The sequence below is a fragment of the Diceros bicornis genome, chromosome 17 (genome assembly GCF_020826845.1).
Source record: "Diceros bicornis minor isolate mBicDic1 chromosome 17, mDicBic1.mat.cur, whole genome shotgun sequence".
Classification (NCBI taxonomy): domain Eukaryota; kingdom Metazoa; phylum Chordata; class Mammalia; order Perissodactyla; family Rhinocerotidae; genus Diceros; species Diceros bicornis.
In genome coordinates this window covers 1,934,226-2,005,564 of record NC_080756.1, presented here as the reverse complement: position 1 = coordinate 2,005,564, position 71,339 = coordinate 1,934,226, and the positions used below count along the sequence as shown (strand labels likewise).

Here is a 71,339-nt window from a genome sequence, read left to right as displayed (position 1 = left end):
CAGTAGAATTCAAACATTTCCCCTCAATAACTGTTTTTGAATGAATGAGTGGATGGATGGATGGATGGATGGATGGATGGATGGATGGAGAGAGAGAGGGAGGGATGGATGAATGGAGGGAGGGATAGATGGATGGAGGGATGGAGAGAAGGATGGATGGAGGGATGGAGAGAAGGATGGGCCAATGGATGGGTGGATGGAATAGTCTTTCCTATTCTATAACTCTTGTTTTCCAGATTCTAATTTGATACCCAAATTCATCTTTAGGTATCATAAGAAAATTTCTTTCCCCCAGAAAACCTTACTTTTCCTAACACATACATATCTGCTGTTAGTGACAAAAAACACTCAACAACTCTAGGATTTTCTATTCTAGGCTGAATCTTGCCGCAGGGATGGGAGCAGAGGAAGGATAGAAAGAAATGGCAGAAACAGCTATTTTAATATTTTAAAAGTATGTTTTCTTGCTTCATTTGTATTACAAAATGACTTGCTAACCAAAGGATTCTCTTAAGGGCCCTTTAACACTAAGGCGTTAAAATATTTTACAAGTAAAATACATCTTTGTACTTATAAAGTAAGTCATTAGTGAAATAGAATGAGCTAAAGAGCGCTGATTGTGGTGAGCAGTGTGTCCTGTGGTGTTGCTGTTGATGACTAAAAATAAATTCTTTTCAGGGGTGTGTTTGGCCAAATGGGAAAGTGGTTATAATACACAAGCTACAAACTACAATCCTCCAGACCGAAGCACTGACTATGGGATATTTCAGATCAATAGCCACTACTGGTGCAATGACGGCAAAACCCCAGGAGCAGTTAACGCCTGTCGTATACCCTGCAAGGGTAAGACCAGATAACATCCGAGTGATGGCACAGGACCCACGTGGATGTACTTACTGGGACAGAGATTCAGTGCAAATGAGAAAGTCTGGACGGGTCCATCAGGGACCAGGAGAAACTCCATCTTGACCTCTAGAAACTCTATTCTCCTCCTCACAATTCCCTAAGTAAGAAACTAAAGAGCCGGTTTTGTAAAAGGTTGCTCTTTTCTAATATACAAAAGTTTCAGAGATGACCTATTGATTTATTGTAAATGGACTTATTGATGCTTTGTCAAGGACAATGCCGTTCCTCCCCCTTAGTCTGGGGAGGTTTAAGGACAATTTGGTTGTGGGGTCTTTTTTTAAATTGTTTTAAACGTTTTATTATGAAATGCTCTAAAAATATAGAAATTGAGGCATTAGTATAATAAACAGCCATCTGCCTGTCACGTACTTTAATAGTGGTTAATATTGTGTTATGCTTAGTTCTTTTATGTATATATTATATATATTTTTTTTTGCTGAATATTTTAAAGTGAATTGGAAGTATTATGACATTTCATTTCTAAATTCTTTATTTTGCATCTCCAAAAAATATAGTTTCTATATAGTCATTGTCATACCTAACAAGTTAATTTATGGATTTGTTTAATTGAGGTGAAACAAATATTCTATTGAACTTTTATAAAAATAGAAATAACATGGAATTTTCAGTGCATAAAATATTGGAGAAGTATTGCAAAACTGATATTGTTAAAATTCCTAATAAGGAAGATTAGTCTTAGAATATTCTTTTGGGGGCCGGCCCCGTGGCGTAGCGGTTAAGTGCGTGGGTTCCACTACTGGCAGCCCAGGTTCGGATCCCGGGTGCACACCCATGCACCGCTTGTCAGGCCATGCTGTGGTGGCGTCCCATATCAAGTGGAAGAAGATGGGCATGGACGTTAGCCTAGGGCCAGTCTTCCTCAGCAAAAAAGAGGAGGGTTGGCATGGATGTTAGCTCAGGGCTGATCTTCCTCACCAAAAAAAAAAAAAAAGCATATTCTTTGGTATCCAGTTAATTTTTTAAAAATGTTTTGTATTATATAATTATATTCAATTACTGAATTTTGAATATATTGGTCATTGCATAAAAATTCTTACTACCTAAAGATTTATGAGCAATGGTATAAATGTTGCTATATACTTTTCCAGAATATGCATCAATCCTGTCTACGAATGTAGAGCTGTATCACGCACATATGTACTCACCTACGAACATGTGAGCAATGTGTTTTAACCAGGATGAAATTGTACCATATATACTGCTTTACCGTTTGCTCTTTCTCATACAAAATTATTTCCATGTCAACAAATACAAATCTGTATTCTATTTCAAGGATGAATAAAATCCCACTATATAAATGTTCTATAATTTATTGATCCAGCTCTTACTGTTAAGCACTTAGGTTGTTGCCATTTTTCCCTTTTATTAATCTCTATAAAATGCCTTGTGCATACATCTTTGGGTGCATTTCTCATTATTTCTTTAGGGTAAATTTCCAGTAGTGGAATTGCTGATTAAAAAATTGCTAGGCTGTTTTTTTACAGATCCTAGTACAAAAAGAACCTTCTATCATTAGTTAGTAATTCCAGAGGTTCCAATGACTTTGGTCAGTGAGAAACAGAATGCTTTATTTCATGCCAAATGGGATGAAATGAAAACAGTTTTCCCCCAACATTCACAGATACGCGGACTCTTGGAAAGTAATGTTCATGTTCTTTCTCAGCCTGAGAGCATTAGTGAAATGAGCTTAAGGTGAAATTTCTCTGACAGTTGTTTCCATTCCTCACACCTCTTTTTCAGCACTGCTGCAAGATGACATCACTCAAGCTGTGGCATGTGCAAAGCGGGTTGTCAGTGATCCACAGGGCATCCGAGCCTGGTACGTTTCCGTGAACAGGGAAAGCTGTTTGCCTTCCTAAGGGGAGAAGTGAGCGGAGATGTTCAGAGAGCACAGCACGCTGCTGAGACCCAAGACTGCAGCTCTAGACTTAGAGTAAACGTGTCACCTGGAAACAATCCACTTCAACTGGTTCAGAATCTCACTCTTTACCCCTCAGTTTATTTTAGGGGACTTCTAGAGTTTTAAGCTTCCCCATACTCTCTAGTTCCTTGTCTTATCTGGAAGTTATATTTGGAATTAGGTAAACGTGGAAGACATTTTGCAGTCGCCTGTGGAGAATGCACAGGACTCAACACTGTGCTCCTGCATTCTGTGCTCCAGCCAGGGCTTGGGGAGAAGAGAAGTTCTTGGTAGACGGATCCCCATGTAATAAAGAGCACTACCTGGGTCTATCTGTAGGCTGTGTTGCGGTGTCTGATAAATTATTTTGTTCTCCCAAAGGATTTGAAGCATTCATACTACAGTGAAGATACGTGTTAACCTTATCACCATCTTTTTCACCTTTCTCTACAGGGTGGCATGGAGAAGCCATTGTCAAAACCATGACCTCACTCAGTATGTCCAGGGTTGCGGAGTGTAACTGAGGAGTTTTCCTTCTTCAGCTCATTTTGTCTCTTTTCATATTAAGGGAGGAGTCGTTGAGTGAAAGGTCACACCACCATTCTTTCAAACAAATAACATTTTTACAGACGCAGGAGCAAGATATGGTCTTTCTTCTAAGAGGCTTAATGTTGACTAATATGTTTATTATTTGATATGAAGCCTACAATCTTTTCAGTTTGCGAATATACCTAATGCTGGTCACAATTTATCTAAAATCTTGGTTATCAAATACATCTCCAGGACATTTAGTTCTTAACCAAAGATTAATCCAGACTTAATCTTGAATGATACAAGTACACCCCAGTCGTCCATAAAAACAGTTATAAAAACAGTCAATACCAACAGACTATATGAGAACAAATTGATCTTAGGCAAAATCCCAGCTGTGGAGGTATCTGATGCCCTCATCTGTTCAGCCATCTCCAAAATCAGTCAAAAATAACCTCTCTTTGTAGGACGATATAATATCTTAAAAGTAGCAGAATGCCTAATGGCTAAAAAGGGAGACAGCCTGAATTAAGAATTGTGTTTTCACAGAGTGTGACCTTTGGTTGAAAGGTTTTCTTAGAGATGTTACTTCTAAATAGCTTTAAAAATAAACTCACAGTGCCAGCCCCATGGCATAGTGGCTAAGTGCACCTGCTCCACTGCTGGAGGCCTGGGTTTGGATCCCGAGCGTGCACCGATGCACCGCTTGTCAGGCCGTGGTGTGGCAGCGTCACATATAAAGTGGAGAAAGACGGGCACAGATGTTAGCGCAAGGCCAGTCTTCCTCATCAAAAAGAGGAGGATTGGCATGGATGTTAGCTCGGGGCTGATCTTCCTCACAAAAAATAAATAAAATAACTCACAATTTATATATCCATCTATTTCGCCCTTTAAAGAGCTCTTTCATGCATCTTAGTGACCTTGAAGGAATGTAAAGGATTAGATGAGCTGTTGCCGTTGCTTGATTTCATTAGCTTAGATTCACGCATTATGACTAAATCTGGAGGCAGATGAGTTTGCCACTATTGAAATAATTGCTAATTAAGCACGGGTGTGAAATTATGCATGTTGTAAAAAATACAAAGATTGTCATTAAAGGCTTTGCAACTCATACCTTGTCTTTCTTTGTTTAGCCCCATCTGGTGTCTCTGAAGACAAAAAAATATACATTTGGAAAAAAAAAAAAAAACATGTGCACTCTTAATACTTTCTATATCCTCCCCTGGACCCAAACAGCTGGCTATGGCTGGAGAAAAATCCACAGGCGTGCTGACAGCTCTCACTTTAGATTCAAAACCACAGACCTCACAAACCCTCAGTCGGCCTGGCCGTCTTGGTCACCTCTCTGCAACCCTTCTTGTGGTGTCCCCACTCTCCAAAATGACTATTTTACCTCTCATCCCCTCTCCTCAAAGCCCAGCACACTCCCCGACGCTCACCGTCCACCCCTGTCTGCTCTCAGTGGATGGCCTGGCCTCACAGGACACTGAGAGAATGGAAGCAACCTCACAGGAAATTCTCCCTCCTCCCCCATAACAGTGCTCCCACCTTCCCTGGGCCGTCCTCCCTTCCTCTGCTCCTGCCCATGGCAGTGTCTCTGCATGCAGTCTCCATCGCATCCCTCTCATCCTCCAGCTTAGGCTGAGTGTTTCCTGCATCCTTGGTTTCTCCTCTCTGCGGCATCACCCCCGAGACTGTACGAACTGCCCCGGTAACCCCCCACCTTACAAAGAACTCCTCACTGGCCCTACAACACCCTCCAACAACAGCATCACTCCTGCTCCCCGTCACAGCAAGACTTCTGGCATGAGACCTCTCTACTCACCAACTCCAGTGCTCACCTCTCACTCTCTTCTCCACCCTTCTGCACCTGGCTGCTAGCCTCACTCAGCTAAAACCGTGCCTCGGGGACTCCGCCCAGGACTCCTTGGGGCCATTCTAGCCATCAGCTGTGCTCTGTTCATCTTACCAGATCTCTCAGCAGCACTTGACAAAGTGAACTACCTCCTGCTACAGAAAACTGTCTCTCTCTCAGCTTCTCCTCGTTTACATCCTGTCTCACTGATCACTCCTTCTCAGTCCTTCTTGGGTGGCTCTCTCTCTGATATTTCAATTCTAACTGTAGGAGTACCCCGGGCTCAAGCCTATAACCATTTGATAGACTACATATTTTACTTATTTGTCCTTCTTGCTGAAAGATAACTTCCAAAAGAACAGAGTCTATTCCCACTTCTTAAAGACATTGAAATAATGCCAATCTTTCCCAAAATTTGCAAGTACAGTACAAAGGCATTTTATTTTTTCTGAACAGTTTGAGAGTCAATTGCCCACATGGTGCCCAGTGGCCCAGAATGCTTCAGTGTGAATTCCTCAAAGCAAAACATAACCTCAAGGCATCATCCGAATCTGGAAGCTAACATGGACGCATTCCTGCCACCTAATCTCAGATCCAATCAATTTCACCAGTGTCCCCGTAAGTCCTTCGGAATAAAGAGCCAATTCAGAATCATGTGCTGTATTTGCTCGTCATGTTTTTTTAATTCCCTTCAACCTGGATCATTTCTTCAGGCGTTTTTCCTTGACTTTGTGACTTGAACATTTTGAAGACAGCAGGCCAGTTATGTGGTGAAATGTCCTGAGGTTCTCCTGCTGTCCTCTGGTTGGACTAGCTCATGCATCCTTTGCGGGAATACACAGAGGTGATGCTGGCTCTTCTCACTGTATGCTCTCGGTGGTGAGCAGCCTGAAAGGTCTATTACTGATGGTGTTCACCTCGACCACTTGGTTAAGGTGATGTCTGCAAGTTACCTCCCCTGTAAAGTATTTGGGAGGGGAAAGCACTTTGAGCCTGTTCTTCATCAAATTTTCACCTTACGCGTTCATTTATTGTATCAGTATGGACCCATGGCTTCCTATTTATTCAAATTATAGTGGGTTATAATCCATGACTATCATGTACTTAGAGGTTGACATTGCTCCTGATTTGGCCAGTAGAGCCCCTGCAGGCCAGCATCTGTGTCACTTTGCCGTGTCCCCATCATTCTCTGAGCACTCCCTTGTTTTCTGGCACAGATGTTCTAAGGCTCACATTGTTCTTTCCCTGCTCCAGCCCTGGAATCAGCCATTTCTCCAAAAAGCCCAATTTCTCACGGTGGATATTTGTATTTAAAAACCCAGATCTGGGCCCTAGAGTGCCACTGTTCCCAGGTCCCATCAATGGACAGAGCTAGAGGGTATATCTACTTACACAATATTTATCCCCATATCTGTCTATTGATACTGAATCACATCAATACCTCCAGTTCCACTCCCACACCGCAAGGGCCATTCTAGTGTTCTCCTTTTCCACGTTGGCAGCTCCCTTCTCTGACAGTGAGAAACCTGGTACCCATTGTCCTTACACTGTATCCTTACTACATGTATGTATCTGATGAACTTGCCTGTATGTAACCAGTCTCCCAACACTGCCACACCACGGAGTAGATGCTCTCCACTCAGGCTCTGACACCCGTCTTGGGCTACCCTCCCCCACATCCGGACACCCTTTTACCATGTTACATCTCTGACAGACCATGCTGGGCCACTGTCCTGATAGCAAGGAGGGCGGAAATGTGTTATTCTTGTTTACACCCATATCCCAAGTACCTAGAACAGTGCCTGGAACATGACACATGCTCTATAAATACCAGTTGATTGAATGAATCTCCTTCTGATTATTTAGTATATTCCTCCATGTTGAGCATTCTAATTTTTTTCTTACTTTCAAGCCCTCAGGATTCCAGTACAGCAGCTTCTGGGATTCCAAGGTCAGGTCTCACTCTATGTGTCTGTAGTGCATAGACCAGCCAGGTGAGGGCAGCAGACGGGCCCAACACAGGTGTAGCCTTGGCTTCAAGATTTGGGGAGCATTCTGATACGAATAAACCCAGGAAGAATATGGGTTTATTCCTATCAGGACATCCAGTGGTGTCCGAAGGATGCGTCAAGTAGGGGAGAGAGACTTGAAGAGTGACAGCAGAGATACAGAGATGACATATAGCCGAGAAGCACCAGGATAGCTCAACAACACAGGTTGACTGAGGAAACAACCAGAGATGAACAAAAGCTGGCTGAAGAGGGAAAGCAATGCTTGGTGGAGAGTTTGCTTAGTGTTTTTGATAAATACCATTTCTTACCTATACTTGTTATATTATTACAATCAAGTTCCCAAACCAAATTTCTACTCTTACTCTGGAAATGGAATACAAACATCAATGTTTGATCATTTAAAGAAGAAACTCAATTCCTATGTTGCTTAGTTTCTCCTCATTATATTATTTGAAATGTGGAATGATATTCCAGATGATAACTGAGCTCTTCATGTCACAATAATTGTAACTAAGCCCCGAGCACATTTCCTGCACTTCTATTCATTGGACTCATCCAAAAAGTGTTTTCTTAGGAGTTGCTAAAGGGAATTACTAAAAATTATAATGAAGAGTGACTAACGTCATTCATAGATATAATGTTTTTCAATTACATGCGTGTCTATTATGCAATTTATCTTTTAAAATCATTTTTAATTTTAGCAGGGTTATAAATCCTCATTGTTTACAGAGTCAGACAGTATTACAGGTCTGTCATGAAGAATGTACCTCCCCAATTCTCCCCCTTCACATGCAACCAATTTCTACTGTTTTAGCTTAATGTTAATATTTCTATATTTACTTCCATGCTTTTAAGTATTAGTCTTATACTGCTCCTTATTGATTTTTCCATTTTAGGATATTGACTTCCCACTGTGGGGGTTAAGGATTAAGGTCTATTTCCCCCTCCCCGATGTCCATCACACATGGCATCCTTCCCCAAAGCCCAATCTTCCAATGTAATGATATTATTTTTGGTTAGATCAATACTCAGTATTTACACAGCCAGAAATACAATTACTTTCTTCTCTTATACAAGATTGCATTTTCCCTAGAGCTAATAACTGCATGCTTCTTAAATTTGCTTGGTTTTCTGTATATCTGTCTTAGTTCAGCTCCCAAACTCTAGGTCTCATGTTTACATCTCCTCTCAAGGCTTCAGACGCAGCTACAATTGTGTCCAATTCATCCTTCTACAGCAGTAATTCTCAAAGATGTCCGACCAAACCTCACTGGGACTGGTTGCCGTCGATGCCTAACACGCAGCTATCATCTTTCAGCATTGTCGTGGGATTCTCTTCTTTTCCCTCCAATTGGTATTTCTTGTGTTTCCCGAATTTCATAATTTCCTCCTTCTTGGTTATTCCCTCATTTTGGTGGCTCAACCTCCAGAATCTTCCTGAGAAAAGGCGCATGAGAGGTACTCTTTTGGAGGCTTCACATGTCTGAAAATGTCTCTATTCTATTCACACACTTGGTTGATAGTTGGCTGGGTGTGAAATTCTAAGTGAGAATTAATTTTCCTTCAGAATTTTGAAGGTGGTCCGTTGGAATGGGACGACCTGGGGAACCCAATCTAGGGAACTCCGTTGCTCCCTAGATTCTAATGTTGCTACTGAGCAGTCTAAAGTCATTCTGATTTGGGAGTCTTTATAACCTGGAAGTTTGTGGGACCTTCCCTTTATCTCCTGTCTTCTGAAAGTTCACAATGACGTACCTGGGTGTGGATCTGTTTTCATCTTTGTTCCGGGTGCTTGGGAGGATCTTTCAGTTTGGAAAGTCATATCTTTAAGTACTGGAAAACTTCTCTGAATCATTTATTGATTGTTTCCCCCCTTCCGTTTTCTTTGTATTCTCTGGAATTCCTAGACTGGTCCTCTGATGTAGTTATGGATGGAATTGTGTCCCTCCAAAATTCCTGTGTTGAAGCCCTAACCCCCAAAGTGGCTGTATTTGAAGATAGGGCCTTGAAAGAGGGAATTAAGATGAAATGAGGTCATACGGGTGGGGTCCTAATCCACTAGGACTGGGGTCCTTACAAGAAGAGGAGGAGCGATCAGGGGAGCACAGAGTAAGGCCGCGTGAGGACAGAGTGGGAAGATGCCATCTGCAAGCCCAGGCGAAAGGCCTCAGGAGAAAGCAGACCTGACGACAGCCTGAGCTTGGACTCCCTGCCTCCACGACTGGGAGAAGCACGTTTGTGTTGTTCAAGCACCCGCCTGTGGTGTTTTGTTACCGCAGCCCGAGCAGACTAAGACAGATGTTCTCATCTTTTCTGTCCGATTTTCCATCTCTTTGTCTTTTGCTCTACTTTCTGGGAGATTTCTGATATTACCTTCCAACACTTTTGTGGAGTTTTTTTCATTTCTGCTATCGTATTTTTAATTTCCAACAGCTCTTTTCTGTTCTCTGAATGTCTCTTTGCCCCTCGTTTGTGTCATGGGTTCTATTTCTTATTTCATCCAGATACAGTAAGAATAATAGTTTTTGTTTGTTCTGCTTTTAGTTTACTTCCCTATGTTTCCTCTAATCTGCCATTTTGTTTGCTTAGTTTTGATTACATCTTCCATACTAGAGGCATTTCTCAGTTATTTAGTAATCCTTGGTTATCTACTTAAATTTAGGAGTGGGAAACTGAGAAATTCCTTTGCAGTTCCAAGGGCCTCTGTGGATTTGACCATGTGCACTTGGCTGAAGGATGATCAGCTGGGGTGAGTCAGTTTCCTTGGGGACCCTTAGATCTCTCCTCTTAGGCTGGTCAGAGAAGCCTCTCCCTACTCCCTGCTGGAACACAACGGCCTCGGTTGCCAGCATTTTAAGAGTTAGGTGAGGGATGGAGGTCTCAGCACCCGACAGGCACATATTGGCTAATCTACCTGTGTTCAGTTTGGTGTTCCTCCCTCACCTCTGTCTGGTGTTCTTCAGTGCAGAGACCTCACTTTACCTCTGTTCTATCCCTCGGGGTTGAATAAGGGGTAATTGCTTGGCTGTATGGACCTTCCTTGTTTCTCAAACAGACTCTTACCCACACTTTGTTAGCTAGCTCCTCTGCTCCTCCTCCCTCCTCTTTCTGCCAGAGATCCCTACAACCACGAATTCTTGAGACCTGGGGGCTTCTGCAGTGCAATTCAGGCAGCTTATTAGCCCTGACTGCTCAGCTCTCAGGACTGCCCTGTACCACTTATCATCTATATTGCAGATTTCAAGATTGTTTTCTGCCTTCTCTGCCATTCTCCCCATCCTTACAAGTTCATGCCTTTCTGAAAATCTCCTCACTTGTTTTAGAGGAGTATTGGGAGGAACCAAAGATGGTGTGTTTAATCCATTATCTTTCCCCAAAAGTTCCCAATGTGTTTTATGTATTTGTTTAATTTTATTTTGTTAAATGTCATTTTAATTTAAAAATACCTAGGCTAACATTTTAGGCAAAGAATAAAAAATCCTCTGAGAAAGAGGAGGAGGAAGGCAGAAGTAGGAAAGCTGGAGAAATCACTAGAAAGGGCAAATTTGGGGTCCAGAGATGGCATTCTGAAAGCCATGACCAGAAAAAGGTGAAATCCACCAGAGGGTACGGGGGAGAAAAATTCCTGTATTGTGGTGTGAAGGGTGTTGTGTGACAGCATACTTTAACAGATCTCACTGAAGTCAACTACCTTTGCACAAATAGCCTCAAGTCTCCTTGGCTGCTCCACTTTTCATTTATTCACTATTAAACAAACATTGATGACTCGCCAGAAGAAATGTTCACTAGGGCTTAAGAATGCTAAGGTGAATCAGATAGGGTTACTGCCTCATGGAGTTCATAAATAAGTAATATACAACATGATAAGTATTACAACCCCTTAGGTAATATGGGAACATGGAGGAGAGAGTGACTATCCACCTGGAATTCAGTGTCAGAGAAATAGGAGTGTGAACATTAATAAAGAGAAACCTTCATTAAAATGGAGTCAGGAGGCCAGAAGGGGTAATTCTCATACCCTACATCCATAGCAGAGCCCAACAGGAAGGCTGACTATTTCTGGGAGGCTGAGGATCAGTAACATAAGGGTACGCCACACCAAATTCACAGTGGTCACAATTCAAGAACTAATTGCTGCAAATGTTTTTCTCATGACAATATGAATTTGGAAAGAAAGGGACAAGGAGAAATGTTTATCTTCCTCTCTTGACTGGGTGCTACAGACAGAGATGTGGGAGACTGACATGGTAAGAATTCTTACCTCCTGCTGGTCTCTGGTCAGGTATCCCATATCTCAACTGCAGTCTCTAGGAAGAGTGGAGGGTTCCAGCCTTTTGCTATCACATCCCTGTCGCCAGAAACTGTAGGGGAGGGGAAAAAAATCTTCTTCTACCCTTTGAGATTCTCAGCTGGGGATCTGTGACAGAAGACAGGTTAACAAGAGAAAAACAAACAGGTCTATTAACATGCATATCTCTTACATACTTAGGAGAAATGCAGGGATGAGTAACTCAAAGAAGTGGCCAGAACTCGGGCTTACATAGCATCTTAACCAAAGAACAATACATTTTTAGAAGAGTGACAAGACAGAAGAAAAGAGGTTTAGGTTTCCAAGGGCAGCAAACTGTGGGAAGGTAAATATATAGGGGACTAATGGAAGAGAATCGCTAGTCAGTAAAGTTTATCATGCAGAGTCCTCTGGTGCCAGCTCAGAGCTGGTAAGGTCTAGGGCTGTCAGTGCTTAACTTCTGTGCAAATTTATGTTCTGTTCAGGCAAATGCGGGAGGACAGAGAGATTTTCTTGGATCTGCATCTTCTCAATTGCATTCACGTCAAAAAATCACTATACCAGAGGGGCAGATTTTTGGGTGGCATATTCTGCTATCCTTCATCCCACCCCCTTGGAAACTTTCCCAGGTAGTGTCACAGTCCAGAAACTGAACTGGTAGGTTGTTCTACAGCCCTTTTGAACCAGTTTCTCAGTCCTGAGAATAGACGAGTTCAGTTAAACCGTTGTGTCTTGTTTCAGGAGGCGGTGGAACAGGTGGGAGTAGGTGCCCCCTAAGTTAAGTCTCTATGGTGTGAGCAGTTAGGCATTTAATGAGGGGCATTTGTACAGAAACAAAAAAATATAAAGGTTAATTGTTGGAGCCAAGTATACTCAGTTTCTGAGTCCAGAGGGCAGTTAGTCAAGAAGATTTCTAGACGTTGGGCTTGAAGCATCTTTAGATGGTGGAGTGGGTACAGGCTCTGACAATCTGACAGATTTCCTGGTTTGCAATCTGAATGTCTCTGGTGATGGTATCAAACGTCCTGGTGAACCTGAGGGCCCACACAGCAGCAGGCACAAAGGACGTCCATGCACGGTCTGTCCTGGCGATTTCTTTGACGTCCATGTCACGGTGCCCAGCTTCAGCCTACAGGGGTCTAGGAAAAGCATAGCGACGTGAAGTCAGGAGGGTGGGAGAACCATTGGAAACATTAGCTTGGACAGTTGTAGCCAGATATTAGAGGAAACCAGAAGAATTGAGAATCCAATCCAGTTTACAGGTAGATAACAAAACTTCAAAAATGGTGAACATGGCCCGAATCTCATACCCACAATAGTGTGCTATAATTTCCACTGAAATATAATTTTCTCTCTACAGTCACCCTCTTGTCATTCGTGTTTACAGAATAAGTCTAGTCTCATTAGGTCTGGCCTTCTTATTTACGTAAGTGTAGCGAGAATGGTAACTGACCACATAGGCCTTTTTGAGTTTGTTTTGCTAGAACTGTCCATGAGGAATGTCAGAATAGACTTTTAAAAGCCTGTCAAATCTAGGAAGCCAAGTCAAGAACTCACCAACAGACTTTGTCTTCAGTATGTATAGATTTGGGGAAATTCCTCTCTTCTCAGGTTTTCCAATATATTTTAAGTTTCCTGGGCCTGCCAGGAAGTGACCTTCCTTCTTTACCTGTGAGTGTGGCTGGGAACCCAGTAAGCCAGGTGCCAGGCTGGCATTCCAAGAGTGCTTTGTTAGCATTGGCTCTAGAGAGTCAATCTTAGTTTCTTAACTTTGGGCATATCTGATTCTATGTATCCTGCTCAAATATGACATTTCCAGGCTATGCCTTGGTTTCATAGCCAATTTTATTAATTATGTCCTGTTACAAGGAGGACATATTCTTATAGAACCTATGTAAATAACTATATTGCCATGAAAATAAGAATATTCAGTAAGAGTTTCCAGATTCTGAAGAAATCAGGTAGAGAAGAAAGGATAAATTGTTCCATTTTGTTAACAAAGATCTAATGTACCAGATTTCTGTAAGCGTTAGATAGCTTATAGAAAAGAGAAAAAGAATTTCTTGAATCTGGAACACAAAACCATAAAGAACCAGTAATGTTTTAAACAAAAAGTCATTTAAAAAATTATAATCAACCTCGTCAGTTAATTTGGTCTCATGTAATTAATTCTTGTTCTGCTTGATCTTGGGTTAGCTGTTTGAAATGTTTTCATGGAAGAATCAGAGTGAAACAGTAACTATCTGTGGTTGACAAAAGAGCTAAATGGGGGGGTTAGGTGGCCGCCCTGGTGGCCTAGTGGTTAAGTTCGAGCGCTCCGCTTCAGCGGCATGGGGTTGCCAGGTTGGATCCCGGTGTGGACCTGCACACCGCTTATCAAGCCATGCCGTGGTAGGCATCCCACATACAGAGTAGAGGAGCATGGGCATGGATGTTGGCCCAGGGCCAATCTTCCTCAGCAAAAAGAGCAGGATTGGCAACAGATGTTAGCCCAGGGCTAATCTTCCTCACCAAAAATAAAAAATAAATCACGAGATTAAAGATCTGATGAGCATTCATTTAAATGCAATTGACAAGGGAATTTGGTGATTTCTCTGACATACTACATTTTAAGGTGATAACTTGAATTACAACAGATAACATTATACCAGCACTTATCAGAGTTCTAGGAATTTCATACAATTTCTGGAACATGTCTATTAATTACATACACTGATACAAACACAATCCAAGGAAGATTAAACATCACTTTCATTTGACAATTCTTCCCATGTAATTGAACATATCAAATAAACCTAATTAGTGTAACAGCTCTCTTTTTATAAGGACAGGGAACAAATCTTTGAGATTTTATAGGTACCATTTGGAAAATCTCACAGTCAGTTTGAGGTCAAAGAGATTTTATTTAGAATTTGAATTTGGGAAGTTGTAAAATTGTCAAAATGTTTGAACACTGATTAAACAGGATCAAAGATGATTAAGACACAATACTTAGTCACTCATTTCACAAAAGTGACAATAAAAGATTTCAAATGCAAATACAGGAAGTAGCGTACCTGAGGAAAGAGACCTTATCATATTGAGAAAACTCGGTTTTCTTAAGTAATCAAAGACCTGATAAAGAACATGAAGCACAGGTAATCATCTTGATAAGACACAGAATCCTTGTTTCCCAGGTGAGTTACTTAACAGGTGAGGAAAAATCTTTTACAATAATCCAAGAAACTGTCCTTTTTAGCAGAGAGAAAAAATTAAATTCTAGTTTTGCATAGGCACATTATTGTTTTTAGAGCTCAGTTTTAAAACCCTTATAATAAATTCATTCAGTTTTAGCCAGCACGATCACACTAGATACGAATTTCTCCCTTCCCGTCTCGCTCCCTCTTGTCTCTCTTTCTCTCGTTTACAGCTGTCTGTATCCATTTAGGTTTTGTCCTTTATTCTCTTTTTTCTAGTCTAAAATAACTTTTAAATGACCTCTATATTAAAACGAAATTACTCTCCTTTTTCCCTAAAAAACTGATCCTCGTACCTCAAACCTTTCCCTACCAAACACATCTTATTTTCCCTCATACTTTGCACACAGAGTTTTCTCCTTTAGCCTTATTATTTCTAGTAGTTTCATTTACATATAGTGATTACAATTCTTAACCTTTAGTAAGCTTAATTTTGAGTAAAAACTAGGAAGTAAGCAACTGTGAACTGTCTGCCACATACTAACATTGTGTAGTAGATTAACAAATTTAGAAACACACCATTTCATAGTACAATTTCTTAATGTGGAAAAAAACATGTTAATAACAGACACAAATCTGTTTAGTTTCTCTGTAATAAGAAGGCAGAAATAGATAACCTAGGTTCAGTGATTAATGTCTCAGTACTTTCTCTTTTTTGGAAATGATGTAGATATTCACTGAATAGCCATCATTTAAGATTTCAAGTTACCAAAAAGATTTTGGAAACAATTTTTAAGCAGACATATTTTTGAAAACTTAATCATTGTTGCAAAGTTCACTTATAAAATTTTATCCCACTTACATCCATTTAATTCGTGTGTTCCTAACAAGTATGTTTGAATTGCTCATGAAAATTTCATGAGATGTTAAAAACTAACCATCATTTGAAGTTATTTTTCATATTGAAATCAGGTAAGTATCAAAAGTCACAGAGGCAACGAACTTAAAAAGTGTAAAATATATGGGGTTTTTTTCTGCCATGTTGACACACATTAAGGAATTCATTTTTATTGTGTGTTTGGCTCTTAGGGTGAGTTTACAGTTTTATAGTCTTAAACGTGTCATAGAGGTAACATAAGCTTGTTTGGCTGGTCTTACCTTACGTGAGCGTTTATTGTTTCTCCTTTAAGCCACTTAAATAGAGCTTTTGCACAAGTTAGTTTTTTTTTCTTTAATCTATAGGATTTTTTTTTAATTTTTATTTATTGCAGTAACATTGGTTTATAGCATTGTATAAATTTCAGGTGTACATCATTATACTTCTATTTCTGCATAGATTACATCGTGTTCACCACCCAAATACCACTCACAACCCATCACCACACACATATGCCAATTTTTGTGTATGGTGTAAGGTAAGGGTCTACTTTCATTTTTTCGCATGTGGCTATCCAGTTTTCCCAACACCATTTGTTGAAGAGACTTTCTTTTCTCCGTTGTATGTTCTTGGCTCCTTTGTCAAAGGTTAGCTGTCCATAGATGTGTGGGTTTATTTCTGGGCTTTCGATTCTATTCCATTGATCTGTGTGTCTGTTTTTGTGCCAGTACCATGCTGTTTTGGTTACTACAGCTTTGTAGTATATTTTGAAATCAGGGAGTGTGATACCTCCAGCTTTGTTCTTTTTTCTCAGGATTCCTTTAGCTATTCGGGGTCTTTTGTTGTTCCATATAAATTTTAGGATTCTTTGTTCTATTCCTGTGAAAAATGTTGTTGGAACTTTGATAGGGATTGCATTGAATCTATAGCTGGCTTTAGGAAGTATGGACATCTTAACTATGTTAATTCTTCCAATCCAAGAGCACGGAATATCTTTCCATTTCTTTGTGTCTTCTTCAATTTCTTTCAGAAATGTTTATAGTTTTCAGTGTACAGATCTTTCACCTCTTTGGTTAAGTTTATTCCTAGGTATTTTATTCTTTTTGTTGCAATTGTAAATGGGATGGTATTCTTAATTTCTCTTTCTGCTACTTCGTTGTTAGTGTACAGAAATGCAACTGATTTTTGTATGTTGATTTTGTATCCTGCAACTTTACCATATTCGTTTATTACTTCTAAAAGTTTTCTGGTGGATTCTTTAGGGTTTTCTATATATAAAATCATGTCATCTGCAAATAGTGACAGTTTCAATTCTTCCTTTCCAATTTGGATCCCTTTTATTTTTTTCTCTTGCCTGATTGCTCTGGCTAGGACTTCCAGTACTATGTTAAACAGGAGTGGTGACAGTGGGCATCCTTGTCTGGTTCCTGTTCTTAGACGGATAGCTTTCAGTTTTTCACCATTGAGGATGATATTAGCTGTGGGCTTGTCATATATGGTCTTTATTATGTTGAGGTACTTTCCTTCTATACCCATTTTATTCAGAGTTTTTATCATAAATATATGCTGTATCTTGTCAAATGCTTTCTCTGCATCTATTGAGATGATCATGTGATTTTTATTCTTCATTTTATTAACGTGGTGTATCACGTTGATTGATTTGTGAATGTTAAACCATCCCTGCATACCTGGAATAAATCCCACTTGCTCATGGTGTATAATCTTTTTAACGTATTGTTGTATGCGATTTGCTAGTATTTTGTTGAGGATTTTCGCATCAATGTTCATCAGTGATATTGGCCTGTAATTTTCTTTTTTTGTGTTGTCCTTGTCTGGTTTTGGTATCAGGGTAATGTTGGCTTCGTAGAATGAGTTAGGGAGCTTCCCCCCCTCCTCAATTTTTTGGAAGAGTTTGAGAAGGATAGGTATTAAGTCTTCTTTGAATGTTTGGTAGAATTCACCAGGGAAGCCGTCTGGTCCTGGACTTTTACTTTTGGGGAGGTTTTGGATTACTGTTTCGATCTCCTTACTGGTGATTGGCCTATTCAAATTCTCTACTTTTTCTTGATCCAGTTTTGGAAGGTTGTATGATTCTAAGAATTTATCCATTTCTTCCAGATTGTTGAATTGGTTGGCATATAGTTTTTCATAGGATTCTCTTATAATCTTTTGTATTTCTGAGGTGTCTGTTGTAATTTCTCCTCTTTCATTTCTGATATTACTTAGTTGTGCCTTCTCTCTTTTTTTCTTGGTGAGTCTAGCTAAAGGTTTGTCAATTTTGTTGATCTTTTCAAAGAACCAGCTCTTGGTTTTATTAATTTTTTCTATTGTTTTTTTGGTCTCTATTTCATTTATTTCTGCCCTAATTTTTATGATTTCCCTTCTTCTACTGATTTTGGGCTTTGTTTCTTCTTCTTTTTCCAGTCCCTTTAGGTGCATTGTTAGATCATTTATTTGAGATTTTTCTTCTTTATTGAGATAGGCCTGTATTGCTATAAACTTGCCTCTTAGAACTGCTTTTGCTGTATCCCATAAATTCTGGCATGTCGTATTTTCATTTTCATTTGTCTCCAGGTATTTTTTGATTTCTTCTTTGATTTCTTCATTGACCCAGTCATTGTTCAGTAGCATTTTGTTTAAACTCCACGTATTTGTGGCTTTTCTGATTTTCTTCCTATAGTTGATTTCTAGTTTCATACCATTGTGGTCAGAAAAGATACTTGGTATTATTTCAATCTTCTTAAATTTATGGAGACTTGTTTTGTGGCCTAATATGTGATCAATCCTGGAGAATGTTCCATGTGCATTTGAAAAGAATGTGTATTCTTTGGTTTTTGGATGGAATGCTCTGTATATATCTACTAGGTCCATCTGTTCTAGTGTGTCATTTAAGGCCAATGTTTCCTTATTAATCTTCTGTTTCGATGATCTCTCCGTTGGTGTAAGTGGAGTGTTAAAGTCCCCTGCTATTATTGTGTTACTGTCTATTTCTGTTTTTATGTCTGTTAATAATTGCTTTATATATTTAGGTGCACCTACATTGGGTGCGTAGATATTTACAAGTGTTATATCCTCTTGTTGGATTGTTCCCTTGATCATTATGTAATGCCCTTCTTTGTCCCTTTTTACAGTTTTTGTTTCAAAGTCTGTTTTGTCTGATATGAGTACTGCTACCCCAGCTTTCTTTTCATTGCCATTTGCATGGAGTATCTTTTTCCATCCCTTCACTTTCATTTTGTGAGTGTCTTTAGGTTTGAAGTGTGTCTCTTGTATGCAGCATATATATGGGTCTTGTCTTTTTATCCATTCAGCCACCCTATGCCTTTTAATTGGAGCATTTAGTCCATTGACGTTTACAGTAGCTATTGATAAGTATGTACTTACTGCCATTTTTTAACTTTTTTTTTTTCTCAGTGTTTTAGTAGTCCTTCTCTGTACCTTTCTTCTTCTATACAGAATTGATGGTCTCTATAGTTTGACCTCTGTCTGAAAGCTCTACTCTTTAACTCCCCTCCTCCCTCCTTTTATGTTTTTGATATCATATCTAACCTCTTTTTTGTGCATTTGTATCCATTACGTTCTTATCATGGAAATAGATAATTTTTCCTATTTGTGGTCTTCTCTTTTTCGCTTAAATCAGTCCCTTTAACATTTCTTGTAGCACTGGTTTCTTGTTGACGAACTCCTTTAATTTTTGCTTGTCTGGGAAATTTTTGATCTCTCCTTCCATTTTGAATGATAACCTTGCTGGGTAGAGTATTCTTGGCTGGAAGTTTTTTCCTTTTAGCACTTTAAATATATCGTGCCACGCTATTCTAGCCTGTAAGGTTTCTGCTGAGAAGTCAGCTAATAGCCTTATGGGGTTTCCTTTGTATGTAACTTGACTTTCTCTTGTGGCTTTTAGGATTCTCTCTTTATCTTTAATTCTGGACATTTTGATTACGATGTGTCTTGGTGTGGGCCTCTTTGGGTTTATCTTGTTTGGGGCTCTCTGTGCTTCCTGTACCTGGATGTCTGTTTCCTTCCTTAGGTTAGGGAAGTTTTCATCTATTATTTCTTGAAATAGATTCTCTGCCCCTTTGTCTCGCTCTTCTCCTTCCGGGACACCTATAACACGGATGTTAGTGTGCTTGATGTTGTCCCAGAGGTCCCTTAGACTGTCCTCACTCTTTTTAATTCTTTTCTCTTTTACCTGTTCAGCTTGGGTAATTTCTTCTAGTCTTTCGTCCAGCTCGCAGATCCGTTCTTCTGTATCCTCTACTCTGCTTTTGAGTCCCTCTAGTGAATTTTTCATTTCCAGTATTGTATTCTTCATTTCTGATTGGTTCTTTTTTATATCTTCCATTTCTTTGTTGACGTTCTCACTGAGTTCATCTATTCTTCTCCCCAGATCAGTGAGCATCCTTAACACTCTTTGTTTGAACTCTCTGTCGGGTAGGTTGCTCATTTCTGTTTCACTTAGTTCCTTTTCTGGGGTTTTGTCCTGTTCCCTTACTTGGAATGTATTCCTTTGCCTCCTCATTTTGCCTCTTTCCCTGTGCTTGTGTCTACGTATTAGGTAGGTCAGCTACGTCTCCTGCTCTTGGACAGGTGACCTTATGTAAGTGATGGCTTAGGAGGCCTGCAGTGTGTTTCCCTCAGTTCTCAATGTTCCAGGGGTGACCCCTATGTGGGCTACGTGTATCCTTCTGTTGTGGCCTACGTGTGTCCTTCTGTTGTGGCCTGTTTGCTCTCCCTGTAGGCGCCCAGGGAGGCCAAGTTATGCTCCTGGCCAGCTGTTGTAATGCTCAGCTGCTTGTAGTTGTTGTGGGCCCTTCAGTCTCTTTATCAGGTGTGGGGAGCCCCAGCACAGTTGGCTGCAAGTTCTAATACCACATTTGTGTTGCAGTATTTCTTTTAAGTGAGTAGGCCCCCAGTGTGGCAGGTTGTTAGGCTCAGGGCCTTACAATTGCTGTAAGCCTCCAGCCTTTAGGTCTCTTGTCAGCTCTCTGAGGATTGCAGCTGGGTGGGGCTGGCCTCAGGCACAGGAGCACCCAATTGTTTCAGGCTTTGAAAGGTGGGGCAAAACCCCTCTGTGGGTCTTTGAGAAGCACAAGTCTTCTGCAGCTGACAAGCCCTGCCGCCCACAGGTCCACACACACAGTCAACACAGTCCTGCCCCGTGTGTGCGCCCCGACCGCCCGAAGCGGACCCAGTCTCTCCACGGCGGGAGCCCCACACCACTCCACCACTGCCCCACACTCTCCACCCGCTCCTTGTGCACGCCGTGCCCCGCTGAAGTGGGCTCGGTTGCCAGGCTGCAGAGAATCCAGTCACCAATCTACGCAGGCCCACAAGTTGCCTGAGGGCTTGTTGTTGGGTGGGGCCAGTCTCTAGGGTGGGCTGCCTGCCCTGGCTGAGTTGGATTAAATCGGTGCTCTAGCGGGTGGGGCAGACCCTGGGCTTGCAGGCCTCAGGGAGAACTCCAATGGCGTCTGTGTCAGCACGCCCACACCAGGCCACCACAATGGCCGCCGCCAATGTCCCAGTCCCTGGAGAGGTCTCACCCCTCACCGAGATGCACTCAGGGCCTATTAGGTGAGTCTCTTTTCACCACAGCACTGTGCACCTTTCTTTCTGGTGATTTTAGGTTGCTTTCCGAAACGGGTGAGTTTGCGCATGGGCCCTTTAAGAGCCAGTTTTAATTTCTTTGTGAACCAGCTTTTCTGGGGGTACTCCCCAATGTTTTAGTAGCAGGCAAAGTCAGGTATTATGCCACTCGGCTCGATTGTGCTGGGTCCACAAAATGCCCCCAGCGGGGGCGCTCCCCGGCTCAGGGCCCCGCCCCTTCAGGGAGGCTGCGGACCTGTGCTCTGCTCCCGGGCAGTCGGGAAGCTGGCGGCTTGTGAGGGCGGCGTTTTTCCTCTCCAGAAGGGAGTTTCTGCCTCTTCCACCTCAGTTAGGATTGTCCGTTGTTGCAGGAGTTCCTCTTATCCAGTTTTCAGTTCTGTCTCAGGGGTAATTTTTCCACGAGTAGTTGTAAATTGGCTGTGTCCACGGGAGGAGGTGAGTTCAGAGTCTGCCTATGCCGCCATCTTACACAAGTTAGTTTTTAGCAATACTATCTGCAGGGGGAGAAATACCACATACACATAATATACACACATAGTCATACAGACAAACAAGAGACAACCAGAGAGCTAACATTGTAACATTTAGCCACATGTGAGGTACAATAATACAAAACTCAGTAGCTTATTAAAGAATAGTTGGAACAAATGGTGTTTCTGTTAGTGGAACAAGTTAAGGTTACCCACTCAGACAGCTAAAGGTTTTTACAATATTTGTGGAGAAGACTTTTAAGTATTTTATTTATCTTTAATAGGTAATCTTATGAGAAACTGTGAGCTAAATTTTAGGCAAGGGAGTCTATGGAAATATCAAGTAGCAGTGTGTTTTTTAAAAAACTCTTTCTGTGTTTCCCTGGTCTCAGGAGTTGCTTTAGCAAGCAGTTGTCTCTTTGGATGCTTAGAGTTCAAAGACGTGGTAAGATTATTATTTCCAAGGGACTGAGTTAAATGTAGGTTTTATATAAGAAGAAACTCAGGGGCATATTTCCTATTATCATAAACCTAAGGTAATTACTATTTAAGTTTTTGTTTCTTTTAAGGGTAGGAGTCCTATGGATATTTTTGTTGCGGTGGAGGCCCAAACCATGGGAAGGCCTGGACCTGGTGGGCTTGCTTACAGAGTGAGGGGCAATATATTAAGCCTCCCTGAGCATCCATGGACCTTTGTGAAGTTGTTGAGTGTCCCTGGCTAACAGCACTCACAGGAGATTCACACCTGCTGGAGAGCCACTCACAGCTCTTGACATGTGTTTTATGTCTTATCTCCTCATCTCCTTAAGGGAATGTTTCCGTTTTGTTCTCTCACAGTAGCCAAGGCATTCTTCTGTACCTACTTCTCTCTATATTTATGTATGTATTCACTCTGAGCTTCCCACAAGTACCAATAGGTACCTATTTGTTTAGGATGAGAGCTCTCTAAAAAATCCTCTTAGATGTAAAAGTCCAAATCTTCACAGGTATACCTATTTCAGTTGTGACTCCAATCCAGTAAGCCTTTTTGTGGCTTAATCATGGACACAAGACGTGTCCCCAAAGAGAGTGCAAAAGATGTAGGTCTCTCAAGAAGCAGAGCATCTCCAAAGAGAGCCTAAGAAAGCAAAGACCTTCATCGTGAAGGGGGTAAAGAAACTCCTATCTCCCACAAAGTGAGACACCTTAAATCACAGACCCACTAACCTGTGTTACCAGAAAGGGGGTACTGGCGTGGGAATGTTCTCAGCAGACACAAGGCAATGAGCGGAGAGACAACAAAGGCCCTTTACGGACTGGGACCCTTTATTAAGACAACCTCCCCCGAGATCTGGCAGGGTGAGAGAGAGAATGCTGCTTGTCACTCCATGTCTTGAGCTCCTGGCTGGAGGGCTAGCCACCTGACAATTGCCTGACAATCTGCACTCTCCAAGTGGCAGAAACCAGAAAGAATATTCTCACTGGTTACAAAGCCAAATTCTCAGGACATAAAAACAAGACAAATGGAGAAAGTCATCTTATGTTTTTCTTCCTTATGACAAACGAAGAGAAGAGAGAGACAAAGGAAAACAATGACTACTTCTGGGAGGGTAAGGATCAATAACGTGTGGGTACCCCAAACCAAATTCATGGTGGTCATAATTCAAGAACTAATTGTTGCAAATGATTTTCTCATGACAATATGAATTTGGAAAGAAAAGGACAAGGAAAAATTTTTATCCTCTTCACTTGACTGGGCACTAACAGACAGATATATGGGAGACTGACGTGGTAAGAATTCCTACCTCTGCTGGTCGGTGGTCAGATATCCCATATCTCAATAGGAGTCTCCAGGGAGAGTGGAGGGCTCCATTCTTTTACTATCCCATCCCTGTCACCAGAAATTGTAGGGGTGGGGAAAAATCGTTTTTCTTCTACCCTTTGAGGTTCTCAGCTGTGGCTCTGTAACAGAAGACAGATTAACCAGAGAAAAATGAACAAGTTAATTAGCATACACATACACTTGGGAGAAATGCAGGGAACTCTAAGAGGTGGCTAGCCTTGGGCTGACACAGCATCTTAACCAAAGAACAACACAGTAGTCCCCCTTATGGCGTTTTCACTTTCCGTGGTCTCAGTTACCTTAAGTAGTCAACCTTAGTCCCGAAGCAGATGATCCTCCTTCTGACCTGAGGGTCAGTAGTAGCCTAACATGACAGTGCTATGTCATTCACCTCAATTCATCTCATCATGTTGACATTGTATCATCTCACTTCATACGAGCAGGGAGAGTACAGCACAAGACGTTTTGAGAGACAGAGAGACCACATTCACAGAACTTTTATTACAGTATATTGTTATAATTGTTCTATATTGTTAATCTCTTACTGTGCCTAAATGACAAATTAAATTTTATCATAGCTATGTATATATAGGAAAAAACAGTATCTATATTGTTCGGTCCTATCCGTAGTGTCAAGCATCCACTGGGGGTCTTGGAACGCATCCCCCAGGGATAAGGGGAGATTACTGTATACTTTCAGAGGAGTAACAGGAGAGGAACAGAAGTTTAGGTTTCCAAGGGTACCAAATTGTGGGAAGATAAATCTATGGGGACTAATAGAAGATAATAGCTAGTCAGTAAAGTTTGCTATGCAGAGTCCTCTGGTGCCTTCTCAGTGATGTGGGGCCGCTGAGTCACGAGTCGAAAAAGAATTTTCAGACACGAGCCGCTCGTTTGTTCGTGCACCTTTATTTTGTGTTCAGCATGGGGACAGGACCCATGGGCAATAAAGAGCCGCTGCATGGGAGTGTCTGTGTGGGGCCATTTACACCATCTTTAGCTATTTCGCTATTCTATAGATATGTCAAAAGAGAAAGTACTAGGTCGTCTGGTTAGCCTCCGAGACCAGAGCATGTGGGTGGATGAATGAGATGTGTCCTTGCATTCCTATTTAAAGTGTGCCTCAAGGAACACGTAGGCAGGAGAGTAAAGTCATTGATTACCTCCTCATGTAAATTCCTTTGTTCCCAGCCAGAGGCGATTGAGTAAGTAGGGGCATGTGAGACTGAGTGAGGTCTTATGGAAATTGTAAAACGAGTCATAAACAAGGTGTCGACCACGTCATATTTCCCCCTGAGCACTCCATTCCCAAAAATGCTTGGGAAATGGGTGAAGGTCCCTCTTCTGTGTCTATTTCCTACTGAGTAGGGGCGTACAGCTGTCCCTAAACAGGGATCATGTGACTAGAACCGGGGGCTTCAGATGACCAAAATGTGGCTGCTGCAGAATCGAGTGCAGACAAGGTAGCAACCGTTTCAAGATGAGAGAGAATCATCTGTGGAGATGGCAAAGTTAAGGAAGTGAGTCCTTGTTGGCAACTGACAGACAAACAATGGAAAAGACAGCATACCACAACTAACAGACACAAGAAGGCTGCTAATCCAATAAGGAGAGCTTCAATAGTTGTCCAGAACCCAGGACTTGACCATGAACGTAGCCAATCATTAAAAGAGAGGGTGGGGTCTGACGTGGAAATTGAATTGTTTCCCCGTGTCTTGAAGTAAAGTAGTGACATTGTAACAGGTAGATCTTAAGTCAGCGTGAGGGAAGCCACCTTAGGGAAAGGAAGTAGTATTGTAACTGTGGTCCTGACTCACTAGTCTCTGAGAATGCACTCGAGCCTGCACGTAGCCTAGATGATTAGGCACCTCTCACTTTTGTAAAATACGTGATCTGCTAGTTCTAGGACTCTTGCTTACGTATATCTCCCACCTGTGAGAAGGATAATTTTGTTCTCTGATTCCCCCAGGAACATGATGACCTCCAGAAAGAAAAATGCTGTGTTGGTACCCATCACAGATGACAGAAGAAAGAGATAATCTGGTGCCTTGAAGTTCATCGCACCAGATGAGCGACATCCCTAAACCCCCTCTTTCCCTGCCCATTTCCCCTATGTAACTGCCTCAAGATTCATGTATGACTTCAAGGTGGTTCCTTAGGAGACTAGTCCACCATCTTCCGATTGTGCTAGCTAGTCGTAAATTTTCCTTTCTCAACAGCCGACTCATTTGCAATTGATTGACGCTGGATTGCAGAGGGCAGAACCGGCCCCTTTTTCCTCAGTTACAATTTCTGGTGACCCAGATAGGACCCGCCTCTGCCCATGGCTAGTTGGCTCCTGGAAGAATCTTGGGACTCTCCCAGCAGCTGCCGGGACGGTCTTTCTCCTGGGGACTGTCCCCTGAGTTCTGTTGACTGTGCACTGCCTCCAACGCTTCCTGGTGGCTGAAGAAATGAAACAGGTGCTAGAATTGTTTGTGTGTCTGTTTGTTTTTGCTTCTGGTAAGTCTACAGACTCAATCTGAAATTCAGTAAGTCGCCTTGGGGATGCCCATGAACTCTCTTCCCCTCTATCTGAGGTCCCTTCTGTTCACAGAGGGGCCATCTGCGTGCACATTCGGAGTGGGAACAGTTGTAGGAATTTCTACCCTAAATCTGGGAACTGGTTCATGGGTGTCTGTTTCTTTCTGTGTCTGGATCCATGTGTCTGTCCATGTCTGTGTATTGGAATGAGGGGAACTCCGTCTGTTCTTAAGCAAAGCCCTCTGGGCCGCCTGTTGTCTAAATGGGCTGACTTCAGCTATGAGCCCATATCTAAGAAGAAGATAGTTTTCTTTTGTAACACCACATGGCCACAATATTCCATAGACTCCAGAGAGAAAGTGGCCAAAATGGGACAATTTCAGTTTACCCAAACTGGTATATCGGCATTTGCAGCTGGAAAAAGCTGGCTATAACATTAAACAACCAGTGGGGAGCCTATTTTAATCTTTTGAGGCTTCTAAATATTATCAGGAACTTTATTGCCTCTTTAAAAGAAACTAATTAAATAATTAAACATGCCAGGCTGTGGGATGCCAGGGGCCCTGCTGGCGAAATGAAACCAAAGCTGCTCTCTCGGTGAGCTTCCCCACTTCAACTCCCCAGAAATTCCTGATCCAAAATTAAGCAAGTAAAAATAAAAATAAGTAAACTTTTGAGATAATTTAGAATTGTAATGGCCATTCTGGGAAACCTCTGTTTCAGATGAGTCTACCTTAAGGGTCACTCTTAAAAGAGGGGACTCACAACCTCTCATGATGGGATGCAATCTTTAATTAATGTACAGAAACTTCTAAAAGACAAAGTTATTTCAAAAACAGCTTATTTTGCTATTTCTTACAGCAAAAGAAAAGAATCTTTAGTAAATATCTTTGGCCGTCTGAGCAGATCCACCTGCTAGAAAAATAGTTCGGACCTAACTGTTCTTCTGAATTTTGTACCTGAGAACTGGTTAAAATTTTGAGGATCTCTGTTTGGTTTTGTCTGTCTCTGTGTGTATTTGTCTGCTGCTGGATGGTACGGTTTCTAAGGGAACTCTATTTAATTGGCTTGGAGTAAACACTTTTATAAGTTATTTCTAAATGTAACAGAAACTAGCCCAGATGTCTTTCGAGTTAACATGATACAAAATGATCTTTAGAAGAGAAAAGCTTGATGAAGTTTGTTGGTTTAATTGAAATAAATATGTTTTCAAAGTTATCAACATTGGATATGATACAGACATGTTATCTCTCTTGTAAAATTTGTCCCAAAAGTAATAACAGAATAATATCAGTTTCTGTCTGATGTCTCGTGAGGTTTTTGTAGACAATCTAATTATAATTATTAAGGACAGGTAAACTAAATAGATACGTAAAAGATAAAATTGTCTTAAATATTAGCCTCTCTTTGTTTGCCTTTAAGATCTGTGGTTGTCGCCTTGTTTAAATGGATAACTAAACGTTGCATCATGGAATCTATGATATTATGTTGGTAAATGTTATCAATATAGCTATGTCTTTTAAAATTGTATACCATTACTAAAACTCTGATCGGTCCTGGTTAATGGTCATAATTCTGATTATTATTTTAAAATGTTGTATGTCACAGAATTAACCAAATTTCTTTGTCAATTGCCATTTTGGGGTCTTGTATACACAGTTGTATTACTTTAATGCTTTTACAAAATATATTTCCTCTTCAGAGACTCATAGAAAGGACTCTGACACTCTAGAGTACTGGTTCCTGATAAACTTTCAGAGCGTAAAACTAAACTGGGTAAGAAATTAAAAAACTCTAACTAAGAAACGGATGACTTCGTAAAACTGCTAACCGAAGATTAAGATCAAGAATCAATTACACAGGACTGAATGAACTGATGGGGATGATTATAGTTTTTATAATTTTTGTTTAAAATATTGCTGATTTTTTAATGTTTTGTATTTTCAGGTTTAAGGAAATCTTTCTCTCTTTCTCTTAAAAAACTATGACTTATACCTTTGTAAGCAAAATTGAAACATTTATCTTTCCCCTGAACTGATCCCTCCAGGATTTGAAATCTCTTAGAAAGTGAGTATTGCTTTCATGGCAATATAGTTGTTTATATAAGTTCAAAAAGAATCTGTTCTCCTTATAGCAGGACACGATTGGAAAGACTGGTTATATTACCAAGGCTTTGACTGGAACATCATACTTGAGAAAAAAAAATACATAAACTCGGATATGACCAGCCAGCTCTTGAGGAATGAAGATTGGACTTTATGGAATAAAGCCACTTGGAAGTGTTGGCCTGGTACCTTGTTTACAGCATTCCCAAGCAGCAACCTTATGGATAAGTAAGGAAGGTCACTTATGTGGCAGGTGCCTGGAACCTCAATATTTTGGGGACCTCGAGAAGAGAGGAATTCACCCAAATCTGTAGGTATTGCAGGCAAAATCTGATGACAAGTCCTTGACTTGGCTTTGCTGGCCTCGAAAGGCCTCTAAAGTTCAATCTGAGATTCCTTATAGAAAGTTCCAGCAGAGCAGATTTCAAAGAGTCTATATGATCAATTGCTGTTCTTATGTAAATAATTGGGACAAGTTTATTGAAACTAGATCCTTGGTAAAAATGAGGGTGATTTTAGGGAGAAAAATTATGTTTCAATAAAAACTATGATACACATTTGTGGATACTGGATTCTGGTTGTGTTAATTATCTTTGAGGATTTATAGGTGACATGACCTGCTTTTCTCTGCTCCTCCAACTTCACTACCTACCCCCTGGAACCATTGTCCTGGTGTGTGCCACCATTTTCCTTTTCTTCCTTTGTTGGAAATGTAGAAACTGTTGTTGCTGGTGTCTCCAACGATGTTGTTGGTCCCCACAACATTCAGGAGACCGAATAGCCTTAATGAAAGTCACAACTAACCCTCAGTTCCAAAAGAGTGAGACAATTTAAAAGCCTTGCTTAGATCCTCACTGTCCGTTTTAAGCTTCCAGATTCTTCCCCCTTGCAGAGCCCCTCATCAGTAGGAAGTAGCTAGAAGACGTCGATGGCCTTTTTCCCAAGTACTTCACGTGATTATGAAGTTACAACTGACAGTGGGAAAATTCTAACAGCTAGATCTCAGGTCAGCGTGATGGATGCCATCTTAGGGAAAGGAAGCAGTATTGTAACTGTGATCCTGACTCACCAGTCTCTGAGAATGCGCTCCAACCTGCACGTAGCCTAGATGATTAGGCACCTCTCGCTTTTGCAAAATACGTGATCTGCTAATTCTAGGACTCTTGCTTACGTATATCTCCCAGCTGTGAGAAGGATAACTTTGTTCTCTGAGTCCCCCAGGAACATGATGACCTCCAGAAAGAAAAATGCTGTGTTGGTACCCATCACAAATGACAGAAGAAAGAGATAATGTGGCGCCTTGAAGTTCATCACACTGTATGGTGGACATCCCTATACTCTTTCCTTCCCTGCCCATTTCCCCTATGTAACTGCCTCAAGATTCTGTATGATTTCAGAATGTTCTTTAGGACACTAGTCCACCATCTTCTGATTGTGCTAGCTAATCGTATAGATTTTCCTTTTCTCAACCACTGACTCATCTGCAATTGATTGACACTAGATTGTGGTGGGCACAGCGGCCCCTTTTTGCTGGGTTACAACATTATTATGGCAATCGGGAATGTATACATAGTTCTCATTTTAATGATGCCACAAGTGCCACCCTGAGCAGCAGTTAAAACATCTAGAGCCATCCTGTTTTGTAAGACTGCTTTTCTCATTTGGGTTACTTCTAAATCCAGAAGAGAGAGACTGTGCCTACAGTCTTTTAGTGCCCACATTGTAAACTGATTTAGGGCAGGGCCATTATCGCTCTGCAGAGAGCGAGGTAGTCCAAACCTAGGAACTATTTCTGGCAGTAAGGCTTTGGTAACCTCAATGGATGGCTCACTGTGGCAGGGGAAGGCCTCTATCCCCCCTGTAAGGGTATCTATAAAGACCAAAAGATATTTATATATCGGCAAAGAGGCATTTGAGTAAAATCGAGCTGCCAATTCTCTCCAGGGTAGGTGCCACGCCTTTGGACTGGCCGAGAGAGGGGAGGCAGCTTTAACCCTCCCTAGGGGTTTGCTTGTGCACAAACTGCACAGGCTGGACAAACCTGTTTTATAGTAGCAATTAGTCCCAATCCACCAAAAAGCTTGCCTACTAATTGTGTCAGGGAATGTTTGCCCAAATGAGTAGACTGACGAATCCCATTAACTAGCTTCCATTATAATTCCCTGGGCACAAAGAGCTTTCCTCGTTGGTTTTTAAACCAAGATGTCGGCTCTGAAGCATCCTGCAAAAACACTTTGTCCTGTGCTAAATTTGTTTCTTTTTCAGTATATCTAGGAACAACATCAACTAGACTGAGGGGAGTGGGAAGAAGGGCGAGAAGGTAGTCTTGTTTCGCCGCTCGTTTTGCCTCGGCTTCAGCAAAATTATTTCCCTGCCTTCCAGATCTAAAATGACCTTTTCCTGGCCAGAGATAGAGCCCTATGGCCAGGGGTGATCTCATACCCCAGATATTGAGCCCGTTGTACAGAGGTTTGGGCCTGAGTGTGAGTGACGGGATAGCCCCATTGGGCCAGGAAATTGAGTGTTGAAACTGTGTTAGCATCAGAAGTTTCTCTGGTAGGACTACAGATGAAGATGTCCTCTACATACTGTGTTAACCCACTGTCTTTAAGATTTAAGTCTCGGAAATCTCGTCCCAATGCCGAGCCAAATAAATGAGGGCTATTTCAAAACACCTAGGGCAGAACAGTCCAGGTCAGTTGGACAGGCAGGGCCCCATTAGGGAAATGCCATTCGAAAGCAAAAAGCAGTCGAGAGTCCTCTGCCACGGGGATGCCAAAGAAAGCATCTTTTAAATCGAAAACAGTAAACCGTTGAGCACCGTCAGGTATTTGAGAAGGAACAGTGCAGGGACTGGATCCTGTGGGGTGACTGGGAAGAACGGCCTCATTAACTATTCATGAGTCTTGAACCCAAAGGTATTAGGCATTGGGCTTTTTAACAGGCAAGATAGGAGTGTTATAGGGCGATTGACGTCGCCAGAGAAGCCCATGTTCCAGAAATTTAGAAATCCAGGGCTGAAGTCCTTGTATAGCTTCAGGCCTCAGCGGGTACTGTTTAGAATGAGGAACACAAGTTGGGTCTTTAAGAGTGATAGAAACAGGAGTGGCAGTGATGGCTCATCCAGGAAGGGCACAATCCCATACTTGGGGAACCACCTCCTCTAGTATATGGGCAGGAACATTCGGAGACATTTGCTGACCTGCAGATCCAACAAGGAGTGCCACGAACAAGTTATTTTCTCCCTTCTTCAATATGAACTGACTTCCCAGCTTGGTCATTAAATCCCGACCCAACCACGGGTGGGGCAAGTGGGCAAAACACGAAAGGAATGTGACAACGCCTGATCTTGACATTTACAAGTCAGGGGATAAGTCTGAAGGCAACATTTTGAGTCTCTGCCTATCCCCACAATCTTATGGGATGACTTACGTGCTGGACCAGCATGGCAAATAGGGAGAGAGTAAGTGGCTCCCGTATCGATAAAAACATTGCTGTGCTCACCTTCCACGTCCAGATTAACCCAGAGCTCAGCCTGTTGGATGTCAGTGGGAGCCGGACTGGCCTCTGTGCCCTTCAGGATGAATCCTCTGAATCATTTCCTTGGGCGGGGAAATGGGTTCCTGTCCCCCTTTCACTCTGGAGACGAGGACGATCCCTCTTCCAATGTCTCCCCTTTTTGCAAAGAGGACATGGTCCTGCAGGCACCTCCTTCTGGGGGCATTGCTTACCCCAGTGTCCCAGCTGTTGACATTTAGAAGAGGGGGACTTCCGTAGACCCCTATCATTAAATTTGAATTCAGACCCCGAATTAGTCTGTCTCTGTGGCCAATCTGCAAATGCAGCCGCTAAGGCTGTATCTTACCCTGGACCTTAGCCCTGTGGTCCTTATCTTGTTTGATAGCCAGGTCCCTGTTCTGGAAAACCTGGGTGGCCACTTCCATTAGCCCCTGGGTGGGGGTTTGTGGCCCTAGGGCCAACTTGGTTCATTGACACTGTCGGGGGAAGAGGGTGAATCTCCCTCTGCCCTTTCCCTTAAGGTTCTTATGGCTGGCCAAATAATTAACAAGACAGGTTAGCAGGAGAAAATAATACCAAGTTTAATAACATGTATACATGGGAGAAAGCAGGGACACTGCGTTTCTCAACACAATAGCAGAAATTCTCATCTTAAATACCATGTTAGGCCAATGACAAAGGAGGATTTTGGGGGTGGGGGTGTCAGTTACAGGAGATTACCACTAAAGCACAGTAAATAAGAGTAAGGTTATTATGCAGCTTTAAGGCCTCAACTTCCACATTGATAAGCCTCTAGAAACGAGGCCATGCCCCACTCTTCTCAAAACAGAGAGGGAGATACCTTTACAAATGGAGATTTCCCTTATAAATGTAAATGATTGTCTGGCAACTCCTCGAAGGGCCATCCAGAGAATGTGCCAGAGGGACAGAACATCCGATAAGATGGGCTTGTTGGTGCCTTTCCTATTGTAACATTTATCCTACATTATCTTTACAGCCATCATGATAGATCTGTTCCAGGAAGGAGCCACCATGTCAAATTCTTTAGGCAGTTAGTGGGGGAGGTCAAATGTCTTCAGAGAAAACAACCAAGGTAAAGAGAGAGATTTCAGGGTGGCCAAATCTTGATCTCCCACAGTCCCGCCTTTGAAACTATAAGTTTCACAGTCCTTTTGAAACTTAAAGAAGTTTCATAGTCCAGAAGCTGAGTTGGTAGATTGTTTCATCTCACTGAACACATTTCTTAGTTCTGATAATAGATCAGTTCAATTAAGTTCATTTTGGAAGGTGGTGATGCAGGTGGGCTCTCAAGGTTGCCCCCATATTATGGAAGCAAGCAATCAAGTGTTTAATGGAAGCATTTCTATGTAAACAAAAAGAAAAACAAGGTTAATGGTTGGAGCAAATTAGAAACGAGTTAGAGATAAGAGGACAGCCAGTTAAGAAGATTTTTAGCTGTCAGCGGCAAAGTATCTTTTGCAGTTTAAAATGTCTCTGATGGTGTCGTCAGGTCATGTCTTAAGTTTATATCAAGTCCATCAGCTTCAGTTTGTAAGGCTTCAGGAAAAAGGGCAGGTTCAGTTTTCAGTGATTTCAAATGAAAATGATGGAAAAAATCAAAAATGTTAGTTTGGACATCTGTAGCCAGATATTTCAGGAGACTAGAAGAAATCAGTATCCAGTCCAGTCAACAGATATAAAACAAAAATCTTAAAAGACAATTAACAAAACTAGGATCTAATATCCACAAATGTATACTGTAGTTTTTACTGAAATATAATTTTTCTCTCTAAAATCACCCTCATTTTTATCAAAGATAGCCAAATTAAAACTAACTAGTTTGCAAAATAAGTCTAGTTCCAATAGAGTTGGCCCAATTATTTACATAAGAATAGCAAGAATAGCAATTGATCACATAGGCTCTTTTAAATCTGTTTTGCTGGAACTTTTTATAAGGAATCTCAGATTTAACTTTAAAGGCCTCTCCAGGCCAGGAGAGCCAAGCCAAGGATTTTGTCATCAGACTTCGCCTGTAATACCTACAGATTTGGGTGAATTCCTCTCTTCCGAGGTTCCCCCAAAATATTTCGAGGTTCCTTGTACCTGCCAGATAAGTGACATTCTTTACTTATCCTGGTAAGTGCTGCTTGGAACATAAGGTACCAGGCCAATATTTTCACGTGGCTTTATTCCATAAAGTCCAATCGTCATTCCTCAAAAGCTATACGGTTATATTGTAAATATGATGTTCCAGTCACAACCTTGGTAATATAACCAGTGTTTCCAATTGTGTCCTGTTATAAGGAGAACAGATTCTTACTGAACTTATGCAAATAACTATATTGCCATGAAAACAACATACTCACTTACTAAGAGTTTCCAAATCCTGGAGGGATCAAGTAGAGAGAAAAAGATAAATATTTCCATTTTACTTACAAAAGTATCATTTACCAAATTGTTATAAGTCATAGCTATCTCGGGAGAAAAGAGAAAAAGTTTTCCTTAAATCTGAAAAAACAGAACATTAAAAATTCAGCAATACTTCAAATGAAAAATCATAAAAATTATAATCAACCTTATCAGTTCATTCAGTCCCGTGTAATCCATTCTTGATCCCGATCTTTTTGTTAGCAGCTTCATGAAGTTATCAGTCTCTCCATCAGATTTCTGTAATTTCTTACCCAGTTCAGTTTTATGATCAGAAAGTTTATCAGAAGCCTGTACTTCAGTGTAAATGTCAGAGTCCTTTCCATGAATTTTTCTGAAGTTGAAACATTTTGCAAAAGCATTAGAGCAAAGAAATAAGTCTGTAAACAAGACCTCAAAATGGCAATTGACAAAGAAATTTGGTTAATTTTGTGACATACAACACTTTAAAATAATAATAACCAGAATTATGACTGATAACCAGGACAGATCAGAATTTCAGTAATGTTATACAATTTTAAAACACCTATGTCAATAACATTTGCCCACATAATACCACCTAAGAAGGTTTATCATCACTTGTCTGACAATGCTTTCCATGTAGTTTAACATACTGAATAAGCCTAATAAGTTTAGTATCTTTCTCTTTATAGTCAGAGAGCAAATTTTTTTGAGAAGTTCCAGGGCCCTTTGAAAATTCCCAAAGAAAAAAAAGTAAAAAAAAGACTTTATTTAAGATATGAATTTTGGGGAGCTTGTCAAAAATATAAAAAGTCAAAGCAAACAGAGCATTAACAGTCCAAAAAGCCTTAATAGAGAGACCTCAGTCTTTTGAACACAGGAAATTATTTTAACAAAACATAGATTTTCTGTCTTTTAGGTAGATTACTCAAAGGTAAAGAAAAATCTTTTATAACCTCTTTATCAAGTTTAAGAAAATTATCCTTTTAAGAGACAGAAGACCAAATTTTAATTTTGCACCAGCTTACTTCTGCTATTAAAACTCATTTACTTAATTAAATTCATTTCAATCTTAGCCAACTTGACCATACAAAAACTCCTTTTCCAGAATTCCTCTTCCACAAACCTATAACTTTCTTTTTACATTCAGAATTTGTCCCATGTCTTTCTTTTCCCTCCTAGTACTTGAGGACAAATTTATCCTTTTAATCAATCAAACAAAATATTTTTATTCTTTGTATCTTTTTTATACATCTTACTTTCCCTGTACACAGACATATTTTTCTTAATTTTTAGTAGCTTCAATCACATATATTAATTAGAAATTTTAACTCTTAGAAACCTTAATTTCTAAGTAAAAACTAAGTAAACAATTATAAACTTTCTTTTACGTTAGTATCTTGTGGCTTGGAAAATTTATAAACACTTCATAACTTCTGGAAACACGTTACTTTATAGTACAATCTTTTAATAAAACACATGTTTACCAATAGACCCAAAACACCTTTTAGTTTTCCTGTAATGAAAAGCCAAATGTAGACAAACATAAGTTTAGCAATCAATGTCTAATATCTTATTTGGAAATGATCTACTCAACTGAATTTTTATCATAAAATTTAGCAAAACTCTAATGTTTTAAGTCACCAAAAAGAGTTTGGAAGCTGTAACCACCATAACACATAATTATTGTTTAAAGTTCATCCAACATTCATCTTTTTCACAACTATTTAGTTACTTATTCCCAATAATTATTTAGATTGCCTACAAGACTTCATAAGTCATTAGATAAAATTAGCCATCATTTAAATTACTATTTTTGTTAACCAGTTCTGTAATAGAAATAACATCAGTTTTTTTCTACAATATTTCATGTAAATTTCATCATCTCTTATACCTTTAAACATAGTTATCATTAAGATTTTTATCAATAGGTCTTGGTCTTCTAATTTTGGACAAGGGAAGCATTCCCAGTCAGACATTTTAAAACATACTCAGGCAAAGTTAATGTAACCTCTTTATATAAAATTAGCTCAAACATTCCAACCTTTATAATCTTATCAACACTTACAGTTTTACATGTTCTCAATTCAATTGTAACCTGAGTCAAGGTCTTAAGGCTAGTCAAATTTTTCCCTTCCTTTTCTGGCCTTTTCTTAGGTACCAAATAAATAATTATGTGAGAGCTCTCAAAACATTTTTTTTCCCCCAATTTAGAAGTTTTCCCAATTCAAAGGATCCGTCGTCTGGCCATTGACGAGTAGGATCTTCATTTGTATATTTATTCCAATAGTGACTCGAACCAATAAGCCTTTTTAAGGAAAGACCCGGAGGTAACTTTCTACGCTTAGAATAAATCTACCATGGACGCAAGAGGCGTCCCTGGTGAGGGCGCAGATGATGTAGCCCCCGTGATCCACAGAATTCACTCCCAAAGATATTCAGAGAAAGTAAAGACCTTCGTTGCACAAGCGGTAAGGATGGTGTCTCCGGTCTCCCACAATAGTGTGGGACGCCTCCAGTCACAGACCCGCTAATCTGTGACACCGGGCAGGCGATACTGGAATGGGATTTTTCCAGCACTAACAAGCAACGAAGGTAAAGACAACAAAAGCCCTTATGGACTGGGCCCTTTATGACAAACTCCCCTGAGAGCTTGGCACAGCCGGACAAAGAGACAGTTCGGAACCCCAGTCTACTCGACTGGCCACCAAGGTGCACTCCGGTAAATGCATCTTCCGTATGGTGGAGACCAAGGAAATATTCTCACTGGTCACAAAGCCAAGTTTTCTCAGGACACAGAACAAGACAGAGACTACTCTGGGAGGAAAAGGGATCAAGATCAAAACCAAGAGTACTCTACCAAATTTAAACCAAGAGTCACTAAAAGTACAAGAAACTAGTTTCCCAAATATTTTCTCCTGCCAATCTAAATTTAGAAAGAGAAAAAATTCTCACCATTTCTTTCCATTGGACTCCGCAGATGGAGATTCCGGGAGGCTGACATGGTAAGAAGTCTTACCTTTTGCCGGCTTTCGTCAGGCGTTCCCGTATCTCATCATCTGCAGTAATCCAGGGAGAAGGCAGGTCTTCCAGCCAGAGAAGGCAACTTGCCAGCCAGTGTGGCTCCTGGCGACTACGCCAAAACTGTCGGGAGAAGAGGGTGAATCTCCCTCTGCCCTTTCCCTTAAGGTTCTTATGGCTGGCCAAATAATTAACAAGACAGGTTAGCAGGAGAAAATAATACCAAGTTTAATAACATGTATACATGGGAGAAAGCAGGGACACTGCGTTTCTCAACACAATAGCAGAAATTCTCATCTTAAATACCATGTTCAATACCATACCAATGACAAAGGAGGATTTTGGGGGTGGGGGGAGTCAGTTACAGGAGATTACCACTAAAGCGCAGTAAACAAGAGTAAGGTTATTATGCAGCTTTAAGGCCTCAACTTCCACATTGATAAGCCTCTAGAAACGAGGCCATGCCCCACTCTTCTCAAAACAGAGAGGGAGATACCTTTACAAATGGAGATTTCCCTTATAAATGTAAATGATTGTCTGGCAACTCCTCGCAGGGCCATCCAGAGAATGTGGCCAGAGAGACAGAACATCTGATAAGATGGGCTTGTTGGTGCCTTTCCTGTTGTAACATTTATCCTACATTATCTTTACAGCCATCATGATAGATCTGTTCCAGGAAGGAGCCACCATGTCAAATTCTTTAGGCAGTTAGTGGGGGAGGTCAAATGTCTTCAGAGAAAACAACCAAGGTAAAGAGAGATTTCAGGGTGGCCAAATCTTGATCTCCCACAACACCGAAGGTCAGGAGCTGACTGATTGATAAAATGCATGTTATCAGAGGGTTTCTTTTTCCCACATTCCTGCTCATCCCGATAATCCCAGCCAGGGTCTGTGTCCGGCGCTGCTGTGCCCCGTACAGGATATCCATGTAGATCCCTAGTGCAGAGCTCATCAGCGAACACTCGAGGCCCAGCCCAAAGGTGTCCTTTCTCGTCTGTAGTACAGCATCGAGTCAGGACAATATATATATCCCGCCAGGTTAACTCAGACATCATGGCGAGCTACTGAAAGCCATCAATGAACTTAGAGGGATTTTCGGAATATCATCCTAACTGAGACTTTATTTGAGCCATGTCTGATATAGACAAACGGACGTGGACTTGAATGGTGCCCATTTCTCCATTAGCTACTTCCCGAAGGGGGAGCTGACCGGGATTATTGGATGCCCCACTGCGGGTGTGTCCTGCTGGACTTAAGGGGTCTTGTTGTTTTGAGCCCTCAGAGTAAGGACGAGGGGTGGATGTTCTTTCTACATCAGGAGGGGCCTCTGGCGAAGGCCTTGAAATTGGTCTGACTAAGACAGTCATCATCTAGGATGTCTGCAGTCTCGTTGGTCTTTTGGGGAGTAACCAAACACAGTCGACAAACAGCCGGAGGTCAGGGTCCTGGCTTAAAGCCATAAACGCCTGGACATATGGAATCTCAGACCATTTCCCCAAATGTCGGCAAAAATGGTGTCAGAATTTAGAGTTCCATTTTCAGGCCACTTTTCATTGTCATTTAAGACATATTGGGGCCCGGCAGTGTTGCAATCAAAGATTAGTCTCTTTCTCTTTAGGTCTGGAAGCTCAAATTTGGCCCCGTTGTCTAAGAGACAACCCAAAGTAGAGTCCTTGGGTATAGAGCTAGAGGCTCCAATGTCCTACAGAAACAGAAAAGAAACAAGACACGAAGAGGCACATTACCAAAAAATTCCCCTGAACCTATGGGCAGCGTCCTGCTGCAAGGTTATATAGGGTTCCTTTGGCAAGGGGCAACAGAGCGTCCCCAAGATTTGTCCCCAAGTAAATCTTTGCCATCGTGCCTGGCCGATGGGTGCCTGGTGAATGGCCTAAAGAGAGAAGCATAGAGGTCAGAGTAGAAACTCTCAGAAAGCTGAGAGGGACGTTCTGCCCATCCTTTATAACCGGCTCCCTATGAGGAGTTTCCCGAGGTCCTGGCAAGCTTGGCTCTTTTCTTTGAGCTGGATTACCTTTGTGGGAGTTGTCTCTCTGCCCAGGATAAGGTCTGAGGCAGGAGAGACGGATCCAACTCCGAATTCTGAAAGCAAAACCGGTCATGGGAGGCTTAAGAATGCCGACGGTCTTAACGACTTTTTTTGTGTGTGTGTGAGGAGATCAGCCCTGTGCCAACATCCGCCAATCCTCTCTCCTTTTGCTGAGGAAGACTGGCCCTGGGCTAACATCCGTGCCCATCTTCCTCCACTTTATATGGGACACCACCACAGCATGGCCTGACAAGCAGTGCGACGGTGCCCGCCTGGGATTGGAACCCACGAACCCCGGGCCACCACAGCGGAGCGCGTCCACCCAACCACTTGCGCCACCGGCCGGTCCCTTAATGACTTTTAAGTGGTCAACCCGTGCCCATTAATTCGTTGAGAATAAGGACAATTTTTCAGGCAAAGAGCAAAGAAAAAGTAAGGAAGAGGGAAAAGGCACACTTCCCGAAGCGGTGGACTCAGTTGCTCCCCATACGGGCCACCAAAAATGATATGGGGCCGCTGAGTCTGGAGTTGAAAGAAACAGAATTTTCATACACGAGCAGCACGTGCGTTCGTGCACCTTTATTTTGTGTTCAGCATGAGGACAGGACCCCTGGGCAGCAAAGAGCCGCTGCATGGGAGTGTCTGTGCGGGGCCATTTTACACCGTCTTTAGCTATTTTATTATTCTATAGAAATGTTAGAAGAGAAAGTATGAGGGGGTCTGGTTAGCCTCCAAGAATAGGGCACGGGGGCGGATGAATGAGATGTGTCCTTGCATTCCAAGGTAAAGTGTACTTCAAGGAACACGTGGGCAGGAGATTAAAGTCATTGTCACCTCTTCAGGTAAATTCCTTTGCTCCCAGCCAGAGGCAGTTGAGTAAGTAGGGGCAGGTAAATAGGAGGAAGTTTCTGTCTTGGTAATGAAGCCTCTTCTCAGTTCTTCCTGAGCCAGTCTTTCAACAATGTCATTTCATTATTTACTTTGGGTTAGTCCTTAGGGTGTCACAATCTCTCTCTTCAAATATAAGAAAATCTTTTATAGTCAGTGGACCAATAGACAGTTCCTCTTTTCCACACATCTGCAAGGGTGGAGTCCCCAAACCAGGCGGAGAAGAAGGAAGTAAAAGATGTTAAATACTCTCTCCCTGCTCCCCCTGGTCAGCCTGGAGGTCTGGCTTCCAGTCACCATGAAGGCTCTCCTGACTCTGGGGCTTCTGCTCCTCTCCGTCACTGTCCAGGGCAAGGTCATTGAAAGGTGCGAGTTGGCCAGAACTCTGAAAAGACTTGGACTGGACGGCTTTCGGGGAGCCAGCCTGGCAAACTGTAAGTTCCCTCTTCTTCAAGCTTCCAGAGAGTTAGCAGGTGTGGAAAGGACACTAACAGAGCATGAGTGATGAGAGAGGGGCTTTGAGTGAGAGGACCGTTTTCTTTCTTTGAGGGTTTGTGTAGTCACAATGGTTAAAACATCAGCTTGTTCCATTAGGATCAGATGTACCAGAGGAAGGAATGAGGGCACCGGACGGCAAAATTCTCTGCCATTCCGGTAAACCAGGACCTCCTGTACTCGCCCAGTGCCGCCAGATCTGCCAGCTGCCTCCACAGTGGCGCGTGCAGCTGACTAACAGATACATCTGAGGCCCTGGGACATCTCATCAAGTCTGGGCACTTGACTCCAGCCATGTCCCGGTTGGAACTTGGGTTCTGTGAACCCAGAGTAATGCAGTATTTTTTTCTTTTTTAATTCCCCTGCCAGGACACAGGGTTTTTAATGGCAAAGTTTTAAATGTTATGTTGAACTCTCAATGCAGGGGCAGCAGGAACCTCTTTCCCCTCAATCACTGTTTTTATAAGGATCCCTGAAAACAGCATGAAATGATCTGTTATTATTCTTACTCACTCTAGTTGATTAGCTAGTTTTCATTTTCTTCCCCACAATTCAAGATGTGCCCTGAGTACAAGTTACTTTATATTTTAGTCCATATTTGTCAATGTAATTACTGTATTCTTCAGTAGAATTCAAACATTTCCCCTCAATAACTGTTTTTTAATGAATGAGTGGATGGATGGAGGGATGGATGGAGAGAGAGAGGGAGGAAGGGATGGATAGGTGGAGGGATGGATGGATGCATCGTGGGAGGGATAGATGGATGGAGGGTTGGAGAGAAGGATGGATGGATCGAGGGATGGATGGACCGATGGATGGAATAGTCTTTCCTATTCTATAAGTCTTGTTTTCCAGATTCTAATTTGATACCCAAATTCATCTTTAGGTATCATAAGAAAATTTCTTTCCCCCAGAAAATCCTTACTTTTCCTAATACATATATATCTGCTCTTAATGACAAAAAACACTCGACAACTCTAGGATTTTCTGTTCTAGGCTGAATCTTGCCCCAGGGATGGGAGCAGAGGAAGGATAGAAAGAAATGGCAGAAACAACTATTTTAATACTTTAAAAGTATGTTTTCTTGCTTCATTAGTATTACAAAGTGACTTGCTAACCAAAGGATTCTCTTAAGGGCCCTTTAACACTAAGGCGTTAAAATATTTTACAAGTAAAATACATCTTTGTACTTATAAAGTAAGTCATTAGTGAAGTAGAATGAGCTAAAGAGCGCTGATTGTGGTGAGCAGTGTGTCCTGTGGTGTTGCTGTCGATGACTAAAAATAAATTCTTTTCAGGGATGTGTTTGGCCAAATGGGAAAGTGGCTATAACACACGAGCAACAAACTACAACCGTCCAGACCGAAGCACTGACTATGGGATATTTCAGATCAATAGCCACTACTGGTGCAATGACGGCAAAACCCCAGGAGCAGTTAACGCCTGTCGTATACCCTGCAAGGGTAAGACCAGATAACATCCGAGTGATGGCACAGGACCCACGTGGATGTACTTACTGGGACAGAGATTCAGTGCAAATGAGAAATCAGGATGGGTCCATCAGGGACCAGGAGAAACTCCATCTTGACCTCTAGAAAATCTATTATCCTCCTCACAATTCCCTAAGTAAGAAATTAAAGAGCTGGTTTCATAAAATGTTGCTCTTTTCTAATATACAAAAGTTTCAGGGATGACCTATTAATTTATTGTAAATGGACTTATTGATGCTTTGTCAAGAACAATGCTGTTCCTCCCACTTACTCTGGGGAGATTTAGGGACAATTTGATTATGTAGTCTTTTTTTTAATTGTTTGTAACTTTTTATTATGAAATGCTCTAAAAATATAGAAATTTAGAGACATTAGCATAATAAACAGCCATCTGCCTGTCACGTACTTGAATAGTGGTTAACATTTTGTCATACTTAGTTCTTTTATGTATACATATATATAAATGTTTATTGCCGAATGATTTTAAAGTGAATTGGAAATATTATGCCATTTCCTTTCTAAATTCTTTATTTTGCATCTCCAAAAAATATAGTTTCTATATAATCATTGTCATACCTAACAAGATAATTTATGGATTTGTTTAATTGAGGTGAAGCAAATATTCTATTGAATGCTTACAAAAATAGAAATAACATGTGGAATTTTTAGTGCATAAAATATTGGAAAAGTATTGCAAAAGTGATATTGTTAAAATTCCTAATAAGGAAGATTAGTCTTAGAATATTCTTTTGTATCCAGTTAATTTTTAGAAAATATTTTCTATTATATAATCATATTGAATTACTGAATTTTGAATATATTGGTCATTGCATAAAAATTCTTACTACTTAGAGATTTATGAGCACTGGTATATATATTGCTATATACTTTTCCAGAATATGCATCAATCCTGTCTACCAATGTAGAGCTGTATCACGCACATATGTACTCACCTACAAACATGGGAGCAATGTGTGTTTTAACAAGGATGAAATTGTACCATATATACTGCTTTACCATTTGCTCTTTCTCATAAAAATTATTTCTATGTCAACAAATACAAATCTGTATTCTATTTAAAGGATGAATAGAATCCCACTATATAAATGTTCTATAATTTATTGATCCAACTCTTACTGTTAAGCACTTAGGTTGTTGCCATTTTCCCCTTTTATTAATCACTATAAAATGCCTTGTGCATACATCATTGAGTGCATTACTCATTATTTCTTTAGGATAAATTTCCAGTAGTAGAAGTGTTGATTAAAACATTGTTAGGCCTGTTTTATACAGATCCTAGTACAAAGAGAACCTGCTATCATTAGTTAGTAATTCCAGAGGTTCCGATGACTTTGGTCAGTGAGAAACAGAATGCTTTATTTCATGCCAAATGGGATGAAATGAAAACAGTTTTCCCCCAACATTCACAGATACTCAGACTCTTGGAAAATAATGTTCATGTTCTTTCTCAGCCTGAGATGATAAATGAAATGAGCTTAAAATGCAATTTCTCTGACAATTGGTTCCATTCCTCACACCTCTTTTTCAGCACTGCTGCAAGATGACATCACTCAAGCTGTGGCATGTGCAAAGCAGATTGTCACTAAGCAGGGCCTCGGAGCCTGGTACGTTTCCATGAACGGGGAAAGATGTTTGCCTTCCTAAGGGGAGAAGTGAGCGGAGATGTTCAGAGAGCACAGCACACTGCTGAGACCCAAGACTGCAGCTCTAGACTTAGAGTAAACGTGTCACCTGGAAACAATCCACTTCAACTGGTTCAGAATCTCACTCTTTACCCCTCAGTTTATTTTAGGGGACTTCTAGAGTTTTAAGCTTCCCCATACTCTCTAGTTCCTTGTCTTATCTGGAAGTTATATTTGGAATTAGGTAAACGTGGAAGACACTTTGCAGTCGCCCGTGGAGAATGCACAGGACTCAACACTGTGCTCCTGCATTCTGTGCTCCAGCCAGGGCTTGGGGAGAAGAGAAGTTCTTGGTAGACGGATCCCCATGTAATAAATAGCACTACCTGGGTCTATCTGTAGCCTGTGTTGCGTGTCTGATAAATTATTCTGTTCTCCCAAAGGATTTGAAGCATGCATACTACAGTGAAGATATGTGTTAACCTTATCACTGTTTTTTTCACCTTTCTCTACAGGGTGGCATGGAAAAAACATTGTCAACACAAAGACCTCACTCAGTATGTCAAGGGTTGCAGACTGTAACTGAGGAGTTTTCCTTCTCCAGCTCATTTTGTCTCTTTTTCATATTAAGGGAGGAGTAGTTGCATGAAAGATCACACCACCATTCTTTCAAACAAATAACGTTTCTACAGACGCAGGAACAAGATACGGTCTTTTCTCTAAGAGGCTTAATGTTGACTAATATGTTTATTATTTGATATGAAGCCTACAGTCTTTTCAGTTTACAAATGTAACTAATGCTGGTGACAATTTAGCTAAACTCTTGGTTATCAAAGACATCTCTGGGATGTTAAGTTCTTAACCAATGTCATAACCCAGACTTAATCTTGAATGATACAAGTACACCCCAATCGTCCATAAAAACAGATATAAAAACTGTCAATAACAACAGACCATCTGAGAACAAATTGATCTTAGGCAAAATTCCAGCTGTGGAGGTTATCCGATGTCCTCACCTGTTCAGTCATCTCTAAAAACAGTCAAACATAACCACTCTTTGTAGGGCAATATAATATTTTAAAAGTAGCAGAATGCCAAATGGCTAAGTATGGATACAGCCTGAATTAAGAATTATGTTTTCACAGAGTGTGACCTTTGGTTGAAAGATTTTCTTAGAGATGTTACTTCTAAATAGCTTTAAAAATAAACTCACAATTTATATATCCATCTATTTCGCCCTTTAAAGAGCTCTTTCATGCATCTTAGTGACCTTGAAGGAATGTAAAGGATTAGATGAGCTGTTGCCGTTGCTTGATTTCATTAGCTTAGATTCACGCATTATGACTAAATCTGGAGGCAGATGAGTTTGCCACTATTGAAATAATTGCTAATTAAGCACGGGTGTGAAATTATGCATGTTGTAAAAAATACAAAGATTGTCATTAAAGGCTTTGCAACTCATACCTTGTCTTTCTTTGTTTAGCCCCATCTGGTGTCTCTGAAGACAAAAAAATATACATTTGGAAAAAAAAAAAAAACATGTGCACTCTTAATACTTTCTATATCCTCCCCTGGACCCAAACAGCTGGCTATGGCTGGAGAAAAATCCACAGGCGTGCTGACAGCTCTCACTTTAGATTCAAAACCACAGACCTCACAAACCCTCAGTCGGCCTGGCCGTCTTGGTCACCTCTCTGCAACCCTTCTTGTGGTGTCCCCACTCTCCAAAATGACTATTTGGCCTCTCATCCCCTCTCTTCAAAGCCCAGCACACTCCCCGACGCTCACCGTCCACCCCTGTCTGCTCTCAGTGGATGGCCTGGCCTCACAGGACACTGAGAGAATGGAAGCAACCTCACAGGAAATTCTCCCTCCTCCCCCATAACAGTGCTCCCACCTTCCCTGGGCCGTCCTCCCTTCCTCTGCTCCTGCCCATGGCAGTGTCTCTGCATGCAGTCTCCATCGCATCCCTCTCATCCTCCAGCTTAGGCTGAGTGTTTCCTGCATCCTTGGTTTCTCCTCTCTGCGGCATCACCCCCGAGACTGTACAAACTGCCCCGGTAACCCCCCACCTTACAAAGAACTCCTCACTGGCCCTACAACACCCTCCAACAACAGCATCACTCCTGCTCCCCGTCACAGCAAGACTTCTGGCATGAGACCTCTCTACTCACCAACTCCAGTGCTCACCTCTCACTCTCTTCTCCACCCTTCTGCACCTGGCTGCTAGCCTCACTCAGCTAAAACCGTGCCTCGGGGACTCCGCCCAGGACTCCTTGGGGCCATTCTAGCCATCAGCTGTGCTCTGTTCATCTTACCAGATCTCTCAGCAGCACTTGACAAAGTGAACTACCTCCTGCTACAGAAAACTGTCTCTCTCTCAGCTTCTCCTCGTTTACATCCTGTCTCACTGATCACTCCTTCTCAGTCCTTCTTGGGTGGCTCTCTCTCTGATATTTCAATTCTAACTGTAGGAGTACCCCGGGCTCAAGCCTATAACCATTTGATAGACTACATATTTTACTTATTTGTCCTTCTTGCTGAAAGATAACTTCCAAAAGAACAGAGTCTATTCCCACTTCTTAAAGACATTGAAATAATGCCAATCTTTCCCAAAATTTGCAAGTACAGTACAAAGGCATTTTATTTTTTCTGAACAGTTTGAGAGTCAATTGCCCACATGGTGCCCAGTGGCCCAGAATGCTTCAGTGTGAATTCCTCAAAGCAAAACATAACCTCAAGGCATCATCTGAATCTGGAAGCTAACATGGACGCATTCCTGCCACCTAATCTCAGATCCAATCAATTTCACCAGTGTCCCCGTAAGTCCTTCGGAATAAAGAGCCAATTCAGAATCATGTGCTGTATTTGCTCGTCATGTTTTTTTAATTCCCTTCAACCTGGATCATTTCTTCAGGCGTTTTTCCTTGACTTTGTGACTTGAACATTTTGAAGACAGCAGGCCAGTTATGTGGTGAAATGTCCTGAGGTTCTCCTGCTGTCCTCTGGTTGGACTAGCTCATGCATCCTTTGCGGGAATACACAGAGGTGATGCTGGCTCTTCTCACTGTATGCTCTCGGTGGTGAGCAGCCTGAAAGGTCTATTACTGATGGTGTTCACCTCGACCACTTGGTTAAGGTGATGTCTGCAAGTTACCTCCCCTGTAAAGTATTTGGGAGGGGAAAGGCACTTTGAGCCTGTTCTTCATCAAATTTTCACCTTACGCGTTCATTTATTGTATCAGTATGGACCCATGGCTTCCTATTTATTCAAATTGTAGTGGGTTATAATCCACGACTATCATGTACTTGGAGGTTGACATTGCTCCTGATTTGGCCAGTAGAGCCCCTGCAGGCCAGCATCTGTGTCACTTTGCCGTGTCCCCATCATTCTCTGAGCACTCCCTTGTTTTCTGGCACAGATGTTCTAAGGCTCACATTGTTCTTTCCCTGCTCCAGCCCTGGAATCAGCCATTTCTCCAAAAAGCCTAATTTCTCACGGTGGATATTTGTATTTAAAAACCCAGATCTGGGCCCTAGAGTGCCACTGTTCCCAGGTCCCATCAATGGACAGAGCTAGAGGGTATATCTACTTACACAATATTTATCCCCATATCTGTCTATTGATACTGAATCACATCAATACCTCCAGTTCCACTCCCACACCGCAAGGGCCATTCTAGTGTTCTCCTTTTCCACGTTGGCAGCTCCCTTCTCTGACAGTGAGAAACCTGGTACCCATTGTCCTTACACTGTATCCTTACTACATGTATGTATCTGATGAACTTGCCTGTATGTAACCAGTCTCCCAACACTGCCACACCACGGAGTAGATGCTCTCCACTCAGGCTCTGACACCCGTCTTGGGCTACCCTCCCCCACATCCGGACACCCTTTTACCATGTTACATCTCTGACAGACCATGCTGGGCCACTGTCCTGATAGCAAGGAGGGCGGAAATGTGTTATTCTTGTTTACACCCATATCCCAAGTACCTAGAACAGTGCCTGGAACATGACACATGCTCTATAAATACCAGTTGATTGAATGAATCTCCTTCTGATTATTTAGTATATTCCTCCATGTTGAGCATTCTAATTTTTTTCTTACTTTTCAAGCCCACATGATTCCAGTACAGGGGCTTCTGGGATTCCAAGGTCAGGTCTCACTCTATGTGTCTGTAGTGCATAGATCAGCAGGGGAGGGCAGCAGAGGGCCACAACACAGGTGTAGCCTTGGCTTCAAGATTTGGGGAGCATTCTGACACGAATAAATCCAGGAAGAATATGGGTTTACTCCTATCAGGATATCCAGAGGTGTACAAAGAATGGGTCAAGCAGAGGAGAGAGACTTGAAGAGTGACAGCTGAGATACAGAGATGAGATATAGCCAAGAACAACCAGGTTAGCCCAAAAACACAGACTGAATGAAGAAACAACCAGAGATGAGCAAAAGTCGGCTGAAGAGGGAAAGCAATTCTTGGTCGAGATTTTGCATAGTGTTTTTGATAAATATCATTTCTTACCTATACCTGTTATATTATTACAATCATTTCCCAAAACAAATTTCTACTCTTAGTCTGGGAATGGAATAAAAATATCAATGTTTGATCATTTAAAGAAGAAACTCAATTCCTATTTTGGTTTCTTCCCAGATTATTTGAAACACAGAATGATATTCTAGATGATAACTGAGCTCTTCATGTGGCACTAATTATGACTAAGCTCTGAGCACATTCCTTGCATTTCTATTCCTTGGACTCATTTAAAAAGTATTTTCTTAGAAGTTGCTAAAGGGAATTACTAAAAATTATAATGAAGACTGACTAACGTCATTCACAATGTTTTTCAATTAAATGCATGTATATCACGCAAATTACCTTTTAAAGTCAATTTTAATTTTAGCAAGGTTATAAATGCTCAGTGTTTACAGAGTCAGACAGTTCTACAAGGTTGGTTATTAAAGATGTATCTCAGGGCCAGCCTGGTGGCATAGTGGTTAAGTTCATGCACTCCGCTTCTGCGGCCTGAGGGGTTCACAGGTTCAATTCTCAGGTACAGAGGAATGCACAGCTCATCAGGCCATGCGGTGCAGCTTCCCACATACAAAATGGAGGGAGATGGGCACGGATCCTACCTCAGGGCCAATCTTCTTCAGCAAATAGAGAACTGGCAAGAGATGTTAGCTCAGGTCCAGTCTCCGTCACAAAAGAAAAAAAAAAGATGTATCTCCCTAATTCTCCCCCTTCACATGCAACCACTTTCTACTCTTAGCTTAATGTTAATATTTTTATATTTACTTCCATGCTTTTAAGTATTAGACTTACATCGGTCCTTCTTGGTTTTTCCATTTTAGGATATTGACTTCCCACTACAGAAGTTAAGGATTAAGGCCTATTTCCTCCTCCCCCATCTCCGTCACACAGGGCATCCTACCCCAAAGCCCATTCTTCCAATGTAATTATATTATTGTTTTAGAGCAATACTCGGCATTTACATAACCAGAAATACAATTACTTCCTTCTCTTATACAAGATTGCATTTTCCCTAGAGCTAATAACCGCGTGATTCTTAAATTTGCTCGTTTTTTTGTGTATCCATCTTAGTTCAACTCCCAAACTCTAGGTCTCATACTTTTTTGGGTACGTGGCCTGTCTGAAATCACCTCTATCCTGCTCACACATTTGGGTGAATGTTGGCTGGTACGGAATATAAGTGGGAATTAATTTTCCTCCCGTATTTTCGAGGTGGTCCATCCAATGGGGCTACCTACGGCGTCCACTCCGGTTCGCTGACCAGGACACGAACCGGGCCGGCAGGAGGGCGCGGACCCGAACCCCGGACCGTCAATCCCGTTGGAGTCCCTTCATTCGGCGCCGCGGCCATCAGCGGCACCGACGGGCAACGGAGGGCGGCCCGTGTCCGTGAGGGACCTCGGCCCCTACCGAGGAGAGCGGGAGAAGGGTGGGGGGCACGAGGAGGGCGAGGGCAGCGACGGCTGTGGAGGACAAGGAGGCTTCTTGACTTTGACTTCAGACTCGGGACGCCAGGCGATGACGACGTTGGCTGCAAAAGCCAAGAGCCAAGAGGCCTGGCCACCGAGCGGCCAACCAGACACCCCCGTTCCGGCACACCCAGCGGCCCACGCCAGTACCCCCGGCGCAGAGCGCGCGTGCGCAGTGTGCGAGCGCTCTTGGCGCCTGCGCACGTCGTCGACACCGCCCACTTCCGCCCCGCCCTCCGCGCGGCCGACTTCCGGGGCGCGGCCGCGCGCGCTGACCGCTCCTCCCTCGGCCGCACGCCGGCGCCTGGGCCCGCGGAGGAGGGGGGTCTGAGGGCAGCGGCCACCCGCCCGGCCCGGCTCTTTCCCTGGCGGTGGCGGCTTCTTCCGTGGGACAATATGTTCAAGAGAATGGCCGAATTTGGGCCTGACTCCGGCGGGAGAGTGAAGGTCGGTGCCCGCCCGCGCGGCCCTCGCGCCGTCCGGGGTCGAGCGCGGGCCCCGGCGGAGAGGCGGGCTTCGTCGTCGGTCCCCCGTCGCGGGGGCAGGGCGGGCGTGGACGCGGGGGCGACCCGGGCCGGCAGGGGGCCTGCGCCCGCCCGCGCCGCCGAGGCCGACCCGCCCCGCTGCGGTCCGGGGCCGCGCCACACACAGCGGCGTCCGGGCGGCCGCGGGGCGGGACCGGGGTGGGCGGGGCCGCGAGACCTGCGGGGGCAGGGGCGGCGGGGCGCTCGGGCCGCGGCCCTGCCTCCCGCCTGACCCGGGGCCGCCGCGGCCGTTGCCCGCCGTGAGCCACGCCGGCGCGGTCGTCAGGGCGCGGCCGGCCGTTCCCGCTACAACGGCGGCTTGTGCGCGTCTGGGTTTGCCTGTGGCGGAGGGACGCCTTTCTTTACACAGGTCACCCGGTCCGCGTCGGCCTCGCTCGTCCGTGGGGTTTCTGGAGTCCTTATGATGTCGCGTCGTTTCCCGTTGTTTTAGTCACACGGCGTGGAGACCTGTGGCGCACGGTGTCCCGGGGCCACGTGTAGAGTGGGCGTTCTTGAGAACGTCAGCCGCCGAGGTTTGATGGGAGGGGAGGCAGGGCAAGGTCGTGGCGCCCGAAGCTTCCTCTACACGCACCTCGTCCGGGCTTCGGGGAAGGTGCTGGACTGACAGGAGACTCACCCAGGGTGGAACGTGCGCTCGTGGAGCGGGTGCAGCACTCTGTTGTCGTCGCGTTGGATCCTGAGGCTGTCCGTTTGAGTCCTGGGGACTTGAGGTGGTCTGCCCCGTAGAGCGTGACGGTCGGGGACTGCCCGTCCTTCCCTGAGCGTTACGCGCTCCTCTGGGCGCGTTTTCCAGTTGGGAAACGTCGCGTCCGGGCAGGGAGTCGGTTGACGGAGGAGCGTTTCGTCGCTGCCGGCTCTGCAGGCCCCTGCGGCCCGCGGCGGCTGCGGGCGGTCGCACGCCCCCTCGGCGCTGGCCCTGGGCCCCCGGTGCCCGCCGCGGGAGCGTCGGCGGCCACTGCCGGATTTGAGCTTTGGTCCACACTGCGGGCCGCCTTCCGAGCTCGCGTCACGCTGTTGGGCGTTGGATTGCGCTGTTAGTTATCCAGCCGCGATCGGAAGCGTTTCCGTCTGCCCGCTGCTTTTCGCCGGTCTCGGTAAGCGTTGGTGAGCTCGGCACGGCACTTGCACGCGTGGCGTATCTTGCTCCTTGTCCTTCAGATGCGTTCGTGCTGTTGAGCAGCGGGTCTGATTCACGTGCGGCGTTCAGCGTTTTCTCTTCACGTGAGATGTTCTCTCTCCTTCCCGTCGCGTCTGCCCGCGCTCCCGGCCCTTGCTCTTAAGGGCTCACAGAGCTGATGAGAGCCGGCTGTCTCCGTCTCAGGACCGAGCACGGACTTAGCAAACGTGCCATTCAAGCGCCACTGTCTGAACCCAGCTGTGATAGTCAACGTTTTTATTTAAATCCATTCGGCTTTTACAGGCCCCTTCGTGAACATTAATATTTTGACATTGTGGATTTCAGCTGCTAGTTATGGTATGGTTCTTCTGATACTGATAAAAGTAAACTTATAAGCAGTGAAATAAAAAATGTTTTCTCTTATTCTACCTGAAATCGTATCACAAACTGCCTTTAATATTTGTACTGTGCTTTGGGAAACACTGCGGCAAGCTGCTACCATCGGGTGATGGCCGTCAAAGTCGGCGATTTTTTTCTGGAGCCTAGTTTTAAAGTGTGTAAATAAAGCGCCTTTTGTATTTCTTAAAAAATAAAAAAAAAAAAACTCTCGGGGCTGGCCCGGTGGCGTAGTGATTAAGGTCGTGTTCTCTGCTTTCGAGGCCCTGGGTTCCCTGGGTTCGCAGGTTTGGAGCCCCGGGGCAGCCATAGGCACCGCTCCTCAAGCCATGCTGTGGCTGCGTCCTACCTGCAAAATAGAGGACTGGCACAGATGTTAGCTCAGGGACAGTCTTCCTCACCAAAGAAAAAAAAAACCTCTCAAAGTATTTTACATCATTTAAGTAGACATTTTCAAAGTGGGAACATTGTAATCTGCTGTTATTTGGTGTTAATATGAAATGAGAATGTGTCTGAAGTGTTGAGAGAAATCCATGTTATAACCAAACTCTATAGAGGTTATTGGACTGTCTGCCATTCCTTAAAACAAGCTTTCAGAGCTCTCATTCTGTTTATTTGGGTCATGATAAAATATTAATTGGTGTTTAAATTATTTTTCTTTAGGGGGTTACTATTGTTAAACCAATAGTTTATGGTAATGTTGCTCGGTATTTTGGAAAGAAAAGAGAGGAAGACGGGCACACCCATCAGTGGACAGTATATGTGAAACCATACAGAAATGAGGTAGGCACTTGTTTTTGAAGCTGTGGTTTGTTTTGCTTGAAAATAAATTATTTTTTATAGTAACTTTCTGATTATAAAATTGGCACACTGTAGAAGTGTTACCCAAAAAATTGAAATAATACAATGAGAGCTGTCATCTTCATATAATTCTTAGTAGAAATCAATTTTCCAAAAATGTTTTCTAATTAAAATTAAATTACAGTAATAAGAACTGTACTATAAACACAGTACATCTTCCAAACACCATTTCTTAAGTTAGCGTGGTATTTAATCAGTTGTTTCAGGAATAGCAGTTAATACTTTGTAAGTGATCATTGGTGATAAGACCGTCAGAGCATATGAGAGACAAATCTGCTGTATGTTTGCTGGTAATTTTGTTTTGGGGCTGAATCTCTAGTACCTGGAACGCAGCCAGTACATAGTAGGTGTTCACCAGATGCTTATTGAATGAATAAACTATTTCTCTATTTAAAATCCTCCAAAGCCCACCCAAAAACTTGTATATGATTGGTCATAGCAGCATTATTATTATAGCCAAAAAATGGAAACAACTCAAATGTCTGTCAGCTGACTAATGGATAGATAAAATGTGGTGTATCCATACAATGGAATGTTATTAGATAAAAAGAAATAAAGTACTGGCGGCCGGCCTGGTGGCGCAAGTGGTTAAGTGCGCGCGCTCTGCTGCAGCGGCTCGGGGTTCGCCGGTTTGGATCCCAGGCGTGCACCGACGCACTGCTTGGCATCCCATGTAAAGTGGAGGAAGATGGGCACGGATGTTAGCTCAGGGCCAATCTTCCTCAGCAAAAAAAGAGGAGGATTGACAACAGATGGTAGCACAGGGCTGATCTCCTCACAAAAAAAAAAAATAAATAAAGTACTGTTATATGCTGCTACCACATGGATGAAACTTGGAAACATGCTGAGTGAAAGAAGCCAAACACAAAAGGCCACAGATTATGTGATTCCATGTTTATAACATGTGCGGAATAGGCAAATCCATACACAGAGAAAAGAGATGAGTGGTTGCTGGTGGGTGGGAGGAAGAGGGATTAGGGTGTGAGTCCTAGTGGGTATTGAGTTTCTTTCTGTTTGGTAAAAATGTTCTAAAATTGATTGTGGTGATGGTTGTACAACTCTCTGAATATACTGAAAACCATTGAATGGTTCACTTTAGAGGGGTGAGTTGTGTGGTATGTGAATTATGTCTCAATTAAGCTGTTATTAAAAAAAAAAACCTTCAATGACTACCTATTGCTTTCATAATAAAATTAAAGCTATCATGTTTTGGAAAGCCTGCCATGATCTTTCCCTATCCTGTCTCTGCAGCCTTATCCCTTGTCTGTGCTTGTCTCATCATTTCCTTATACCCTACATTCTACCAATACGCAATTATTCTTAAACCTCTTTTCTCATTCCTCCCCACCCACTCCATTCGTGTTGTTCCCTTAGGTCTTAAGGTGTCATTTTCTTTAGAACTACTTTCATGTTCGCCGAGGACTAAATTAGGTGTCCCTCCTATGGATGTGTACTTAATGCCCTCATAACACGTGACATTGAAATGCTGCTTTTCTTGACTGCTCCCTACTCCACACTGAAATCCCAAGGGCAAGACCCTATTATTTACCATTATAGCATCTGGTACCTAATATTGGTAGTCACTCATATTTTTTAAAAAAATGAAGGAAAGTATTCCCAAAAGAGTCTTCAAAGATGCTTATGAAAGGGCCGGCCCGGTGGCGCAAGCGGTTAAGTGCGCGCGCTCCGCTGCGGCGGCCCGGGGTTCGCTGGTTCGGATCCCGGGCGCGCACCGACGCACTGCTTGGCAAGCCATGCTGTGGCGGCGTCCCATATAAAGTGGAGGAAGATGGGCACGGATGTTAGCCCAGGGCCGTCTTCCTCGGCAAAAAAAGAGGAGGATTGGCGGATGTTAGCACAGGGCTGATCTCCTCACAAAAAAAAAAAAAAAAGATGCTTATGAAGATCTGCCTCAGGAAAAATGTTTGCAATATAATGTTGTGATGAAAGTGGATATTAATATATCATTACAGGATGATCCCAATTTTTAAAAATGTATATCTATTTAGATAATCACATGAAAAATTCCTGAAAGCAAATAAAAAGATTAATAAACATTACTATTGAGTATGACTTACTGTTTTGCATTTTCCTATTTTTCTATAATGAATTATTTTTGAAAAAGGCCACCTTTACCAGGAGGAGCTCTTCTATGTGTCATAACTAATGAATGTGCTCCTGTGCTTCAAAATAAATTTAAGAAAAGGAGGAGTTTTATATCCAACAGTTTTGGGTTGCTTAGTTTACTTGACCTTAGCTTTGTTCTTTGAAGTTGATTAGTTCTTACATTTGGTTTGGTTTATATGGTTATTTCTATAAAAAATATTGAAAGTGTCGTATTGTTTTTATGGAAAAATCAGAATTCACAGACCTCCTTTGTTTAAAGTAAAAAACAAACCTCCCATGTATAATTCACGTTTTTTAGAAAATTGTATTCCACAAAATTTGAAGGGAAGTGTATTTTATAAAATTAGGTACATATGCTCAGTGTATTTCCCTCCTACTTTTTATATGTAGATGGAACTAATTAATTCCACTGTGTTTTAGGATATGTCAGCATATGTGAAGAAAATCCAGTTTAAATTACATGAAAGCTATGGTAATCCTTTAAGAGGTACAGTACAGTTTTTTGATTCATAATATACAAATTTAAAAAGAGGAAACTGAATCAGTAATTTACAATTTACAATTGTTTTATTTTTTTCTCTCTCGTCAGTTGTTACTAAGCCTCCATATGAAATTACTGAAACAGGATGGGGTGAATTCGAAATAATCATCAAAATATTTTTTATTGATCCTAATGAAAGACCTGTGAGTAATGTTAATCTTTGCAGATATAACATGGACTTTTTAGTAATCGTGAAACTAACAGTACTTGATGAATAGCTCATTATATGTTGACATGTTCATTAGACGTACTTTATGTAAGCTATGGCGTGGCATATCTTGCCATGAGTTAAAGTTTTCCATTTTTAAGTAAAGTGCCTTTCAAAACTCTCTTATTTTTCAAGTATGGAAAGAAGGAGTATAATGTGAACATTTGTTGGAAGGAAACCATGGAAATCATATGTCTACTAGAGCAAAAAAAGTTTAAGCTTCATTAGTATTATTTGGTTATTAGTGATAAACAGGTTGAGTCTATATGCTGTCTGAAATGGGAGTATTCAATTTTTTATAGTTAAAAGCCTTACAAACCGTCTTTTTGCTTTTTCAAGCTGCCATCAGTACTAGCAGCTTTACTTAATATCTTACTCATGAATCCTTATTTATAACCGCTGACTTTTTCATCTTTTGATCTCTTATCAGATTGTTGCTTGATCATGTGAAAAGTCCCTCAAAGCTTTCACTTTGATCCCTCAGCAGCTTTGTGAGGTTGGTGATGTAGTCATTTTAGAGATGAGGATACTAAGGCTCAGAGATCAAGCATGCGCTCAGAAACGATTAATTGTGGCAGAGCTAGTTTTTGAACCCAAGTATTGCTTTCAGACCTCACACTCTTTCCATCACTCTTTCTTTTGATAAAAACACTAAGCCTTTTTTATTTTTAAACCCATGGGGTCACAACTGAGTATAGCTGTCTCATTCCATGTTTGTGTGGCTGGGTTGTGGCTCCAGTTTCAGGACCTTAAGGTTTATCACCATTAATTTTTATCTTGTTAAATTCAGTGCATTCCTTTAACACCAAACATTTACATTTTAATTATCAGATTGTGTTTTTAAAACTGTATATTTGCTTTTACAGAAGTTGACTATCACCTGGGCCAGTGGTTCAGAGAATGAGTTCCTAACTGGCTGCACCAGAAATACCTGAGGTGTCTTTTAAAAATTCAAACTCCTGCCCGCTGGCTCCCCTGCAAGTCTGATTCAGTAGGCTTGGAGGGGGGCCAGCACCCAGGTGATTTGGGTGCCCATGGATATCAGCCGTGCTCTTCCCATGTAGGAATTCCCTTAGGCAGTCTCTCAAATGAGGATCCAGTTTGGGCTTGCATATCTCCAGTGTGGAGAATGTTGACTTGTGTCATCCTCTTCAGGTTTGGGGTAGTTCTAGTGGTTTACGCTTCCTTGAACTTTTTAGTGATAACTGTTCCTACATTAGTTTTCTCCTGAATAAACATCCATAGCTCATTTAAATATTTTCCATGTGATAAGGTTTCCAGATCTCCTACCATTTTTGTTGTCCTTCTGAAATACTTTCACAGACGTTATATTCTATCTGGCAAGAAATTATTAAATATCTATTATCTTCAAGGTACTGTTCAAAGGTTAGGATACAAAGATGAGACACTGCTGCTATCCTTAATGAGAATAGTCTATTCGGGAGAATAGAGCACAGAAATTAATGAGAATAGTCTATTCAGAAGAATAGAGCACAGAATTCAGCAGGTGTTGAGAGAGAGGGAGAAGGAGAAGTTGGTAATGTTACTGGAGCAGAAGCTCTCTTTAACTTTGTAAGATTGCTTTGAATTCATTTTTATTTTGAGAATGTGCTGTCTTACCTGTCTGTCTCCTCATCTGTTCCCCCGCCTCACCCTTAGTTGGAAAATATATCTCTAAAAGAAATTACTATATCATGTAACCTCATTAAGAGACAGCTCTCCAAGTCCACTCTTGGAAAAGTAGGGCAGTGTGATCCTTTGCACTTCTCTGTGATTAATTCATTGAATGGGTTTCCATGTAGATCTACATAGACTTCAATTTTATTCCCTAAAAAGTGTTGTAGTGTTCTTCTAGTATAATGAAACCATTATACTTTTTCCGTAGTTGGCTCTTACAGAAAATAGATCATGTGAAGGTTTATTTAAACTATGGCATATGATGTATGCTCCTTATAATGATTTTAGCTAACTTTTTGGAAAATTCTTTGAGGCCTGTGAATTGTTTTCTGCAACTTCAGCGTGAACTCTGACGTTTGCCAGCTAGGTTTTATTTTGCTCAAGTAGTCACCCGTTGTGCTGCAAAGCTTTTCCTTTGATGTCTTACTGCACCTGTTTTTAAGTATTTTGAAGACCCGTTGCTCTTGCCAAAAGTGAATTATCACTAACTTTTTATTGTTTATTGTGTTACTTATATAATAGTCTTATAGATCACCAAAGAAACTGGCTGGCCCTCACTGAGCATTTTAGTATTGGTCATTCCTTTTGGATGGAAAACAAAAATAGTATCAGATCTTTTTTTCCCCACAGTAAATTCGTAAATTTTAGTCTTCACAGAATAACTGTCATAGTTAATCTAGTTTCACTTGTGTAAGTAAAAGAATTCATGCCTTAACGATTTCCCAGTTCAATTTCCATAGCTGTATCTTGTGTTATTGGTATACATAGTCACTCTCTAGTGGTGCTTTAGCAGATCCTAACTTACACTCTTCAGAGCATCCTGTTAAGTAGATATGGATGGATGGTGATACCTAATGGGGAAATAACAGTACAGAGAGTTGGCAGTTTGTCACACTAAGTGGTAGTTGAGACAAACTCGTGAATTTGATGTGTTTGCTACTTCTAGCCTCTAATTCAGTTACAGAAATGACAGTGTGTCACAGTGATGATGAAAACCATTCACAGGTGTGATGTCTGTTTTTATTTCACAGGTAACCCTATATCATTTATTAAAGCTGTTTCAATCAGACACCAATGCAATGCTGGGAAAAAAGACAGTGGTTTCAGAGTTCTATGATGAAATGGTAAGAAAATTTTATAATGAAATTTTATTTATTTATTTTTTGTGTGTGTGTGAGGAAGATCAGCTCTGAGCTAACATCCATACCAATCTTCCTCTTTTTGCTGAGGAAGACTGGCCCTGGGCTAACATCCGTGGCCATCTTCCTCTACTTTATATGGGACACCGCCTGACAAGCGGTGCATCGGTGAGTGCCTGGGATCCGAACCTGGGTTGCCAGCAGCAGAGCATGTGCACTTAACCGCTGTGCCACGGGGCCGGTCCCTGTAATGAGAATTTTAAAAGCATTTTAAGTTGTAGAACTTGGACGTTATTGGCCTTTTTTTTCATTCTATCCCATTAGATATTTCAGGACCCAACAGCAATGATGCAACAGTTATTAACAACATCTCGTCAGCTAACATTAGGAGCCTATAAGCATGAAACAGAATGTGAGTATCAAGAATTCCTAATTAATCCTGAAAAATAAGGTATTCTGTAATGGTGAAAGGATTGTGTCATTAGTGACTATTAAATTTTTTTCTAATGTTTTATATATGGATAGATAAATTTTTAGGAGTTAAAAAACAAAATATGTATCACCATAGAATGTGTAAGAGGGATGTTTTAAATTGCTCCCAAAGTAGGCCTACTTTTAAAAAGGTAAAAGACAGCCTCTCACATTCTCTGAAATATTGTTTTTTATTCCCTAATTACATTTAAGCATAGCTTTTCATTAATCTTGTTTAACCTGTCACTCAATCATTTTCTGTTTACTAGTTTTTGCTAACAAACTTTGTGCGAAGAACCTCGAGAATATAATTGTACTTGTGTGTACTGTGAACTAGTTTATCTCTTTTTTTTAAACCTATGTCATTCTACATGGTTTCAGATTAATGCTGGGGTGGTGAATACCGGCATGCCGTGTTGATAATCAGGATGTTTTCCCTCAGAAACCCCCCTATGCATCACTCTATGCAGCTAGCTACTCCAGTCATTTGCAGTTGACACTCAAGACGAAACCTATTTGCCACCCCTGAGTTGATTTTTATGTCACCATTCATTCAGTTGTTCCTTTGATCTTGCATTCATTTGCTTACATTATATATTGAGCACCAGTTCTATGCCAGGCATTGTTCTAGGTTGTCCTAAAGCCAAGTAAAGAAAGTATATCAAGAAATAGTCATTAGCTATGTCCAGTACTGCCAATAGGTCAGGTAAGATAAGAGCCAGAAACGGGGGATAGCAAGGGGGAGGTCCTTGAGGACCTGAGCAGGACTGGTTGAAGGAGAACAGTAAGGACACAGGATAGTTGAAGTGGGCCAGGAGAGAATGAGGTGAGGGAAACTGGAGACAGGTACTGTGGACAGCCTGTTCTGGAGCTGGGCTATAAAGGAAGTGTGGGCCCTTGAAGCAGTAGCAGAAGCGGGATATGGGGTTGAGAGGGTCGTGTTTTCCAGGGGAAATGAACCAGTATATATGTCGGCTGAAAGAAGTGACCAGTAGAAGAAGAAGGGGGGGATGGGGAGAAAGGGGGGCTGTTTCACCATCAGTGGTTCTAGCAGTGTTGTGTTTGTATTTTCATTAAACCCATGATGAGGAGTTAAAAGATCTGAATACAAATGATAATTTTGCCCCTTGGTAGTCATTTAAAATTTAAAATCACGCTTGTTTAAAATTTTGATGCTTCACTTTCTACATCTGCAGAAATATTTACCTGGCCTACTTAGTTATGAACGTAAAAAAAGATATGTGTATGATCACTTTGAAAAGGTAAAAGCACTACTAATATGCTATTTTATTTTTTATTTATTTTTTTTTAAAGGTTTTATTTATTTATTTATTTTGGTGAGGAAGATCAGCCCTGAGCTAACATCCATGCCAATCCTCCTCTTTTTGCTGAGGAAGACGGGCTCTGAGCTAACATCTATTGCCAATCCTCCTCCTTTTTTCCCCTTTTTCTCCCCAAGGCCCCAGTAGATAGTTGTATGTCATAGTTGCACATCCTTCTAGTTGCTGTATGTGGGACGCCGCCTCAGCATGGCTGGACAAGCAGTGCATCAGCGTGTGCCCAGGATCCGAACTCGGGCCTCCAGTAGCAGAGTGCGTGCACTTAACCGCTAAGCCACGGGGCCGGCCCCCTAATATGCTATTTTAATTTGTTATTGGTCATTTCCTCTCCGTTATAGATCTTCTTTCTCCCATACGATGAAATGTGCCCAGTTCATAGAGGAAACTTCCCTTTTCAAAATTCAAGTGGCAACGTTTTTGTGTTTTCAACAAAACTAATATCGTTAATTCATTTGTGTATAGTAAGTAGATACAAATAATAGATTTTAAAAGGCTTTTCTATAAATTTATTTGGATGTGTTAAAGCTTATGTATGGAGCTGTATAACCTTGGGAAGCTTTTATCAGTAAATTATGTTTTCTATTATCTTCAGTTTATTTTCTTAACAGTATGAAATCAATAAGGAAGAAAAATATAATTGCACAAATAGTATTGGCACAATTGGTAAGCTTTTGGGATGAAAAGTTAATTTAGGTCATTGCTTCATAGCATTTACCAAAACAAATTTCAGTTTAATTAAAGATAGTTGAATGTTTTTTTAAAGTAATTCAACCTGTTGTTTAAAATAATAGAGAAATGACTATCCTGGCTAGGGAAGAATTTGAGATGTTAGAAGACATCACATTAAAAGAAAGACAAACTTGATTTTGTAAAAAATATTTAACTTCTGCATTTCAAAAGGGCAAAGAAGAAAAATAAATGTGTGGAAAATATGACAAAGGATTAATACCTCAAAAATCCTAAAATAGATAAATAAAGTAGGAAAAAATGTAAACCTCAGTTGATAAATGGACAAAAGACATGGACAGACAGATGAAAGAAGAGATGACTAGTAAATAAAATGGGAAAATATTTGGCCCCAGTAGGAATTTTAAAAATGCAAACCAAACAATTATGGGTGGCTATATTTTTATCAAATTAACGAAAGGAATCTTTACTAGTTATACCTATTAAGGATGTGGTAAAGCCTACATTTTCATGAATTGTTTGTGTGAGTATAAATTGCTTTAGCCTTTTAGGAAAGTAATTTGGGAATATTAATCAAAGGCCTAAAACAGATATATATACTTTTACCAATTTGAGGGCATTATACTCCATATTTAGGTAACAATAAGATATCAGTTAGTTTTATGGACTGCTTACTATTTGTACTCTTCTAAATCTGTACATGTATAAACTCATTTAAATTTAGAATAACTTGATTGGGTAACCCATATAGAAAAGGAAACTGAGGCATAGGGAGGTTAAGAAATTTGCCCAAGTTAACACAACTAGTTAGTGGTGGAGCCAGGACTTGATCCCAGGCAGTCCTCAGAACTTAGACTCTAAAAACTTAGTAATATTTTTAGATAGAGTAATATTCAGGATAGAGGTTGCTCATTGTGAAGCATATTAAAAGTTTAAAAAGATATTTCTACTAGTAAACCCGTGGAAATTTACTTAAGCACTAATGATCTAGATTTTAATAGTAATAATTGCTTCTGTAGGGAATAATTAAATGATAGTGAAGACTTAATGAGAACTTACTGTGTGCTAGACGAGTCTTCACATTTCTTCACTTATTGAGTACCCATAAGAGGAAGGTGCTGCTGTTAGCCGCATTTTGTAGGGAATGACCCTAGAGCACAGGGAGATTTGATAACTTGCCCCACATGACCCAGCAGAGCCGGGCTGTAAACCAGAGGCTGTACTCGTAACCAACAAGCTGTTCTGTCTCTGTGTAAAAGCCTTATGATCTGTGTTCCTAACCAGTGAGTTATCCTGGTTCTGCAAAAATAACAGTTCTCCTTTGGATTGATTTCCTCTAAATTGAGGCTTCATTGGGAAATTAAAAACAGAAATTTGTCTTTTTTACAGAAGCATTTAATACGTAGGAAGCAGAAAACTGGAACAGGCTACAAGAAGTTTTCAAGTGTTTTCCTCCAGGATCTCATTGCCAAGTAACCTAGGTCTTCTTCCAAATATATCCTGCCCTTTGCAGTCTTAGGGTTTGTCAGAAATAAAGTGTACTGACTAAATCAGACAACAAGAATCTCCACCTGCAGTGAAGGCTGTCCTTCTGACCAAAGAGTCAGAGCAGGTCTTCCCGACTCGATGTCGGACTGCCTGTACAGTCGTCAGGACTCCTCGTTGTTCCCCAAACGTGTGTGCGTGCTGTTTCCAGGTCCTGTGTGTCAGCATCCTCTATGTAATTCCTCTCTTGTTCCTTAAAACTCAGTGCAGATTTCACTACGACCAGGAAGCCCTCCTGATAGACACACACCCTTTCCCTTGGTATGAATCCAATCTGCTCTCATAGTTCCTCTGATGACCTCATGACCCTGTAGCTCAGCATCTGACAAAGTGCCTGTCACTGAGTATGTGCTTTTTAATTATGTGGAGAGAGGGAGCAAGGGAATAAAAATCTCTGCAGATAAAAAGCACTGTAAACAGGGTCCGGCCTGGTGGCGCAAGCAGTTAAGTGCGCGCGCTCCGCTGCGGCGGCCCGGGGTTCGCTGGTTTGGATCCCGGGCGCGCACCAACGCACTGCTTGTCAAGCCATGCTGTGGCGGTGTCCCATATAAAGTAGAGGAAGATGGGCACGGATGTTAGCCCAGGGCCAGTCTTCCTCAGCAAAAAAGAGGAGGATTGGCATTGGATGTTAGCTCAGGGCTGGTCCTCCTCACAAAAAGAAGAAAAAACACTGTAAACAAAATCTAGAGAGACACAGCCGTGAATAAATATTGTACTCGTAATCACAAATGACTAGTTTCTCTATAAAGAGCTCCTACACGTCAGTAAGAAAGGCCAATAAATAAAAAGCTCCTGCACAGCAAAGGAAACCATCAGCAAAATGAAAAGGCAGCCTACCAAATGGGAGAAAATATTTGCAAATCATATATCTGATAAGGGGTTACTATCCAAAATATATAAAGAACTCATACAACTCAATAGCAAAAAAAAAAAGCAAACAGTTCAATTAAAAAATGGGCAAAAGCCCTGAACATTTTTCCAAAGAAGACATACAAATGGTCAACAGGTACATGAAAATGTGCTCAACATCATTAATCATCAGGGAAGTGCAAATCGAAACCACAGTGCGACATCACCTCTCACCTGTTAGAATGGTTGTTATCAAAAAGACAAGAAACAAGTGTTGGTGAGGATGTGGAGAAAAGGGAACCCTTGTGCACTGCTAGTGGGTATGTAAACTGGTATAGCCACTATGGAAAACGGTATGGAGGTTCCTCAAAAAATTAAAAATAGAAATTGCTTATGATCCAGCAGTTCCATTTCTGGGTGTTTATCTGAAGAAAATGAAAACACTAATTCAAAAAGATATATGCACCCCCATGTTCATGGCTGCATTATTTACAATAGCCAAGATATGAAAACAACCTAAGTGTCCCCATCGTTGGATGAATGGATAAAATGTGTGTGTGTGTGTATGTGTGTATATATATATATATGTGTGTGTGCAATAGAATATTATTCTGCCATTAAAAAAGGAAATCTTGCCATTTGTGACATGGATGAACTTTGAGGGCATCATGCTAAGTGAAAAAAGTCAGAGAAAGACAAATAATGTATGATCTCGCTTATATATGGAATCTTAAAAAAACAAAAAACACCAAACTCACAGAGAACAGATTGGTGGCTGCCAGAGAAGGGGTAGGAGTGGGGGTCAAATGGGTGAAGAGGGGTCAAAAGGACAAACTTCCAGTTATAAAAATTAAGTCCTGGGTATGTAATGTACAGCATGGCAACCGTAGTTAATAATACTGTATTATATAGTTGAAAGTTGCTGAGAGTAGATCCTAAAAGTTTTCTGCACGATAAAAAAAATTTTTAACTATGTTATGGTGACGTGTTAACCATACTTACTGTGTGATCATTTTGCAATATATACAAATATTGAATCATTATGTCAGTTATACCTCAATTAAAAAAAAGGCCAACAACCTAATAGAAAAATGAGTAAAGGAAAAACAGACAATTCATAAAAAGGAAGGGAGAAATGTTTCCTACACTTATAAAAAGATTAGTCAGCCTCAGTAATAAGAAGAGAAATGCAAATTAAAACTACTCTGAGCGGGGCTGGCCCCGTGGCTTAGCAGTTAAGTGCTCAAGCTCTGCTACTGGCGGCCCAGGTTCGGTTCCTGGGCACACACCTACGCACCGCTGGTCTGGCCATGCTGAGGCGGCGGCCCACATACAGCAACTAGAAGGATGTGCAACTATGACATACAACTATCTACTGGGGCCTTGGGGAGAAAAAGGGGGAAAAGAGGAGGATTGGCATGGATGTTAGCTCAGGGCCAGTCTTCCTCACAAAAAAAACAACTCTGAAATACCGTTTCTAACCTTTCAGATCAACTAAGACCCAAAAGTTGATGCAGTAGGGAAATATACATAATGTTGCTAGTGAGATTATAAAGTAATAGAACCCAGTAAGAGTCACTTGGCATTCTTCCAAAATTACAAGTGCCTATATCCTTCCACCTAACAATTCTGCTTGTAGGAATTTATCCTGCTGCACATACACATTATAGCATTGTTTGTAATAGAAAAAACGGAAATACTCTGTACATCAAAGGGGACAGATTAATCAATTATGTATGTCCATTCAGTGAGGTCCTCTGCCGCCATTAAAAGAATGAGACAAAAGGATGAATCTGTGATATGGATGAGCTTTCAGATATAGTGTGAAGTGAAACAGCAAGGTGCAGAGCAGTGTGTGTAGTATGACACCACTTGTTTTGGGGGCAAAGAGAAGAAATAACACCTAGATGTGTGCTTGTCTATGAACAGATTATTTCTGGCAAAAACCTAATAGTGATTGTCTTGGTGGTGGGGGACAGGGGTGGGAGGAAACAGTTTTTCATTATCTGCACTTTCAGCCTTTTAATTTGTTTTGTTTTTTTTTTTGTGAGGAAGATCAGCCCCGAGCTAACATCCATGCTAATCCTCCTCTTTTTGCTGAGGAAGACCGGTTCTGAGCTAACATCTATTGCCAATCCTCCTCCTTTTTTTTTTTTTTCCCCCAAAGCCCCAGTAGATAGTTGTATGTCATAGTTGCACATCCTTCTAGTTGCTGTATGTGGGATGCCACCTCAGCATGGCCTGACAAGCAGTGCATCTGTGCACACCCGGGATCCAACCCGGGCCACCAGTAGTGGATCGAGCGCACTTAACCGCTAAGCCATGGGGCCGGCCCCCCAGCCTTTTAATTTTGTATCGTGTGTGTAGTACCTATTTTCAAAAATAATTTTAAAAATAAAAGCAATGAAAGAAATTACAAAGAAAAATATGGATTGTTTTGGCAGTATGAAAATTTACGTGTGTTACAAAATGTATCACGAAAAGAAAAGCACCAGCAATAGCAAAACAAGGAAACATTACTGCATGTTTTTAATGTCTAGATGCTTTATATATATTGCTTTGTCCTCATAAATCCTCTGGGAAATACAAAGTTTTAACTGTATCATATAGAAAAAAGAGATTGAGGGAAGCTTAGTGATATCAGCATTCAGCTAACAAGAGGCCAAGGGGGTATTTGAACTCAAGTCTTTCTGATTTCAGAGGTTGGGTTTTTTGAGTTTTTTTTCCCCCAAACTGTGCTGCTTCCAGTTAGTAGTCATCTTATATTAGCAAAAGTACGACTATGCTTTAATAGTCAGCAGCAATTGCCTGAAATGTCCACAAGGTGGAAATGTTGGGGGAAAGTAGGCATTTTTCTTTGTAAAACGAGTGGAATATTTAAATAAATGTATCCTATTTTTCAGTAATGATATTTTGCTTAGTAATTTGTTATGTAGCCCCCTAGAATGTTTTAAATATTTAATGTTCCTCTGTCATAATAGTAGTTAATATGGCTTGTTATGTACCAGACAGTGTCTAGATACTTAATATACATTAATTCATTTAAAATCTCACATAATATTATGAGGTGTTTGCTATTATAATCTCTATTTTGGAAATGAGCATAGAGATAATAACTAACTCACTCAGAGTGGCACAGCTAATAAATGGTAGGGATGGAATTCAAACCTATACAGTTATTGCTGTCTTTTTTGAAAAAAAGAGATATGTTTGTTTTGACAGTGTGATTTTCATTATGTAAGTTTTACCTGTACATGAATGTAAGAATACTATATTTAGTTAATTCTTCTTACTAGCTGCATGTCTCTTGGATTGTATGCCCCCTTATTTCCAAATTAATATGTATATGGAGAAAAACAAGGACATCATGTCTTAAAATATTAACTGTGTGGGGCCAGTCAGGTGGCATAGTGGTTGAGTTCTCTTGAGGCCTGTTTTGGCAGCCTGGGGTTCGCAGATTCGAATCCCAGGTGCAGACCTACGCACCACTCATCAAGCCATGCTGTGGTGGCGTCCCACATACAAAATAGAGGAAAATTGGCACAGATGTTAGCTCAGGGACAATCTTCTTCAGCAAAAAGAGGAAGATTGGCAACAGATGTTAGCTCAGGGCCAATCTTTCTCACCAAAAAGAAAAAAATCTTAACTGTCAGTTAAAATATTAGTGGCCAGAACTTCATTCTCAGTTGTAGATAACATCTTAGATCCTCTCTTGGGAGTTCAGACTTTCTCCCCTGCTCCCCCCCTCACACCTACCGTGTTTAATGTTATGTATCTTAAGTTGTCCACACTTCGTCATGGAAACACTGACATAGGAAATACCATGTTCATTACTCTGTGCCATATCTTAGACTTGTGATAAAAATGAAATAATTTAATAAAAGTATATGTTTTCCTTAGTTGCAGAACTTGAAGTGAAAACCAGAGAAAAATTAGAAGCTGCAAAAAAAAAAACGAGCTTCGAAATTGCAGAGCTTAAGGAGAGATTAAAAGCAAGTCGTGAAACTATAAATTGTTTAAAAAATGAAATTAGGAAACTTGAAGAAGATGATCAGACAAAAGAGATATAAACCATTCTGAAGAGAACTCAATAGGAAGCTCTACTGAGAATAAGGAACTTCAGAGGAGGAGTGGACTGCAAATGCTGTTTCTTAAAGGAACTGCACGTAGTTGTCAACCATTGATTTCTCGTCAGTGGGGTCAAGGTATTTGTACTTTTCAAGCAGTCTTCAATGTGAAATATATGTGTGTAATAAGAATGAATGCTGTATAGGCATTTTATCAACCCGTTTTAGGGTAATTCTATGATGTTAAGCACAATTTAAAGTTTTTTTTATTGAGTTGTTTGTATAGCTTATCTTTTTGGACAGGTATCAAGATTTCATTATAAAGTGTAACTTGTACAAATTTTATACTTCCATAGTAGTTAGACTTAGTGGTAAAATTAAAGTGTATATTTAATTTTATAAGTTCTTGTCTGCCCCCATCCTAACTCTTTTGTATCCGATGTGCCCAGTGTCCAGTAAGTACTCAATAAAGGTAGTTTACGGACCCTGTGTCTGCCTCTTGATGTGTTTCTTCCTCTTTGAAGCATCTGGAGCTCTCTCATCACAATTAATGTATCTCCATAATATTGTGACCAGACATCTCTTATGGGCACTTGTACATACAGAAACTCTTTGATGGCAAAGATCTTAAGTATTGTTCTGCCTAACTACTTCAGTGTCACTCATTTTCGCATAGAAAAATATTTAATCCCTCATGCATGTTCCAGAGACACACAGGAAGCAATTGTGCATCCGCTTCACATACTGCCTTCTCCTCAGCCCCTCCTGTTCAAGTCCACGTGGTGAGCCCTCTACTTCTGGACTCATCTAACTAGAACATCCGGTAGTATTTAATCTCTCAGGCTATGTTGGTGGAACCACCTTGGCAACCTAGGGACAAGAATAGGTAGGAAAGCATTTGGGAAAAGATGGAGCATGAACATAAATACAAAGCTCCCAAAGATGGCCACCAGGCCCACACCTGAGGCAGTGATTCTGTCTTCTCTGTAGACTCACAACTAACCACTCTTGCACTTTAAGGTACTTTTTATGTATCTGCCCTGGTAGATTGGTTACTTTTTACTTTGTTGCTGTATTTTTTAAGTTGTGATATTTATAAGTATTATGGTGGTTGTGCAAAGGTCTCTATGGTCTGGAATTTCTGCCAGAAGTCCTCTGGGGTTGGAGGTGGCACTTCTATTTCTGCCAGGCATCACCCAGCTTTCCTCTACCTCTTACCCCAGTGCCCATAGTATAGGGCAGGGCCTGGGGATAGATCAGAAAAACTAATGAGGGAAAAAATCCCATTCTTCTTGATGACCCTGACGTAGAAGATCATCCCTCCATTATTCTAGCCAGATTAGCCCCAAGAATGTATAGGTTCATAAAACTAAAGCCTGACTTGATGCATGAGTGAATACAAGAGTTTAAAATATGTCATCATGGTTCAGTCTTGCCCTCTGTCAGGTCTTTTTCTGTGTTGGCTTTTGTCTAAGTAGGATCGTCCATGAGGTTGCAAAAAATTCTTAACTCAAAAAACCCAATTTAAAAATGGGCAAAGGATTGAATAAACATTTCTCCAAAGAAATACAGATGGTCAATAAGCACATGAGGAAATGCTCAACATCATTAGTTATTGGGAAAATGCAAATCAGAACCACAGTATGATACCACTTCGCACCCACTAGGGTGGCTATCATTCTAAACAAAATAAGTTGGTGAGGATGTGGAGAGATTGGAACCCTTATACGTTGCTGTTGGGAATGTGAAATGGTGCAGCCACTTTGAAAAATGGTTTGGCAGTTCCTCAGACAGTTAAGCTTAGTTACCCTAATGACCCAGCAATCCTACTCCTAGGTGTGTACTCAAGAGAAATGAAAACATGTTCACACAAACACTTGTATATGAGTGTTCATGGCAGAATTATGCATGATAGCCCAAAAGGGAACAACCGAAATATCCATCAAGTGATGAATGAATAAATAAAATGTGGTATACCCATACAATGGAATATTATTCAGCCAGAAGAAGGAAATAAGTACAGATTCTGCTACAACATGAACGAACTTTGAAAACATAAACCAAGTGAAAGAAGCCACATACTGTATGATTCCATTTATATGAAGTGTCCCAAATAGGCAAATTTGTAAAACAGAAAGTGAATTCATTGTTGCCAGGGGATGAGAAGAAGGGGATTTCCGCTTAGGGTCATGAAATGTTCTGGAATTAGTGGTGGTGATTGCACAATCTTGTGAATATACTGAAATCACTAAATTGTACATTTTGAAAATAGTTTAAATGAATACTGTAAATTTTATCTCAAAAAAATGTGTAAACATTTAAATGGCAAATTTTGTTTAGAGTTATACAAGTTTTAAAAATATTCTACAAGGCCTTGATTTCTATTTCCTCATTCTTCTACAAGTGGAAGAGAATATGTATTTACCGAGGATTAATCACTTCATTGAGAGAGACATTAAGAGCGGCCGGCCCCGCGGCTTAGCGGTTGAGTGCTCGCGCTCTGCTACTGGCGGCCCGCTTTCAGATCCCGGGCACACACAGATGCACTGCTTGTCAGGCCATGTTGGGGCGGCGTCCCACATACAGCAACTAGAAGGATGTGCAACTATGACATACAACTATCTACTGGGGCTTTGGGGAGAAAAAGGGAAAAAAAGGAGGAGGATTGGCATGGATGTTAGCTCAGGGCTGGTCTTCCTCACAAGAAAAAAAAGAGAGATAAAGACTAAGAACAATTAAAGGAAACTCGGCTAATTAGGCAGCTCACTTCTCTAAAGATCAAGCTATAACGCTAACTTTTCTGCATGTGGTAGGTAAGTAGGTAGTGCTGCTGTCCATATTTTACAGATGGGGGGTTAAGGGACTCTAGCTAGATGGTGAGTCAACCAGCAGTGTGACCCAGACTAGTAATCTGCAGCTATAGGCCTCTCTGCCTCAATAACACTTAATTCTTCTCATGTTCAAAGCGTTAGCATTTTTAATTGTCTGTTGCTCATGCCTAAATACTTCTCAGATCCCCTTTCTTTAACTAATTGGAGTAATCTAAGACTGTATTGAATATGAACATCAAGTGGCGTGGATGCAAACACTGAGACAAGGATCTTGCTTGCCATTAGTAACATGTAAGGTAATTCTGTTAATCCTGTTGGATGGAATATTAAAGAACAATGTTTGAAAGCTCTTGTAGAAGATATTTCAGGTACCTGTTCCTTAGCATTACCTCCAATGTCTCCAGTTGTTTTTTTTTTTAATAGTAATAGACTTCAAACTCTTGAGATTGAAACCAAAGAAAATGAGATCATACAGGTAGTAGCTAGAAAAAACATGAGTAAATATTTTTTTTTTTGGAGTTGGAAAGAACTTTTAAAGCACAATGGGAAACCCAGAAATCATAAAGTTCTGAATCTCGAATGAGTTTAAGAATCTCCTGGGACTTGCTTGAAAATGATCTGGGGAGTGTGAGATGGTGGGGGAATAGGGCGTAGAGATTAAATAAGACTGGCCTTTTGTTGATAATTTTTGAAGCTGGGACATAGGTACATGGGAATTATATTATTCTCTTTACTTTTGTATATGCTTGAAATTTTCCATAATAAAAGATTTTTTTTATGTTAAGACAGAGGAAACCTTTAAAATTCCTTTTTCATTCTCCCTAAAGTCAAGAACTGATAAAGAATAAGTCATTTTAATCACAGCACACTCTCAGAAGATGACAGTAGCTTCCAATTGCATAGTTTACATGTTTACTTCTATATTTTTTATTTTAATAATTCTAGCAAATCCTTCATTTTTTTTTTTAATTCTTCACTATTGATCATTGAATATAATAAAAATTGGGAAGGATGGATGGGAGGAAAGGGAAAGAAGAAAAAAGAAAAGAGGGAGATAGAAAAGGAGAAGGGAAGAAAATCTCCTACAGGGATTTTAAGTACAGAGTCCCAGCTTTCACCCCTGGAAGTTTGATTAGCTGGGTCTGGAATGGGGCCCAGGAATGTGCATTTATACAAGGCATGCAGGTGACTTGAGAAACTCTCACAGTGGCAGAGCTCGATAGGTGGGACCACATAAAAATGCAATACTTCTAGGTGGGGGAAAACAAAAATAGTCAAAAGGGAAGCTGGGCATATGTAACAGGTCTAATTCCTTAGTATAAAAAATTCTTACAAATCATTAAGGAAG

General features: G+C 41.3%; 3 protein-coding genes and 1 long non-coding RNA gene across 5 annotated transcripts in view; all 4 read left to right on the top strand.

Annotated features, from left to right (window-relative positions):
* LOC131415815 (lysozyme C, kidney isozyme) overlaps positions 1 to 4,469 on the top strand; it is a 5,330-nt gene extending 861 nt beyond the window's left edge. The window contains exons 2-4 of the mRNA XM_058557656.1: positions 679 to 843; positions 2,668 to 2,746; positions 3,281 to 4,469. Coding sequence (XP_058413639.1) covers positions 679 to 843; positions 2,668 to 2,746; positions 3,281 to 3,347 — 311 coding nt within the window. The 3' untranslated portion in view covers positions 3,348 to 4,469. The remainder of the gene's footprint in view (positions 1 to 678; positions 844 to 2,667; positions 2,747 to 3,280) is intronic.
* Positions 4,470 to 20,862: 16,393 nt separating this feature from the next.
* Positions 20,863 to 28,666, top strand: LOC131415818 (uncharacterized). The gene is made up of 2 exons (XR_009222512.1): positions 20,863 to 21,143; positions 25,438 to 28,666. It is a non-coding gene; the product is annotated as an uncharacterized LOC131415818 (long non-coding RNA).
* Positions 28,667 to 40,211: 11,545 nt separating this feature from the next.
* Positions 40,212 to 45,048, top strand: LOC131415817 (lysozyme C, kidney isozyme-like). The gene is made up of 4 exons (XM_058557658.1): positions 40,212 to 40,393; positions 41,753 to 41,917; positions 43,494 to 43,569; positions 44,103 to 45,048. The coding sequence occupies exons 1-4, from the start codon at positions 40,258 to 40,260 to the stop codon at positions 44,167 to 44,169; spliced, it is 444 nt and encodes a 147-aa protein (XP_058413641.1). The 5' UTR covers positions 40,212 to 40,257; the 3' UTR covers positions 44,170 to 45,048.
* A 4,842-nt stretch (positions 45,049 to 49,890) lies between these two features.
* Positions 49,891 to 67,649, top strand: YEATS4 (YEATS domain containing 4). Of its 2 annotated transcripts, none has more exons than XM_058557654.1 (7): positions 49,891 to 50,037; positions 52,312 to 52,431; positions 55,057 to 55,123; positions 55,226 to 55,320; positions 58,094 to 58,186; positions 58,526 to 58,613; positions 66,994 to 67,649. In XM_058557654.1, exons 1-7 carry the CDS (start codon positions 49,987 to 49,989, stop codon positions 67,161 to 67,163), a joined length of 684 nt encoding a protein of 227 aa, XP_058413637.1. In that variant the 5' UTR covers positions 49,891 to 49,986; the 3' UTR covers positions 67,164 to 67,649. The 2 variants fall into 2 exon arrangements, with proteins under 2 accessions (XP_058413637.1, XP_058413638.1); XM_058557655.1 differs by lacking the exon at positions 49,891 to 50,037 and adding an exon at positions 51,124 to 51,609.
* Positions 67,650 to 71,339: the final 3,690 nt, after the last annotated feature.

What these genes read in the sequence shown, in the direction of transcription:
- YEATS4 (XM_058557654.1), top strand. Translation starts at nt 49,987, where the DNA reads ATGTTCAAGAGAATGGCCGAATTTGGGCCTGACTCCGGCGGGAGAGTG. An exon ending in TGAAACCATACAGAAATGAG is followed by an intron (nt 52,432 to 55,056) that starts GTAGGCACTTGT and finishes ACTGTGTTTTAG; the next exon opens with GATATGTCAGCATATGTGAA. An exon ending in CTATGGTAATCCTTTAAGAG is followed by an intron (nt 55,124 to 55,225) that starts GTACAGTACAGT and finishes CTCTCTCGTCAG; the next exon opens with TTGTTACTAAGCCTCCATAT.
- LOC131415817 (XM_058557658.1), top strand. Translation starts at nt 40,258, where the DNA reads ATGAAGGCTCTCCTGACTCTGGGGCTTCTGCTCCTCTCCGTCACTGTC. An exon ending in GGGAGCCAGCCTGGCAAACT is followed by an intron (nt 40,394 to 41,752) that starts GTAAGTTCCCTC and finishes AATTCTTTTCAG; the next exon opens with GGATGTGTTTGGCCAAATGG. An exon ending in AAGCAGGGCCTCGGAGCCTG is followed by an intron (nt 43,570 to 44,102) that starts GTACGTTTCCAT and finishes CTTTCTCTACAG; the next exon opens with GGTGGCATGGAAAAAACATT.